This window comes from Ananas comosus, linkage group 19, assembly GCF_001540865.1.
Source record: "Ananas comosus cultivar F153 linkage group 19, ASM154086v1, whole genome shotgun sequence".
NCBI classification, from domain to species: domain Eukaryota; kingdom Viridiplantae; phylum Streptophyta; class Magnoliopsida; order Poales; family Bromeliaceae; genus Ananas; species Ananas comosus.
Genome location: NC_033639.1, coordinates 4,696,772 through 4,768,860, shown reverse-complemented (window position 1 = coordinate 4,768,860; position 72,089 = coordinate 4,696,772). Strand labels below are relative to the sequence as shown.

The following is a 72,089-nucleotide window of genomic DNA, read 5'->3' as shown; positions in this document are numbered from 1 at the left end:
AATATTCTAGCTGTTCTGAGGGTTGTCGGGAGTGTACCGACACCTAGCTTAAGCTTTGAAAGTGCAAGAATGGTTTACTGACACTAAACTCAGCAAATTGCAGGTTTTGAGTGTTGAGTGAAGGATTAAATGGCAACTAAGAAGGGGGGTGAATTAGTTGATAACTAAAAACTCAAGTAAAATTAAATCAAGATAAAATTGCACTACCAAATAAAAGAAGAAAATCAAACTCAGATAACATAGATGATTTATCCTTGTTCGGCCTTTCTGCCTACTCCAGTCCGATTCTTCTTTTCCTTGAGGTACCGATTTCACTATCACTTGGCCTTTTGAACAGGGCAAGACCAAAGCCGCTTACAATCACACAAGACTTCTTTTACAACCTCTCAAGAAGCTCACAATTACAAATCAATGAACAATTAGGACTTAAAGAATTTTTCTGAAGTTGTGTCACAAACAACATCCAAACCCCCCTTTAAATACACTAGCTATCATAACAAAAGCATAATTAAATCATAATTGATTTCAATTTGAATTTTAACCATATTTGCAAATGCATTTGAATTAATTCCAAAATGAATTTGAATTCATACCAAATTTGCAAACACATTTGAAATATTACTATATTGAAAAGCTCATTTGAAATTATACCAAATTTGTAAAAATTTTTTAAATTAATACTACAAATGAAAACTTTTTGAATTCATTCCACATTTGTAAAAGCTTTTGAAATAATACCATACATATAAAATTCATTTATATCGTATTTCATATTTTTAAATTCATGCCATAATAAAATCATTTTTCGAATTTATACCATACATAAAATCTCTTTCATACCATATTAAAATAATGGCTAATTTGACATTAAGCTCAAATCAAACCCAAAAGGTGAATTGGTCAACTTGACTAGGTTGACCAGCTCAAATCCGATAAATTGTAAAGAAGTTCTCCAAATTTTTGTTGTGGCACTTGCATCCAATTTGGTACAATTTGATCTTGTCCGGGCCAATTTGAATAATTTGATTGAATTGTTACCTTTGATCAAATCTGGTTCGGCTTGAGCCACTTTAAATTCAACTACAACCTGATTTGCTAAGTAACAAATTAAATCCAAAATTTGTTTGTTATCATCAAAATTTATTATTAGATAAAATCCAACATTGAGTACCAGTACCAGAGTGGGATACTGGTACCCCAGAGGGTTGCCAGAATAGATAGCTCTCGGGTTTGATAGATTGGTGCTGAGTACCGGTACCGAGTCGGTGAGTACCGGTATTGGGACTGGATACCGGTACTGCATTGAGCTAGTACCGGTACACTGCATTAAACCCAGTTGTCCTGCGCTCGGGTTTGGCATGTTTGAGTGCCTGGTACTGGTACCTCAACTCGAGTACGGGTACTCAATGCGGCAAATTGAGTTGTTGAGGGGTTTTTGGTAATTTTGCAGCTATGATTATCCTTATTAATCCCCAAACCGACCCCTAACTGGTTTCTTTATACTAGAGCTTGGAGAAAACATGATAAGCTTTCCTCTTTCTCTCTCTAGATTCCATTCCAATTCTTGGTAAAAAATTGATGGATTAAGCTCTTTTCTTCTCTTCTCTCCATGGTAGTTGGTTTTGAAGTCTTTGGAGGAGTTGGGGAAGTGAAGAAAAAGATATTNAGATTTGGTCCATGAGGTTTGATTTTAGCTCATGGGATTTGGTCCATGAGATTTGCTTATGGTTCATGGGATTTGATCCATGAGGTTTGATTATGGTTCATGGGATTTGGTCCATGAACTTGGATATGGTTCATGGGATTTGGTCCATGAACTTGGATATAGTTCATGGGGTTTGGTCCATGAACTTGGATGATATGGTTCATGGGATTTGGTCCATGAGATTTGCATATGGTTCATGGGATTTGAGTATTGGTTTATGAGATTTGAAGATGATTTAGTTCATGGCTCATAGAATTTGGCCTATGGTTCATGAGGTTGGGTATATGGTCCATGGGATTTGGTCCATGAGATTTGGTTTTGGTTTATAGGATTTGGTCCATGAGATTTGGTTTTGGTTTATAGGATTTGGTCCATGAGATTTGATTTTGGTTCATGGGATTTGGTCCATGAGATTTGGTTTTGGTTCATGGGATTTGGTCCATGAGGTTTGGTTTTGGTTCATGGAATTTGGTCCATGAAATTTGATTTTGGTTCATAGGATTTGGTTCATGAGATTTGGTTTTGGCTCATGGGATTTGCTCCATGAGGTTTGGTTTTGGTTCATGGGATTTGGTCCCTGAGGTTTGGTTTTGGTTCATGGAATTTGGTCCTTGAGGTTTGGGTGAGGTTTGGTTTGGCTCATGGGATTTGGTCCATGAGGTTTCGTTTTGATTCATGGGATTTGGTCAATGAGATTTGGTTTTGGCTCATGGGATTTGGTCCATGAACTTGATTTTGGTTCATGGGATTTGGTCCATGAACTTGATTTTGGCTCATGGGATTTGCTCCATGAGATTTGGTTTTGGCTCATGGGATTTGCTCCATGAGGTTTGGTTTTGGTTTATGGGATTTGGTCCATGAGGTTTGGCTATGGTTCATGGGATTTGGTCCATGAGATTTGATTTTGGTTCATGGGATTTGGTCCGTGAGATTTGGTTTTGGTTCATGAGCCCAAGTTGGAAGTTGGAGTTGGGTTGTATTCGTGGTCCGAATTGGAGTTGGATTTGGGTTTGGGTTTGAATTTGGATTGTAGACTTGGTTTGGGTTGGGTTTGGATTTGATTTGGGTTTAGGTTTTGATTTTATTTGTGGGATGGGTTTGATTTTGGGTTCTGGTTTCGGTTTTATTTGTGGACTTGGTTTAGGTTCGGTTTGGATTTGATTTAGGTTTGGGTTTTGGTTTTATGTGTGGAATTGGTTTGGGTTTGGATTTATTTGGGTTCAAGTTTGGGTTTATTTGGGTTTTGGGTTTAGGTTTATTTGGGTTTTGGGTTTGTGTTTATTTGTGGGTTTATTTGTGGACTTGGTTTGGTTTTGGTTTGGGTTTATTTGTAGATTTGGTTTGGGTTCTTATGTGGACTTGATTTGGATTGGGTTTGGGTTTATTTGTGGATTTAGTTTGGGTTCTTATGTGGACTTGGTTTGGGTTAGGTTTGGGTTTGATTTGATTTAGGTTTGTAGGTGAACTTGACTCGGATTTGGATTCGTATGTGAACTTGATTTTCTTTTCAATTCTATTTCGGGTTCGAGGCAATCCTCTTTTGATTTTGCAATTTGATTCGGATCCGAAGAAATCCCCTTTTGATTTTGGTTTGATTTGGGATCCAAAGAAATTTCCGTTTGATTTCGATTTGGATTTGATTTTCCAATTCGATTTGGGGTCTGAAGAAATCCCTGTTTTATTTCGATTTGGATTTGATTTTCCAATTTGATTTGATTTGGGGTTCGAAGAAATCCCCGTTTGATTTCGATTTGGATTTGATTTTCCAATTCGATTTGGGGTCCGAATAAATCCCCGTTTGATTCGATTTAATTTGGGGTCCGAAGAAATCCCCGTTTTGATCTTGATTTGGGGTCCGAAGAAATCCCCGTTTTGATTCCAATTTGGGGTCCGATGAAATCCCTATTTTAATTTTGATTTGGATTTGATTTTCAAATTTGATTTGGGGTCCGAAGAAATCCCCGTTTGATTCTCCAATTGAATTTGATTTGGGGTCCGAAGAAATCCCCGCTTGATTCTCCAATTTGGATTTGATTTTCCAATTTGGATTTGATTTTCTAATTTGATTTGATTTGGGGTCCGAAGAAATCCCCGTTCGATTCTCCAATTTGGATTTAATTTTTCAATTTGATTTGGGGTCCGAAGAAATCCCCGTTTGATTCTCCAATTGGATTTGATTTTTCAATTTGATTTGGGGTCCGAAGAAACGGGAAATCAAATATTCCTCTCCCCTCTTCTGGCGATACTTCCCCGGCGATGCTGTAGATGTCGTCGGCGAAGTTGTTGACCGTGGCACGGATCTGTTTGGCCGTTGGATTTGATTTGACATTTTCGAAGAAATATTGAAAGGTCCGAAAAAACGGGGAATCAAAGATTCCCCTCCCTTCTTCTTTCGAAAGTATCGAACCGGCGATGCTGTAGATGTCATCGGCGAAGTTGTTCACGGTGGCACGGATCTGTTCGGCCATCGGATTTGATTTGACGTTTTCGAAGAAATATTGAAGGGTCCGAAGAAACGGGGAATCAAAGATCCCCCTCCCCTCTTCTTTCGGAAGTATCAAACCAAAGATGCTGGAGATGGTCGCGGCAATGTAGATCACCCATTCCATCATCAACAACTTCGAATGGGGTATTGAGAGATCCGAAGAAACGGGAAATCGAAGATTCCCCCCACTCTCCCACCAAAGCCATCTAGATGGTATGGATGGCTACAATCGCAGGACCAAAAAAAAGAAAAAAAAAATAGAAGGGGGGAAGAAGAGAGATCTTTTTTTCTTTTTCTTTCTTTTTTTTTCTTTTTTTCTTTTTATGTTTTCTTTTTTTTTTCTTCTTCATTTTTCTTCTTTTTTTTTTTTTTTACCTGTTGATCAAATGACGGATTGGATGAATCAGCTCGACGATTCCTCCACTTTTCCGCGGCTTGGCGATTTCTCCTCCTTTCCGCGGCTCGGCGATTTCTCCTCATTTCCGCGGCTCGGCGATCCTCCTCCTTTCCGCGGCTCGGCGATATCTCCTTCTTTTTTTTTGTATGTCGGAACGAGTGTAGCAATCTATCTTTTTTTTTTGTTCTTTGTCTATCGTATCGTCTCCGTAAAAAAAATTCTCCCCGAGTTTGATTTCGGTTCTTGTATTTATAATGGGAGGGGTGGTGAGAGATATTTTGAGGGATTCGAAATTCGAATTTGAATTTTGATTAGGTTGTTGTTGTTGGTTGAAAGATATTTGGGATTTTGTTGGGAATTCGAAATTTGAAATCGAATGAGTTGTTGGATAGTTGGAGGGTATTTTGAAAATTGGTTGGAATTCAAAATTCGAAATTCGAATTTTGAATGGGTTGTTCGAGGATATTTTGGGAATTGGTTGGGAATTCGAAATTCGAAATCGAATTTTGAATGGGTTGTTAGAGGATATTTTGGGAATTGGTTGGGAATTCGAAATTCGAAATCGAATTTTGAATGGATTGTTGGAGGATATTTTGGGAATTGGTTAGGGATTCAAAATTCGATATCGAATTTTGAATGGGTTGTTGGAGGATATTTTGAAAATTGGTTTGAAATTCGAAATTCGAAATCAAATTTTAAATGGGTTGTTGGATAGTTGAAGGATATTTTGGGGAGTCGGTTAGGGATTCGAAATTCGAAATCGAATTTTGAATGGGTTGTTGGATGGTTGAAGTATATTTTGGGGATTCGAAATTCAAAATTGAATTTTGAATGGGTTGTGGGATGGATAGGTATTCAAAATTCGAATGAATGTTGGTTGAGATATATTTTGGGAGTTGGTTCGAAGTTCGAAATCGAATTTCGAATAGGGTTATTAGGATAACAGATATTTTCTGGGGGTTTAAAAATTTAAAATCGAATTTAAATATGATATTCGAAATTGAATTTTCAAACATGGGTGAAATTGTGGGCCGTGATCCCATGAATTCGGCTGAAATTGGGCCCACTTTGATGAAACTTGTTGGGCACAATTATTCATTGGGCTGAGATGAGGCCCGAATTATTGTATATGCCTAAAATTTTAAAGGGTTTTCATGAGGCCCATTAATTCACATTTATGAATAGGCTTATTGTGGATTTTAAATTGTAATTATTGGCCCCAAAATTTTCTGGTCAACATGAGACCTATCAAAATTGTTTGAGTCTGAATCTAATCGGTTTCGATTATGATTAGGAAATTTTTTTTTTTTCACTTCAAACATGTGGATTAGAGTTTTGCTCTATACAAGGTATGTTTCTACCTATGTTAGGTGGATTTATGAGGATCTTGGTAGGAGGCTTAGTAGAAATGCCTAATTAATTTAGAATTGTTTTTAGGGTGCTTGAAGGTAAGAGAGCATCTTCATTCGAACAATCAAGGGGAATCGACGTGTATTTGGTGGGTTTGACCTCACCGAAATGGGTGAATTTTTTCTATATTCTTATTATTATTATGGAAATGGAAATTATGCATACTTGTGTTAGTAGCATTATAAAGGAATTGTTGGATGTATTAAATATACATATACCATATGGCTAAGTCATATCTCTATATAGTATAAAGTATTATGTATTAAATTCATGAAGCATACATGATATGATGTTTAGCATACTTGTGTAGACAAGTTAAAATGGGCATTTATATGATAGAACTAGCATGAACTTCATGTTATTGTGTATAACCTAGTTAAATGACTAGCACTTGACATTATGACATAGACTCCGACCTATGGGTCGTTAGAGGGCATACCATGTTTTAGACATGACGATTGAGAGCTTTGTTTTGTGGATCATGCTTGCTTGCTATTGTGCTCATTCGCACATATTTGTGAGGGTTGCTCCCTACAAGCCGGCACTCCGGAGTTGGCCTACGTGACATCATGCTCGTCCGTGCGGGATTGAGTGACGAAGTGGATTGCTATGGGGAGTGCATACTACCACAGGGCAATTAGGCACGACGCAAGCCGGACTACACTCTTGTAGGTCCTTTTAAATTAGGTAAAGATAACCAAAAGTATAATTCAATTATCACTACTAGATAGTGTACATTAGTAGACATAATATAGCATGCTTATTCACATTAGAGTAGTTTATATTTGTCGAATATTATGTACATTGAAGGCATAGTAGTACTAGTATCCATTAATTGTTTAATGTTCATATCATAATAATGTTATACATCCTTACTATTTATACCTCGAAAGCCTAGTGGTGTAATTCGCTTATGTCGGCGGCTTACCCACTGGGAACTATTAACTAATAGTTCTCATGCCCTATTTGTTGTTGTTTTTGTTTACAGAGCCATCCACAGCAGGAGAAGTTAGGGATCTAGCTAGGCATATCTTGGAGTTCCTGCTAAGTGGTGACCTTTCCTTTTGCTAGCTGGAGAGGTGTCTTGTCTGTAATGTATAGTGACCACCCTGTGTTGTTGATGGATTACATTTTAGCCACTTGATGTATATTTGTATTTTTGGGAGATGTATATGTAGTGTTTTACTTTCTATTCTACTTGCTTTTAGAGTGTAGTAGTTGTCATATGCTCTGATATCATGTTAGATGTTTCTACTTCTTTGTGTTATTTTTAACATATTCATTGTAGACACCATGTATACTCTGGGTATATGACGGGTCTGTGTACGTACCGGGTAGGCTTCCTCTGGGTCCTAGGTGTGACAGATTATAGTGGTATCAGAGCCTAGAGTTGAGTCGTAGTGGACCGAGCAAACCTTAGGCTGGTTGTACTATTGGAAATTGGCTCGTGAGAGACGGGGTTTATTTGACTTTGGAGCGAAAGTATTGTGATTGGGCATTTAATAAACTCCGAATGGTTGGGGTTTGATTGAAATGTACAATTTCTAACTTTGCGAAAGGTCATGTTGGCGACCAACAACGTGACATTAGAAGTTAGTTGTGTGGCACATTTCATTACTTTCGCACGATTGGGTTGTTATCTTATTTAAGTGGGGTTACGATAACGTGGGTTTTACTAACTTGCGCTTATTATGTTTGTTGCAACTCGAAATGCCTTCAACTCGTTCTAGGACTGCCGGAGCGGCCGAGGTAGCTGATGCTGAGGAGGTGGAGACCTCCGTTACTTCCAGATCTAGCGAGGTACGTGAGTTACGAGATCAGCTTGTAGTGTTGACAGACTTGGTGGCACAGCAATCGGCGGCGACGCAACAACAAGCGGATGCAGCGTGCCGACGGGAGGCGAAGATGAAACGACCGGAGGATTTGCTACTCTAGCAGGCGGCTACCAGGGAGGTTCAGGACCTACACCGCCAGCACCGGTGGGAGATGCGATTGCGAGGGCACAGTCACCAGCACTAGGCACTTCGCATGCAGCTTCGAGTGCCGAGCCCGGGTAGGAGACAGTGGTGACACCGCCGATTCATGTGGCTACTGTAGGGACAGTCTTACCGACGATGGTGTCAGGTGAGGAGCAAGATCGGCTAATGGACCGTTTGAATGAATTCAGGAGGTGTAATCCCCGGATCTTCGATGGGAAAATGGCAGATCATTGGGTTGTGGAAAAATGGTTTATGCATATGGAGAAGCTGTTTCATGATACTTTTGTTGAGGAATAGGACAGTGTTTGGCTTGCGACCCACTATTTGGACAGCGAGGCCTATTGCTGGTGGATAGACATACGGGATGATCCCCACACTGATTTGATGACCATCACTTGGAAAAGGTTCAAGGAATTGTTATTGTCAACATATTTTCCCCAGAGTATCAAGCGGCAGATGGAAAGGGATCTGCGTGGTCTGCGATAGGGAGACAAGTTTGTGGCTGAGTATGAGCGGGAGTTCTCTCGGCTTCTGCATTGTGTACTATTTGTGGTCAGGGATGACGAGGATAAGGCCCGTATCTTCGAGGTAGATCTTCGACCGTCGATCTTCAGGTTGGTCCAGGCGTCGAATCTGCCTACATATCGGGAAGTAGTAAACCGTGCACTTATTGTGGAGAACGGCGCGGAGATTACTAAGGAAGAAAGGAAAGCGTTTGAGCGAGGAAAAGATAAAAAGCAAGCTGCCGAGGGTAGCAGTCAGACATACTCTAGCAGGCCACCAAAGCATCCGAGGAGCTAGTCTCGAGGGCGTGTTTCTACAGCGGCATGTGGAGCACCAGATCGTCGCCGGGCACCGCGTTGTGTGATCTGTGGTAGTCCCCACTTTCCATCACAGTGTCCACAACGTCGGGGCAAGTGTTTCACTTATGGCCATGAGGGCAATTTTCGTTCTGAGTGCCCAAGGGGTTCTTTTCCAGTGCCGTCATCTGCGTAGGCACCCGCATCACCGGCTTCGAGTCAGGGGACTCCATCGGCACACTACCAGAGCGGGCGACCACCTGTTCAGCATCAGTCTGAGAGATCGCGCCAAGTACCGAGTGGGCGTATGTATTGAGCCCAGACTGAGGAGGCGGCAGCAGCAGAAGAGGTCGTTGCAGGTATCATTTTAATTAATAATGTCAGAGTTCGTGCATTGTTTGATACCGATGCATCGCATTCCTTTATTGATCGGCTATTTGTCGAGTTGCATAACATTGAGTTAGTACCTACTTTGCATTCGGGACAAGTGATTATACCTGACCACACCTTGGACATTCGGGAGTTTTGCCGTAGTTGCCCTATTCGGGTAGGGGACTGGATTATACCGGCTGATCTGTTGGCCCTGCATAAACTGGGAGAGTTTGATGTGGTGTTGGGTATGGATTGGCTTACGAGGTACTATGCCACTATTGATTGCAAGAATCGAACGATGATCTTTCGGGAACCGGGGTAGGAGGAGGTAATGTACAGAGGATGGCAGGGTTCGCTATTTGCGATGACTATTAGCTCTTCGCGAGCTAGGCAGTTGATCAGGAGAGGTTGTGTAGCCTTCTTGGCTAGTATTACTGTGAGGGATGGAGATATCTCTAGGATCGATGACATTTCGGTGGTATGGGAGTTTAGTGATGTGTTTCCAGCTGAGTTGCCAGGTATGCCACCTGATAGGAAGATTGAGTTTGTGGTAGATCTTGTTCCTGCGACTATCCCAATCTCAAAAGCACCCTATAGGATGGCGTCAGCTGAATTGAAGAAGCTGAGGGCACAGTTGCAGGATTTGTTGGACAAAGGCTTCATCAGACCGAGTATATCGCCTTGAGGAGTGCCGATTTTGTTCGTCAGGGAAAAAGACGGGTCTTTCCGCTTGTGTGTGGATTACCGGGAGATTAATAAAGTCACAATAAAGAATAAGTATCCGTTGCCGAGAATTGACAACTTGTTCGATCAGCTTCAATGGTCGAAGGTGTATTCCAAGATCTATTTGCAAGTGGGATATCATCAGCTCAAAATCAAGCCTGAGGATGTGTCGAAGACGGCTTTTAGAACACGGTATGGATATTATGAGTTTACGGTTATGCCGTTTGGGCTCACTAATGCCCTGCTAGCTTTTATGAATCTAATGAACCGTATTTTCAAGCCTTATCTAGACAGGTTTGTAGTAGTATTCATCGATGAAAATCACTTGAGATTGGTGTTACAAGTCTTTCAGGAAAAGAAGCTCTTCGCCAAGTTGAAGAAATGTGAATTTTGGCTTCGTGAAGTGGCATTTCTGGGACATGTGATTTCAGAGGCTGGGATAGCTGTTGACCGTAAGAAGATTGAAGCATCAAGGAATGGCCTAGACCGACTAGTGTTGCTGAGATTCGAAGTTTTTTCGGTCTAGCGGGATCCTATCGGAGGTTCATCGAGGGGTTTGCTAAATTATCTACTCCCCTCATGCGGCTTACACATAGGGCGTGTTTGGTTCAAAGTCGGAGTCGGAATCGGAATCAGAATCAAAATAAGCTGGAACCGGAATCAGAATGACTCATTACCTAATTCTGTTTGGTTCATCACCTGAATCGAAATCGGAATAAATCATTCCGATTGTCGGTGTTTGGTTCAGGTGGATATAAAAAATGTAATCAAATTAATATACTAACATTATCTTTATAATATATTAATTTAAATTCAAATTAAAAATTAAATATTAAAAATTTACATCAAAATTTTGAAATAATGTCAAAATTTTAAATCTATTTTTTTTTAAAAAAAATTAACAATCTATATCCAACCCCGAACCCGACAAAAAATTCGAAACCCGAACCCAAACCCGAACCTGAAAATTTGAACCCGAAATAATTATTTCTTTTTTCAATATTTCAAAATATATTATATTAAATCCAAATTTTTAAAATACAAATTCAAATATAACATCAAATTTTTATATATGTATATTATATATAATACAAAATAAATTCCGGTTCGAGTCGGGTTCGGGTTCGGGTCGGGTACAGTCAAAATCCATATCCGAATCCATATCCGTTGGGTTTCTATTTTTGATATCCATATCCGAATCCATATCCATTTAGCATCGGATATATCCGTTTCATTCGGGTTCAGGTTCGGATAAAATTTCGGGTATCCATACCTATCGACATCCCTAAGAATAACGATAATAAATAGTTTTAATCGAGTAGTTCTAAATCCAGTTCTGCTTTCAGGGCAAATGCATGATCAATCCCTTTTGAAAAGGCAGGTTCTAGGGCTTCTTCCAAACGCAGTCCTACTGAACCAAAAGATAATTAATTGGTTATTACATATTGGGCACGTTTGGTTCGCTTTTTTCACAGCGGAATCGGAATCGGAATCGGAATCAGAATGGGTGAATCTGTTTGTGGGTGTTTGGTATGCTGGAGTCCCATTCCGATTCGATTCCCGAGTGAAATGAGAATCCCCAAATCGCCTCTTTTTCCAATCCGGCCGGATTGGAAGTTGAATCCAGACGGAATTGATATTTATTCGGAATAATTTTTTTTTCAACTTTTTAAATTAAAATATGAGTTTAAATTTATAAATTAAATTTATAATTTTAAATTTTAATTTGAACTTGAATTAAAAATTAAAATTTAATGAAGTATTTCGAATCTAACTTATGAATTTGAATTTAAATTAAATTTTAATTTATATAAAATTTTATTTAAAACTTAAATTAAATTTATGGATTCAAATTAAAATTTTAATTATAATTTTAAGTTTGAATTTGAATAAATCGAAATTTAGTTTTATATTTTGAATTATCCACTCAACTTCTAAGTTTAATTTTTTTAAAAAAATAAATTTAAAATTTTGATGTAAAATTTTAATATTTAATTTTTAATTTGAATTTAAATTAATATATTATAAAGATAAATTTAGTATATTAATTTGATTACGTTTTTTATATTTACATGAACCAAACACCGACAATGAGAATGATTTATTCCGATTCTGATTCAAGTGATGAATCAAATAAAATTAGGTAATGAGTTATTCCGATTCCGATTTCAACTTATGTCGATTCAGATTCTGATTCAGATTTCGACTTCGAACCAAACACGCCCTTTAGGTGTGTGGTGCGATACGTACGGGCACTGGGTGCACGCAATTATTTCTTTCTACCGGGTTGGACATGGAGCCACATTTTCTACCGGGTTGGACATCGAGACACATTTGCAACCTTCCAATGCGGCCCACCGGAGAAAAATTCTAGAATACACCAGATATATTAGTGACGTGGCGTAACAAACTAATTAAATATCCCTTTTTAGAGACATATGTCGTGATTATAAAAAAATATTTTTATTATATTTTTATTTGAAAAAAAAGAAATGTGATTGGTTTATTATTATTGACAAGGTGGTGCAGGTGTGAGAGTTTAGAATTCCTGCCCACCTGGAGCGGTTCAAGTCTCGGCTACGTGTCGAGTCCTCATATGTCAAAAAACTAGATCGGCTGTTCGATCCCTCCGCAGCCTATCCTACCACATCTGTTCGCTTTGTCACATGAAACCCGCACGCCCTGCCACTCTCGCTCGACAATCCATCCCATCCCCTATCGTGTACAAATACCAAATATCGTACAAACCTCCTCCAAATATTCCACGTGTCATGAATAGAAATTCCTGTCCCCGCTGCCGCCCGAGCCTCCAATCTCTTCCCCTTCCCCTTTTCTTCTCGTCCGCCTCGAAATTAACAAACAGCCAAAAAAAAAGAAAAAAAAAGAAAAAAAGAAAAAAATAAAAAAAAGAAGCTCGCTCTAGTCTCTCCTGCTTCCCCGTCCACCTCTCTTCTTTTTTCTCCTTCGCCCCATCCTCCCCGCGAAACCCTCGATAAATCCCGGGAGATCGGAAACCCTAGACCCCTCTCGGTGGAGGAGAATGCGACCGTGGGGAACCCCGCACCCCTGATGGACCCCCGCGCCGAGGCGAAGCGCCCCGCCCCTCTTTCCATCGACCTCAACGAGATCCCGCCGCCGCCGTCCTCGTGCGAGACCCCCACCGCCGAGGCCACCGCCGCCGCCGCCGCCGCCGCCGCCGCCGCAGCGAGGTCGTCCCCCCTCGATGCGTACGCCCTCGCGTGCAGCTACCACGCCGCCGTGGCGCCCGCGGCGGGGCTTCCGGAGGAGTTCCCGGGGGAGGCCGGGGTCGGGGCGCCGCCGCAGCCGTGCGCGCTCTGCGGGCTCCCGGAGGTCCAGGAGTTTACCATGGTGTGCGACGGTTGCGAGCGCGGGTTCCACCTCTTTTGCCTCCGCGAACCGCGGGCGGCGCGCCGCGCCGAGGACTGGATCTGCCCCGCCTGCGAGGCCAGCGGGGCGCCTGCAAAGCGGTGGAGTCTCGGCGCGGCGCGGCTGCTGGACATCAACGCCCTGCCCCTCAGCGAAGGGGACGGCCACGAGGAGCTCCCTTGTAGCAGGAACGGCGGCTGTAACAGGCATATCAAAGCTTATTTATTCATAAAGATACCATCCTTTTTTTTTTTTTTAAATTATTTCGCTCAATGGTGTTTGTTTCTTGCTACCAGTAGACTTTGTAGTGCTGACATATCCCTTTTATGCTTGCTCAGATTTTACTTTTAGACATATTAGTGACATTCTAGGGAGAAAACATTGCAGAGTTCTTTACTGATGAAGAAACGAGAATTAGTCATATGTCTTTTGCAATGTAGATATCTGGACAATCTAGTTAATTAAATGTATGTTTGACCGTTAATGATGAATATTTACTGCTAATGCTTCGATGGAAGTAGATAGGACTTCTGTGAGATGCTTTTGTGCCCTCTCCCATCTTATGAGGGCTGATTATGGTTTGTTCTGAACTACAGAATGCCGCATGTTTTCTGTCTGATGCCTTAGACGTGTTTTTGGTTCGAGCTTCTTACTATGAAAGTGACAAATTCGTAGAATTTTACAGTAAGCAGGCTGTTTGTTGTCATGCGTAAATTAACGACTCACTTTGGTTAATTGACTTCAGGATCGTAGTTGCAGGATTTATATGATAACATACATTGACATATCTTTTACTTTCCTTTTAGAGGTCACTGACTTTCGAACTTTTCGATGGTTGAAATCACGATTCTTCAAATTAAGTTCGATAATAATATACATAACAAATCTTCTCACATTTTAAATTAATAGGGTTCTAATACTATCTTGAGCATTCGGGCAATTAGTTTCATGATTTGTTAGTATGCTAGCTAATCCATTAAGTGAGATGTTGATGAAGTTTCACGACGCTAGTGTTCCATGATGTATAATCCTGCATTCTTACTAGTTGTAGATAAGCTGGAGTGCTTCAGTTGCATCCTTTTGCCTGAATTCTTGATTCTGCATAAATGCTTTATTTGTTGATCTCATGTATGCTGGTTGTGGGCATCCGTGCGATTCATTTCTAGCACTCAATTCATTGTGCATTGTCTATGTTATGCTAACTGTGATTTCATGCCATACAGCATCATCCTTCGTATATTTTGATGTATCAAGTTGGCTTGATCTAACTGAAGTTTTGTTACAAGGACCTAGAAAGAGGAGGAAATAAGGTTTTGGAACCACTAGAAGAAAAATATCTATTCCTTTTGGTTAGTTGCTGTCTTCTTTTTGGCCAATTAGACATTTGTGAACTCTGCCAGTTTTGTTGAAGAAAACCATATCAACTAGAATTTTGGGAGAGTACGTAAATGGAAATACACATTATCTAGGTGGTATGCTGTTGCAAGTATTCAAATTAATGGGTGTAAGTAATGAATAGGAGACTCGTTCATAGAACTTTAATTAATTTCTTTTTGTGTGAACTAGATTATATGGGAGCCTTGTTTCGTAAATTCCTTATTATCTTCTTATTTTCTTTCTTTCTTGAGATGATATGAACCCCAATCATTTGCAGAATCTATTCTAGATATTCTTCCGTTGGCTAGTTTCCAAATGATGTACTTGTACTGAAGAAGAATCTAAACTCTTGTATATTCTTATTTATGCTCCTTACGCGCACCAAAATAGCACTCGCAAATTATTTTCTCTGGTGAAATTGATTTTCTTTTGAATCTTTGTCATTCAAATGTGGTGATTTGTAATTTTTCTTGCAAATATGGAGTTGAAATACCTTTGAATTCTGATCAGTTGACATACAAAGAAACGGTGCTAACTATACTTCTTGCAAATTAAATGGCTGCTTGAAATGTTCTGATTATAGAACATTGCCAATTAAATAGTTTCATGAAATGTTCGGGTTATAGAGTGCGATTCGATGACATGTCAGTTTCAGCTTAAAGTATTTGCAAAACTTCAAACCATGTACAGGAACTGTTGTCACAAAGATTAAGCTGTAATTTTGTGGAAATAAGTGAAAGATTATGACTCCCTGACCAGAATAAGTAAGCCAAATATGCCTAAATTATCATGTCTTTTTTCTGTATTGATTGCATATTAGGGGTTTTTTTTTTGTGGTCCAAAAATGATTAACTTGGTGAGACAGCACGAAGTTTCCTTATATTAAAGTATCATGAAATTTCCTTATTTGTTTTGTCGAGTCACACTGTATCAAATGGTTGTATTGGAAATGTTGATGTTTTGTTCTGCATGGCAATTCAGTAAGAAATGCTTAACTGACTGATTATAAAATGAGAGAAGTCGGCGAGTAAGGATGGTAGTTTAGATATAGTTGTCATTGAATGGAAGATAAATAGAGATCTATGATTAAAATGATATAGCATTGGAACATGTACAAAGTTCACAAAGATGATTGAAATGGCATAGTGTGGACTGTGGATAAAGGAAAGGCAGAAAATTTTACTTTGAACAAATGCTTTAATAACGTTCTTTTATTTTGGCAGACTAAAAAAAGAAGAGGTTGGCAGTGTATGAAAAAGATCAACCTTTTGTCCCTATTAATTGAGGTTACCTACATGAATCCTTTCTCCATTAAACTTAATATTTGTTAATAATCCTCCTTCAACAATTGTAAATCATAAAATGTAATGTCAAAATGAGAGCTGTGGTGATTCCAGCTGAAAACTGTTTGAGTAAAAAAAAAGGGGGGGAGAAACCAAAAAAATGTTGAGTAGAAGGGACAAAGAATACGTAACTGTTTTTTGATGCCTTGCCTTAGTAATTAACAATTTTATCCTTTTGCAGTAGTCTGCAGGTGTTATTCTATAGGTAAGATGGATGTTTTCCAGCGAGAAGAAATGGATGCTAACTTAAGAAGCAATATATTAATCTAAAAGAGTATTGATATTGGAGAACAAAATAGGAAAGAAATAAAGTTGAACCCAAATATGTGAATTTATTCTTAATCGATCTAACATTGTAAATTTGGAGGACTGAAAGGTTGGATGTCTCTTTTGTTGGATATTGTTTTTGGGTAGGGTGATTGAGCCTTTTATAAGCTTTTTGTTGGATATCATTTTTGGGTAGGAATGAAAGGTTGAATGCCTTTTCTCCTATTCTGATCCTCGATATGTTACATTGCCAATTTGCTCAGCTTCAAGTTGTCGTTGTGTTGCTAATTGCTCCTTTTGCTGTTTAGACATGGTGGTATATAGTGTCTCTTTTGTTGGGTAGGAATGTGCAGCAGAAGTTGTTTAGTCAAACAGGAAGTTTTTTTTTTTTTTGAGGATCTTAATTACGCATATGTTGTAAACTATTGCCTGTAAGTACAATATGATATCCTCACTTTTCTTCTCATGCTACAATCAATAGGATCAAAGTAATATGGTTGGTGTTTGAATTGCTTCAGAGTAGAATTAATTCGGAATTTGTCAGTATGAGAAAGAGATCAAGACTTGGTGTCTCGTGTTTAGCTGATCTTAATCATGTACTTACTAGAAATGGGGTTTTTTTCTGTATCATATTAAAATAGAGCTTATCAACTTATTTTATGGATACTATTTCAACTTGCTTTCTTAACAAGTGACCATTGGGTAGTCCTTAATCAAATTACTTTCTTTTCATTTCTCCCTTTTACAAATTGTGAGTAGTAAATATCGGACCATTATGTAAGTGTAACCAATAGAGAGAAATATGAAAGAGAAGCCGTACATCGTTTATTCTGCTAAATCTAATTATATATAAAATAATAAATATGTCCACCTACAGACATTGAAATAGATTAATTTCCTAAAGGAATCTGTACAGTAATGCAAAGAGAGGAAGCATGAGAGGCCTTCACAAATTTTTACCTCGCAAAAGCTATTAATTAGAGCAAAATACCTAGATTGACATTCAAATAGGGAAATAGAGGACATAAAGATATGTGGCCAACTGGTTTCAACTATAATGTCTCAATGAGGAATTTCGATGAACGTACTGAGAGCTAGGAAACAAATTTCAGAATGTGACTGGTCGAAGTAGCTCATTAATATTTGTGATAATAGTGTGGAATGATTAGTGTTGTAATAATCCGTTACTGACTGAACTAAGATTATTGACAGATAAGTACCTGCCTAAACCTAAATTTGGCTATACTCTAAAGAGTAATTGGCTAAATGGAGGCTCAAATTAAAGGTCTATCAAGTTTTCAAATTTGTTTGTCTCACTGCTGACTTAGATTATGACTGGGCTTGAATAGACAAGTGCCATTACTGTCAGAACTGCTATTGATATTTTTTTCTCCTGACCTTTCAAAGTGAAAGAAGTTCGAAACGGATTCAATGGTGATAGTGATTTTTTTCGTAAGATCACTTGTTTGGTATATGCTGTTTACTATATGTACCTAGCAGTGCGAGAACATTCCACAAGTGTTAGAAGTTCAGGCATGAGGAAGAATCTTACATGGGAGTCTCGAAAACAAACTTGTGGGGAGAACGAAATGATATTCTATCATCTATAGTTGTCTAAAGATGGAAAACATTTACATCATAAGAATATTGACGTGTTCCATGTAGGCATTATAGATCTATTCTTCTTAAAATTTAATTTGTAAACTTCCTATCATCATTATACAAGTTAAGCCAATGCACTACTCTTGATTGAAACTTGCCCCAGGTGTTCTCAGGCCGTCATGCTGATTGATATCCTCTCCTTAGTTATCTGATAGATTTTCTTTCGTACCTTCTCTGAATTGTTTGTCTGTTTGTCTGATATATATATATATCTATATAGGCGGTATACTGTGCTTTAGAAGCATGGAGGGCTCTTCAATCCTAAGTCGTTTTTGGTGATGGGACTTTCGAATCGACGATCGGCTCCGTTAGACTTGATATAGAGTATTTGAAGTATCTAGAAACAAATTTTGTGATTTTTCGATATCATTTGTCTAGTGTTTGGAAGGGTTCAAAATGAACAATTTTAATGGTTGATGTGAACCTTTTTCAATTTAATGGTATAGAAATTCCCAAATCAGATAAAATTTTAATAGAAAATTCTTTATAATATCTACGACAAGATCAATACCCCTGATCTAAAATTTGTGTCTATCATCACTTTTTGTGAGATATTTATTTAATACACTGATTTTGATTTTTGAGCCTTTTCAATTGTTCAAAATCAACAATTTTATAGGCTGATGTGAGCCTTTTTCCAATTTAATGGTGTAGAAGTATTCAAATCAGGTAAAATTTTAATAGAAAATTCTTTATAATATCTACGACAAGATCAATACCTCTGATCTAACATTTTAGTGTTGTATCATCACTTTTTGTGAGATATTTATTTTTAGCCATTGATTTGAGCCTTTTCAACTGCTATGCAAATGATTTTGAAAAATTACAAAATTTATTTTCTAGATACTTCAAATATTCTAGATTAAGTCTAACAGAGCTAATCGTCGATTTGGAAGTCCCATCTTCGAAAATGACTTAGGAGCATGGAGGCCTCCGTGCTCCTAAGAGCACAACATCCTAGCTCTCTCTCTCTCTCTCTCTCTCTCTCTCTCTCTCTCTCTAAACGGTGTAGAACAATCCAAATCTAGTGATATTTTGATAGAATTTTTCTTTCCCACTATTAGAGCAAGATCAGTATATATGATATGAAATTTAAGTTTTTTATCATTGTTTTTTTATGATATTTTTATTTTTAGCCGTTCATTTTGAACCTATTGGTTCTGTAGGCCAACGATGTCAAAAAATCATAAAAATTGGTTTCTAGTTACTTCCAAATTCCAATTGTGTAGATCAATATCTAACGGGGCCGATCGTCAATTTGGATTTGTCCTATCATCAAAAACAATTTGGTAGCATAGAGGCCTCTATGCTATTAATAGCATACATATATATATATATTTATGTATGTATCTATATTTGTACATGCATACATTCATACAAATATAAATATATCTAGATCTCTTCAATGTGTGTATGTATGTATATATGTATTTATGTACGTATGTATGTGTGTATATATATATATACGTATATATGTATGTATGTATGTATGCATGTATGTGTATGTATGTGTGTGTGTGTATGTATATATATAATTTGGTATGCTTACAGCACACTGTTGTCTTTCTATCAAATTTACTTCGCTGGTCAACTTCAATGGGTACTGCTTTCCATCTAGTTTGTTCTAATTTTCATGTTATGCTTAGTAAACTTTCTGTTGAACCTTTTTAATACAATAGCATATCTGTGCAAACAACCAAACGGCCCTTTCCCCGTTAAGTTCTGGTTGTGTTTCATTGAAAAAATTTGGTGCCAGTAACTTATGTACTTGATGTTTGCAGAATAAACTATCCTGATGGAGCTTTTTCGAGTGGATTTATTGCACCATTGCAACAATTGAGCCCCCACACAAAGAATGCTTATTATTTTAAAGAAGATGTTGGTACAATAACTGGAGCTTTTAAATCAAGTTCAGAAGGTATACATCAGTGTCTAGGTGTAAGGTTCTCTAATTCCACTTCAAGTCTTCGATCATAGGAATATTTGTCGTTTGCTATTCAAATATTGAGTAAAATGCAGAATTTTGTACAATTTAATATTATTAGGTTAAATTAGGGCGATATTTTCCTTTAGTTTTGACAAATATGGAAAGGACAGATTTCTTGTGAATTAAGCAGTCTTAAAGACTAGTGTAATTCACTCTGTCTTTATTCTGTTGCAGGTAGAAATGATTTTGTATCAGCATTTGATCTTTCTCAAGTTGGTATAAATTCAAGTTTCACTTCTATGGACATAGATAATAGAACTGATGGTTCTGGCATATTACGGAGACTACCGCCTACTCGTAGAAGGAAAAAAGACTTCTCAAGTATTTCAATGTCAACTAGTTTTGCCGAAAACCAAGACTGCTTGAGGGACAGCAGTGTTGCCGATCCATCATCAGATACTGAAGCCATGGAATTTCGCTTCATGGGTGTCAGAAGTTTCTCAAGTGCTCCAAAATATCTTATGGATAAAAGTGATAGTCGTGGGTCTCGACACTTTGGTGTAAGTAGAGTCTTTTTGTTAATATCTTTGCTTCTGCTAATGTTGTGCCCTCATCTATTTTTTTCCCGCATCAAATTATATTTCCATATCAGATGACTAACAATTCATCATGCACCCGCACTTCTTACAGATACAAGCAACTCACTTTCTTGGTGCATATAGATAAATGTACTTTGTTAAGTGTTTATGTCATATCTACTCAAACAAGATTTTATTCACTATCTTCGCCTTTTCCAATATCACTACAGACTTATGACAATTCGCATTTGACCCTGCATCTTTTTACCATAATTCTAGGTCGAATTCCCTGTTCAGTATGAAGATTTCTTTGTCATTGATCTGGGACAAATTGATTTGCGATCGACCTATCATGACAGCAAGCAGATTTGGCCTGTTGGATTTACGTCAGTTTGGCATGATAAGTGTACAGGTTCACTTTTTGAATGTGAGGTTTCTGATGGGGGAAATACTGGTCCTGTCTTTAAGGTGAGAAGGATACCCTGTTCAGAGTTTCCAATCCCTAATGCATCAATTGTTCTTTTACATAACAATGCTTGTAAAGCCGATATCACAGAGAGAACAGGTAGTAGCAGTGCAATTTTTGATGCAAGCAAGGATAAAGATGATGAAATTTCAATGCTCCTAATAGATCCTTGTGAAATAGATCAAGATTTTTTGTCGTGTTTTAGCAGTGACTTCAATGGTACAGGAAAGGATAAATCTTCTATGCAAAAGGATATGCAAAAGCCACCCACGCCAAAAATGATTTTTGAATCAAAAAGTTCGGAGGGTTCTTTGAAGAAAAGACTTTGCATGAGGGACCAAATTGGAGAAATCTATGTAGAAGGGGAATCACCGTCTTCAGTGTGGAAGATTCTGTCTCGTACTTTTGTTGATGCCTGCCGCCAAGCGTACAACCAATCAGGCAACTTGCAGTTTTGCTGCAGGCACAATAATGGGTTTTTGTCATTAAAACCCGGCAATCAAAATCAACAAAACATAGAGCTTTTTAGTCCTTTAATGAGATTTAGCTCTTCTTTTGCACGTAATGGCATTCCTCAAATTGTCCAGAATGAATCTGATCTGGTAACTACATGTGATTCACTTGCAGAATGGTTAAACCAGGATAGATTTGGATTGGATGTGGGTTTTGTGCAGGAAATCATTGAGAACCTTCCGGGCTCCCGTGCTTGTGCACAATACCAATTTTTGAGTGATAGGAGTGGCTTTTCAACATCCTTGACTGTTGCTAGTGGGTTGCTCTCAGCCATGCAGAAGAATGGAGAGAAATGTGGCGAAGTTGTCTCATATGGTTTATACAAACCTAGGCTGCAGTATTCTGCTGAAGGACAGCATTTAGGCGATCACCGACCTCCTCCTGGAAAACCTATCAGCAGTAAACTTCCGGCTGAGTTGGCTGGGGATGTTTTTCAGGTACTTTAGTCGTCATTTATAAGATAGATATTTACACATTTACCACTGTAAATTATATACAATTATGTATTACTGTAAAATCTAAATTCTGTAAAATCTGAATTTCTGTTTGTACCTTTCAAAAACTTAATTTCTTATATATATATATATTCCTTCTCACACAGAGAAAGCATCCCTAACAAACAGGCAAAAAAAGAAAAAAGAAAGCTATGGATTGGGTGGTATATATGTAAATTCAGATTTTAAAAGGGTATATGTGTGATTAAATAAGTTTTCAAGAACCTAAATATCAAAACCCCAAAAATAAATGCTTTACTGTTTGAGAAAGTATCTTCTGTGTCTATTTGGCTGTTTCTTCTATTACTATTCTTACATCTTACTATTTTATTACATTATATAGATATGGGAATTTCTATGGCGCTTTCATGAAATTTTTGGTCTAAAGGATCCTCCATCTTTTGAGGTTCTAGAAGAAGAACTTATTGATCCATGGCCTGTTGGCTCCAGTAAGGAGAAACAAGCAAAAGAAATTCAGCATTTTCGAGATCAAACCTCGGTATTTACTGAAAATGGAAGTTGCCTAAACGTATTGCCAACTAATGACTCTGATTCAGCTAGTAGAGAGAATCGACCAATGCTAATTCCTATTGAAACGGCTTCTGCAAGGGAGGCTTCACAGGTTAAGTTGGCAGAGCGCACCCTTGGCAGGTGCAGTGGCATAGCTTTGGCAAAGGCTCATACCTCTTTGTTGAAACTTCTTATACATGAGCTAGTGCAGAAGGTTGCAATTTTTGTGGATCCAAATATTGAAGTCAGAGAATCAAAACCAAGACGGGGAAGAAAAAAAGACATTGACAGCTCCCTTTCTACAAAAGACACAAAGATCGATATACTAACTCTAAATGAACTCACATGGCCTGAATTAGCCCGAAGATATGTTTTAGCCGTTTCATCTAATAGTGGGTGCATGGATTCATTAGATATTTCTGTTCGTGAAGGTGTGAAGTTATACCGCTGCTTGCAAGGTGATGGGGGTGTGCTTTGTGGTTCACTTTCTGGAGTGGCTGGAATGGAAGCAGATTCATTGGTAAGAGAAGAGAAAATCATTTGCAATTTCATGCTGTTTTATCTGCACTATATTTTGGTTGCCAATTAAGTTTGTCGCTACGATCTGTAGTATAGGATGAAAATTATCACCATAAGTTTTTGGATTCAATAGCTTATGTGGCTCTTTGTTGCTAAAAGGAAGGAAAGAAATTCGATAAAGAACAGTCAATCATTTTGTTAGATTTTGAAATGTTAAGAACTCTTAGTTCTATTAGAACAGTTGTATATGCAAGATGTTTTTGGAAGTTATTGTTAGATTTTGAAGTGTTAAGTACTTTTATTTCTGTTAGAATAGTTGCTAGTTATGTAGGATGTTTTCAAAACTTATAGGGAGGTGTTCATTCCATGTTCAAATTGAAGACATCACAGGGACCAATCTTTTGTCACTCATACGAGGCATGCCGGTGTGTCGTATTTTGTTGATGGCACACCGACATGCCCCATGCTAGTGGTATGACTATCCTTATGCGGCAATACAAAATTAACATTTACTCACCTTTCTACTTGTTGTAGATTAGCGTGCAATCTTTCTTGTTTGGCAACTAGGAACAGGCGGAGTTTATATGAAAACCTACTCGAAGCATGCACAGATATGCACAAACAGAAGTCCACAGCACTTATGCTTGCACGGTGTCAGTGCGAAGCAACCAAGATACATAATCTAATACTACATTAAACAAGATAGCGGAAATAAAGACTGCATAAACTCAACGAAAACCTTACGAATCTTTGAGTACATCACCTAACATCTTCCATGATTCAAAATAAGGTATTGATTATCTAAGTTTTTTACAATTCCTTATTCTGAAGCACATAAATTTTTCGTGAAGATAGTCTAAGAGGCAAACTAACCACGAGCCATCGGAGGCAGTCGTACCTATTGGTTGACAAAAATGGATAACTAAGAAGACAATAACATAATAAGATAACAACAACAGAGCATGACAAACTGAACGATGAATGCTACTGTAACAAAGAGTCAATTACATTATATCTTAAAGGGGATGTGCTGTGCATTAAAAGAATAGACAGTTCGTCAAGTATAATATCCAATCCATGCTCGTTGTCATATAGACCTTGGTCTCCTGCCCCTATGCCCAAATGAGTCACTATATACCATGACGGGTGCTTCCTAGGCTTGTGGGTCGGCTTCCAACTCAATACGATGTCCACAAACAATGTCGAAAAGTCAAGAAGAACTCGCATAGAGTATGAATAAAACCAAAGAGGTTCTGTACCCACAAGCGTCACAGAAAACCTCATAATAGGCGACCATGCTTTACTACCCAAGTATCAATGAATAAGCAATGACAAATGAATAACATCAAGAAAACATGCTATAATCTCAATCACGGATAATAAGCTAGTAAAGAGAATATCCAAGCAAGTATGAATTACCATGAATGAATGAAAGGAAAACAAAGTAAATACAACTATACTAATTTCGGATCGAAGCACCTGCCTATGTACTATGATCCCCAAGTCCACAACTTGATCAAGAATCCCTAGGAACTTCCCAGACCTATTTTGAATGAACTAGGATCAATTACAGATCACGACGCATTACGGTGAGGCGCACATTCAATAAAAATAAAACACTCTTAACTAGCATTGTTTAAATGTTCTACATAAAAAAGATTCCAAAACAGTCATAAAAAGGCAAAATAACCATAGAAAAACAAAGCACATGCATAAATGTTGTCAAAGAGTTTGAAAAGGAAATTAAGAAAAGAGGTGAACAAAGAACCCAAGAAAGGAATCACACATGTGCAACTGAAAGAAAGAAAGAGAAGAATTGTTGCCCATCAATTCAAAGAAATATGAAGAAGAAAAACAAACAAACCTCATCAAAACATCAAATCCTATCAAACGAACTAAAAGATAGAATTTTTTGGAGAATTGGAGTATAGAGACCACGCCAAAGCCACTGCTGCTGCTGCTTATTGCTGTTGCTTTGTTGCCGTTGGAGAGAGATGGGAGATGGGGAGAAAGAGAGAGAGAGAGAGAGAGAGAGAGAGAGAGAGAGTGAACAACTAAGAGAAAGGAGGAAAGGGTTTTCAATAGGGTTTTCTAAATCCCTTTACGAGTTAGAACATATTGATAAAATCTGATAGCAAAAAACCCAAACCCGAGGCCTTTTTAACTTGAACATCATGTGGCGCGTGCCTCAATTGCGCCTTGCGCAGAGCCTAGGCGCGTGCCTCAGAGAGGCCTATGCCTTAGGTTCTCCGAGGCATTGAGGCTCGTGCCCTTCTCAAACACTGGATCGCGTAGGTCCAACTATTGTCTAAGTTTGATTTTGTAAACTAAGGTGGGTTGCACTACCAAGGCCATAAGATGAGCAACTATGCGTGGAGGCACCACCTTCAATTCTAGTCGATGAAACTCAACCAATCGATCCGGCTCGGTAATCATCATCGACAACTCGACATGGAAGTGTTTTCTACTCAAAATGTTGGCCATTATATTCACCTTCCTTGGATCAAGGATTTGTGCCGTGGAATAGGGTCGTGTCGACTTGTCGGCATGGTACGGCAAGGTGCGTGCGGACCGCACTTGTCGCGCCCCCGTCCCGAAACCCCTACCAATTTGGTCCGGTTCGGGCGCGGCGGACGGACGCCGAACGGACAGGACCTCCCCTGTCTGCCCAAGGCCAAACAACTTGATCAAGTACAATTAAGCGCCCAGGAATTGCTTAAATAACATACATGATCAATTACGAGGCACACAAGTGCAATACAACTAAGAGTAAGAACCATGAGTAATATACAAGCGTATAAAGAGAGATAGTCTAACTATTACAACCATTCAACAGTTACATCATTTGGTTACATTACATTTTCATCTTCCAAAATATAAATACATGTTTTTCCCAAAATACATCATAGCTCTCCAATGCCTATCCAAAATATACATCTTCTAGTACACGAGGGTACTCTATATGCAAAAAGGAAAGCTACTAACTACTCACTTAGGGCGCTATGCCCTTGCCGCGATCCTCGCTCGGGTCGCCCCTGTGTGCACCTGTCCCCTAAAACCACACGGGGTGAGAACTATATAAATATAGTTCCCAGTGGGTTCGGCCGCCGGCTCCGCCGGTTTTCCCACTAGGTCTAAGCAGGCATAAGCAGATAGGTAGATAAATAGATAGAAAAGTAAACTGCAACTATTCTACCATGCCTTCAACAATAGTAATGAGATTACTTATGCAATAACTACTATCATGCTGATATGATGTCAAGAGTATATAGGGTACATAGCAATGCAATCTACAACATACACTATGTCTAAAATCAAGGTAATGATGCAATTCTGCTTTGCCATTTATGTTTATTACCCAATATACTTGGCCAACCCATAGGTTAAACCCTCGACTCACTCTCAATCTCATAGGTGAGGAGAAGCTGCACTCGCACACCGAGACCGTCTGCGGGACAACTACGTCTGCCCCTAGTGAAGTACTCCGGAGACTCGTGCTTCGGTGGAGCAACCACCGATAAGCGAAAACAGACTAGTGAGTATGATCCAATCCTCTCGAGGATACCCTGTCTACTAGGGTCAATGTGCCTCTGCTACACAGTATACAATGCATCCTAGATGCCGGGATTTCTACTATCCCTAGAACCATGTCATGTTTACTACACTAGACTCGATGCCACTCGTTTAGTCATTGTAGTAATGTTCTTTAACTAGTTGTCATGCCACTCGTCCAATTAGTGTTTCTACTACACTAGTTCAATGCTACTCTACTAGGCTATCATATGTCCAAGTTCGGTTCTTTATGCCACTATAGGATTCCATGTCACAAGACCCAATCCTCATTCTACCCTAGTCCATGTGTCCAACTTACAAGTTACACTACTAAGAAGCATGCAAGGAATTAGAATTGCAACTATCTACTAATCCTATAATGCATAATATTCATATATGACCAATATAAAGAACTTAGACATAAAGAGAAACCCGGTTACTTCGGGATGGACACCCCCCACCTCTTGAGGGTATGAAGGTTCTAGAAATGCCCTCCAACGAACATTACGACGACGTCTCAGCCTCTTAGGTCGAAATGAAGCTTGGTTGGCCTTGTTTCGCCAATATCTTTTCGCCCGCTTGACGAATCGAAAATTCGACTTTGCCCTTGCGTTTAGACACCTATCAATTAGGTTAGAGGAGGGTCAAATGAGATCAATCCTCTATTTTTTCAAAAACCCTAATTTGGGTGCCCTAGGGTTAGCACTATGCAAACCCACTTCAAAAACCCTAGATTCTAGCTCTAATCCCGCCATTCATGGTGCTAGAGGTCCATTTGACCCCATCTCAAGAGCTAAAACCCGAAAACCCGAAGTTTCATAAGCTAGGGTTGGAAGCTTACCTCTATGTTAGCTTCAAAGAGAGAAGAGAGGAAGAGGGAGAGGTCCAAAAGGCTTCCTAGCTTGATCTCCTTCTTCTTCTCCTTTATTTTCCTCATTCTTTTACTTCTCTTTTCTTCTTCTTCCTCTTCTTTGTTCTTTCCTTTCTAGAGAGAGAGGGAGAAAAAGAGTGAGAGAGAGTGAGGGTGAAATGAGGGTGAGAGAGTGAGAAGGGACCCATATGCCCTCATATTGTAACAATATCCCAACAACCCCCTCCACTTTTGCCTCTGTGCACTGCCCTTACTAGGCAGAATTCGCGCACAGGGACTGGTCTCCCCGACCTGGGACAGGTCCCCGAGAGTGGGATTCTCAGGACTTAGCCAAATTTCTGGCTTTCTCGCTGGGTTCGCGTTCGGGGACCGGTCCCCTCAACTCGGGACCGGTTGCATCGAGCAACCCCGTAACCACCAGCCTCGGGGACCAGTCTCTCCCTGCCAGGGATCGGTCCCCGAGAGCAACTTCTGCCCAGTGCAGGTTTTGCACTATTTGCTTTCGTGGACTCGCCTTTAAGGCACTTTTGGTGATTTAGACATCTTCGGCCCTTCCGAAGCTCACCAACACGACCCTTGGTCGATTCTAAACGAAGTCCAACTCTCGTATTTCAAGAATTCACTTCCTTACATCCTCCCCTCCTAAAATGGAGTTTCGTCCTCGAAACGAATTCATTAACTTAATCAACTCATACCTCATTGCACTTCTGTAAAGAGATGAGGATAGTGCACTTTCATCGTTTTCTCGAGTTCCCACGTAGCCTCACGATCGTTGTGATTAGTCCAACGGATCTTCACGTAGGGAATCTCACGATTTCTTATTCCGCACTTCTCGAGCAATGATCATCGCCGGAAATTCTTCATAGCTCAAATCCTTTCGTAAGTCCGGCGGCTCGTAGTACATGACATGCTCGGGGTCGTGAATATATTTGCGAAGGTTGGAGACGTGGAACATGTTATGCACATCCGCGAGCTTCGGCGGTAATGCGAGTCTGTATGCTACTGCTCCAATACGTTCCAACACTTCGAATGGTCCGATATATCGGGGACTTAGCTTTCTCCGCACTCCAAAGCGTTTCACACCTCTCATAGGTGAAACCTTCAAGAAGACGTGGTCGCCCACCGCGAATTCTAAATCTCTACGGCGCTTATCAGAATAGCTCTTCTGTCTGGATTGAGCCGTGAGTAATCTCTTGCGAGCGAGACGGACTTTCTCTTCCGGCTCCCGCAATACATCGGGGCCCAATGCCATAGGTTCACCTACATCGCTCCAACATATACGGGATCGGCACTTCCGTCATACAGGACTTCGAACGGTGCCATCCCAATGCTAGCTTGGTAATTGTTGTTGTAGGCGAACTCGGCCATTCTCAAATGGTTTGCCCAACTACCCTTGTAGTCGATGACACACGCCCGCAACATATCCTCCAGAATCTGTATAGTCCTTTCCGACTGCCCGTCTGTCTGGGGATGAAATGCGGTACTGAACTCGAGTCTTGTGCCAAGTGCTTCCTGTAGGTTTTTCCAAAAATGTGAAGTAAAACGGGGGTCTCGATCTGACACGATCGACTTCGGAACTCCGTGCAACCTCACAATCTTATCGAGATATACCTGCGCTAATCTGTCGCCCGACCAAGTGGTGTGGATCGGTAAGAAGTGTGCCGACTTGGTCATACGGTTCACAATCACCTAGATCGCATCATGGCCACCCACAGAATGGGGCAATCCAACGACGAAGTCCATAGCTATGTTCTCCNTTCGGTGGAGCGACCACCGACAAGCGAAAACAGACTAGTGAGTATGATCCAATCCTCTCAAGAGGATACCCTGTCTACTAGGGTCAATGTGCCTCTGCTGCACAGTATACAATGCATCCTAGATGCCGGGATTTCTACTATCCCTAGAACCATGTCATGTTTACTACACTAGACTCGATGCCACTCGTTTAGTCATTGTAGTAATGTTCTTTAACTAGTTGTCATGCCACTCGTCCAATTAGTGTTTCTACTACACTAGTTCAATGCTACTCTACTAGGCTATCATATGTCCAAGTTCGGCTCTTTATGCCACTATAGGATTCCATGTCACAAGACCCAATCCTCATGCTACCCTAGTCCATGTGTCCAACTTACAAGTTACACTACTAAGAAGCATGCAAGGAATTAGAATTGCAACTATCTACTAATCCTATAATGCATAATATTCATATATGACCAATATAAAGAACTTAGACATAAAGAGAAATTCGGTTGCTTCGGGATGGACACCCCCCACCTCTTGAGGGTATGGGGGTTCTAGAAATGCCCTCCAACGAACGTTACGACGACATCTCGGCCTCTTAGGTCGAAATGAAGCTTGGTTGGCCTTGTTTCGCCAATATCTTTTTGCCCGCTTGACGAATCGAAAATCCGACTTCGCCCTTCCGTTTAGATACCTAGCAATTAGGTTAGAGGAGGGTCAAATGAGATCAATCCTCTATTTTTTCAAAAACCCTAATTTGGGTGCCCTAGAGTTAGCACTATGCAAACCCACTTCAAAAACCCTAAATTCTAGCTCTAATCCCACCATTCATGGTGCTAGAGGTCCATTTGACCCCATCTCAAGAGCTAAAACTCGAAAACCCTAAGTTTCATAAGTTAGGGTTGAAAGATTACCTATATGTTAGCTTCAAAGAGAGAAGAGAGGAAGAGGGAGAGGTCCAAAAGCCTTCGTAGCTTGATCTCCTTCTTCTTCTCCTTCATTTTCCTCCTTTTCCTTCTCTTTTCTTCTTCTTCCTCTCCTTTGTTCTTTCCTTTCTAGAGAGAGAGAGGGAGAAAAAGGGTGAGAGAGTGAGGGGGAAATGAGGGTGAGAGAGTGAGAAGGGACCCATATGCCCTCATATTGTAACAATATCCCAACAGCCCCCTCCGCTTTTGCCTCTGTGCACTGCCCTTACTAGGCAGAATTCGCGCGGAGGGACCGGTCTCCCCGACCTGGGACAGGTCCCCGAGAGTGTGATTCTTAGGACTTAGCCAAATTTCTGGCTTTCTCGCTGGGTTTGCGTTCGGGGACTTGTCCCCTCAACCCGGGACCGGTTGCAACGAGCAACCCCGCAACCACCTGCCTCGGGGACCGGTCTCTTCCTGCCAGGGACCGGTCCCCGAGAGCAACTTCTGCCCAGTGCAGGTTTTGTACTATTTGCTTTCGTGGACTCGCCTCTAAGGCACTTTTAGTGATTTAGACATCTTCGGCCCTTCCGAAGCTCACCAACACGACCCTTGGTCGATTCTAAACGAAGTTCAACTCTCGTATTTCGAGAATTCACTTCCTTACAGTACTTATGTGTGTCGGTCACAAAAAATACATGTGTGCCAACACATGATGGCATGAAGTATTTATTTTCTTTAGCAACAACATATTCTAATTGCTTATTATGTACCTTTATTAAATCTTTTGAACTTTATTGAGAAAATTACTTACTAATTTAAAGAAAAGAGTGTTTTGAGTTGTGCCACCGGTACGGGAGTTGTATCATGTCGATATTTTGTTGACACGATACGGTATGGTGGATACGGCCTGTGCTGATGGGCACTTAAATCCTTGCCTTGGATAGTACTGAATCAACATATTATGGTCATTTAGAAGCTCGAGCAATCGCCTTTGCCTCAAATTTGATTCTTTTGGTGTAAACAAATACTTGAGGCTTTCGTGATCCATATTCATCCTACTACACACCCTGTTGAGCTAATATTTGCACAACTTAAGAGCGTAGATCATAGCGGCTTCAAGGTCATGCATCGGATAGTTCTCGTAGCTCTTTAGTTGATGCGATGCATATGCAATGACCTTAACCTTCTGCATCAGTACACAACCCAAACCTATTCAGAAGGCTTTACAATAAACTACGAAGTCCTCTTCGAAAATTGACAATAGAGAATTTGAGCCTATGTCAATTTGTTCTGGAGTTTCTCAAAACTGCTCTATCACTCTGGAGTCAATAGAACTTTTTGGGTCCGCTGAAATTCTTGACTCAGATAAGATGTGCCCTAGGAATGCCACCTTGCAGAGCCAAAACTCACACTTGAGCTTGGCATACAACTTGTTCTCTCGCAGGATTTGGAGAACTTGCCACAGACGCCTTTCATGTTTTTCGTTGCTTTGCTAGTAGATTAGTATGTCATCAATGAACACTATCACAAATTATCTAGAAACGACTTGGATATGTGGTCCATCATATCCATAAATGCTGTTGGAGCATTGGTAAGTCCAAACGACATTACGTTGAACTTGAAGTGTCCATAATGAGTTCGGAACGAGGTCATCGGTACGTTGTCCGTCTTGATCTTTAATTGATGGTATCTAGATTGCAAATTAATCTTCGAGTATAATTNAGCATAGACGGGATCTCCGGGGCCACCACCTCGAGATCCAACCGCTCCATTTCTCTCCATAGCGGCTCCTGACATGTGACCAACATAGCAAGGTTTTCCACAGATTTCCTGCTAAGCGCGTTGGCCACCACGTTTGCCTTCCCGGGGTGGTATAGGATCGTAACATCAAAATCCTTTAGTAATTCCAACCACCGCCGCAGTCGCATATTGAGCTCCTTTTGTGTGAAAAGATATTTCAGACTTTTGTGGTCCGTGTGTATCTCGCAACGCGCGCCATATAAGTAGTGCCTCCATAACTTGAGAGCAAACATCACTGCGGCCAACTCTAAATCGTGGACAGAGTAGTTCTCATAACTTTTCAATTGACGGGACGCATAAGCGATTATCTTCCCGCCTGCATCAGAACACACCCCAGACCCGATTGTGACGCGTCGCTATGCACTACAAAGTCTTCATTTTGCACCGGTAAGGCGAGTACCGGAGTCGAAGTCAATCTATTCTTCAACTCTTGAAAAATCCGGTCACACTCACCGCTCCACACGAACTTGGTGCCTTTCTGAGTCAGACGGGTAAGTAGAATCACAATCTTCGAGAATCTCTCCACAAACCGTCTATAATAGCCCGCTAAACCCACGAAGCTTCGAACTTCCGTGACGTTAGTTGGGCGAGGCCAATCCTTGATCGCCTCCACTTTCCTCGGGTCAACAGATACTCCACCCTCGGAAATGACATGCCCAAGAAATGCAACCTCTCGGAGTCAAAAGTCGCATTTCTTAAACTTAGCATACAACTTCTCCTCCCGAAGGACTTGAAGCACGATTCTCAAATGCCCGGCATGTTCCTCGTCGCTACGAGAATAGACCAAGATGTCGTCTATGAAGACCACGACAAATCGGTCCAAGTACTCCTTGAAGACACAGTTCATCAGATCCATGAATGTTGCCGGGGCGTTAGTGAGCCCAAACGGCATGACCGTGAATTCATAATGTCCATACCGCGTACGAAACGCGATCTTTTGAACATCCTCCGGTTTGATCTTAAGTTGATAATAACCGGACTGTAGATCAATCTTTGAATAAACCCGAGATCCTTGCAACTGATCAAATAAATCATCGATCCTGGGCAACGGGTACTTATTCTTGATCGTGACCTTATTCAACTCGCGGTAGTCTACGCAGAGTCGAAACTATCCGTCCTTCTTTCGCACGAATAGAACCAGGGCTCCCCACGGCGATACACTTGGCCGAATGAACTCCCTCTCAAGGAGATCCAACAATTGAGCCCGCAATTTCTTCAATTCTGCCGGCGCCATCCGATACGGAGCCTTCAAGATAGGCGCGGTTCCTGGAACTAAGTCTATCACGAACTCGATCTTCCGGTCTGGCGGCATTCCCGGTAACTCCGCGGGAAATACGTCTGGAAATTCCCGAACCACAGACAGCTCCTCGAGCGTAGGAGTCGTCCTCTCGACTTCCACAACGGTCGCCAAGTAGGCTGTGCAACCGCCGTTAACCAACTTCCTCGCTCTCGTCGCTGACACCGTTGCAGCGAAATACGACCTTCTACAGGCTCGGTAGGTGAACTCCTCCTAACCCGGCTCTCAAAACGTTATGACCTTACTTCTACAGTGGATGGTCACATAGTACTTCGAGAGCCAATCCATTCCTAGAATGACGTCGAAGTCTTTCAACTTCTTGAGCACCAACATACGGATGGGCATTATCCAGTCGCCTAGCCGCACTGGACAAGATGAACACTTCTTACGGACTAGAAAATCTCGTCCGGGGNAAGTCCTCTCCAAGTGAGGAAGCTCTATAACTAGAGTCAACATCTCTCGCGAGATCATTTGTTCCCAACATTCATGCAATGCTATTTAGCTTGTCTAAATTCATTGTTCACAAGGCATTTTCTAAGGGATCTACCTATCCCTAGGTTCTCAAACCTCTAGTGTCATATACACTACATTAATGCCACTCGTCATCATTCAATGTTTGGATGCCATTCGTTTGTTCTTTAACATTAACAATACTTTCTATGTCATCAACCCCCCCATCGGGTACACCTCTTTTCTTTCGCATCATAGGATCCACGTTCCGACCAAATCCTCACATATCTAAGTCACCAAGCGTTCCAAGTACACTACGTTATTATTTAGAAAGCATAAGGAAGGGAGCTACTATGCAATCCTACAATGCAACATGTAAGAGATGAGATTAAATGCAATCTAAGACATAGAAAGGAGTTCGAAAGCTTCGGGATGGCAACCCCCACCTTTTACCGATGTAGAGGCTTCGGAAATTCTTCTCGGCGAACTTTACGAAAAGGCTTTAGCCTTTCTCGCCCAAATCAACACTAGCCCGGCCCGATTTTGCCGAGGACTTCACGTCGGTTCGCCGCAGGCCAAAATCGACTTCGCCCCCACGTTTTGTGACCTAACAATAGGGTTTCCAAGGCGTCAAATGAGATCAATCTCATACTTTCACAAAAACCCAATTTTGGTGCCCTAGGTTTGCACCTATAGCAAACCACCAATAAATCCCTAAATTTATGGGATTGATCTATTTAGAAGCATGCTTAGGGTCCATTTGACCCATTCCAAAGCATCAAAACCCAAAAACCCCAAATTTTGAAGCTAAGGTTCAAGAGCTTACCTCTTGTGCTACACACCAAAGAGAAGAGGAGAGGGACATGAAGGTGTCCAAAGCCTTCTTCTTGGTCTCCTTATTCTTCTCTTCCTTGTTCTTTCTCTTCTTTTCCTTCCTCTTCTTCTTCTTCTTCTTCTTCTCCTTTCTTTTCTAGAGAGAGAGAGGGAGCAAGAGAGAAAAAGAGTGAGAGAGAGGGTGAAATGAGAGAATGAGAGAGGGAGTGGGCTGTGGAGCCCTTTTATTGTAACAAAATCCATTTTAGCCTCTCAACTTTTCATCTCTCATCTTGCTGCCACTGGGCTGTTTTCGCCCAGAGGGACCGGTCCCTGGTCGGGGAGACCGGTCCCCGAGAGCTCTCCCTGCAGTTTGGGGACTTTTCGCGTACGGGNGATGACGCAGTAGGTGGGACTCCTCCATAGTGCGCCGAAGTCGCCGGAGCCGAAACGGTCAAAGGGGCAGGTGAAGCCCTCACCGGACAGTAGCGGCTAATATGGCCCGCCTGGCCGCAAGTGAAGCACTTCCCCTCCCGTTGATCGCACATCCTTGGCTCGTGGTTTCCACCACAAATCGTACACCGTTGTGGCCCGCGACTCTTTGATTGGGTTCGCGGATACTTCGGGGGCTTCCTTGACCTCGATTGAGCTCCCGAACCGCCTTGAGCCCGTTTCTTGCCACCGTCCTTCTCGGACGCCTCTTGCTCCTCCCGGATGTGAGCATTTCCTTGCTCTGCCCACAACGCTCTATCGAGCACCTCCGCGAAGGTAGTGAACTTCAAAATGTGCACCGCCCGGTAGATATCAGCCCGGAGCCCTCGCTCGAACCAATCGGCTCGATCCCTGTCGTCTCGCACTACGTCGGGGACGCAGTCGATAATGTGAGAAAACTCTCTCTCATACTCCGCTACGGTGCGGTTACTTTGCTTCAACTTCCGGAACTGCTCCTGGAGCTTCTTCTTCTCGCTATCGGGGAAGTAGTTAACATAGAACAATCCCCGAAACTCCTCCCACGTCAACGGCGGAAGGTCGGAAGCCCGGTCACGCTTGACCCGCCTCTACCAAACCTTCGCCCTCCGCTCCAAGTAATGAGTGACGAGGGGGACCTTGTCCTTCTCTAAGGTGTAGAGGTCCTCAAACAAGGTCTCCATCGAGTCCACCCATGACTCGACCATCCATGGCTCGACCTTCTCCCGGTCGAAGGTCGGTGGATAGAACCTTTGGAATTTCTCGAGAGCCGCAAGCGCGCGCTCCCTCTCTGCCTCCAATGCCGTCGCATCGGGTGTCGTAGAACCCGACGCCGCCGGAGGAACGCTCGCCGGCGGAGAACGTGCCGCCACCGGAATTGTCGCAATACCCTCTCCCTCAGCCGCCGTAGGTGCACGAGATGGAGGCGGGGGCGGGTCACGGCCCTCAGTCGCAGCTGCAGTTGCCGCCGCCAAATGCCGCTCCATAAGCCCTTGGAGCTGCTCGAATCGACTCTCCTGACGCTGCACAATGCCGGCCAATGCCAACACCTGCGCCCGTAACTCCTGCACTTCACTAGATCCGGCTTTCTCGGGCACCTCAGGAGACGGTGCCGGAACGGATCTACGTATGTTGCGTCTTGGGGACATCGTTCCTGCAACGCAACAACCGGGTTAGTCACCTAACCCACTTAACTTCGTCGCATATACTGTATTACGCGACTCGACTCCGCCACCAGCGGACGTACACTGGTGTATTAGTTCTAACTCTTAGCGTCGTGTTGTCGGCCGCCAACACAAACTCCTCGAGCTCAGAAACTAACACCGCTCGGATCTATCTCTAGCCACACTAGAGATCTATACTCGATCCGACCTAACCGGGTTCTTCCTCAACCGATATAGGTTCACGTTTCTCTCACGTACTTATCACCTTAAGGTTGCCAACCTAGGTCTCCTAGGTCCATTCTAGACTCTCTCTTTACTTGCTCTTAATTGCTCTAATACCAACACTGTCGCGCCCCTGCCCCGAAACCCCTACCAATTTGGTCCGGTTCGGGCGCGGCGGACGGACGCTGAACGGACAGGACCTCCCCTGTCTGCCCAAGGCCAAATAACCTGATCAAGTATAATTAAGCGCCCAGGAATTGCTTAAATAACATACATGATCAATTACGATGCACACAAGTGCAATACAACTAAGAGCAAGAACCACAAGTAATATACAAGCGTATAAAGAGAGCTAGTCTAACTATTACAACAATTCAATAGTTACATCATTTGGTTACATTACATTTTCATCTTCCAAAATGTAAATACATGTTTTTNTCTGCCGTAAGTAGGTGATCACACCTTCCCTTATAGTCAATGACACATGCTCGCAACATGTCCTCCAGAGTTTGAATAGTTCTCTCTGTTTGTCCATCGGTCTGAGGATGAAATGCAGTGCTAAAGTCGAGCCGTGTGCCAAGGGCTTCTTGCAGGCTCTTCCAGAAGTGTGAAGTGAACCGGGGGTCACGATCCGACACGATTGATTTCGGCACCCCATGTAGTCTCACTATTTCGTCAAAATATACCTGCGCTAACTTGTCACCCGACCACGTGGTGTGGATCGGCAAGAAGTGAGCCGACTTGGTCAATCGGTCCACAATTACCCAAATTGCATCGTGGCCGCCCGTTGAGCGAGGCAAGCCGACCACGAAGTCTATCGATATATCCTCCCATTTCCAAACGGGGATTGGTAGGCTTTGAAGCTTTCCCGCTGGAAATCGACGCTCGGCCTTCACTTGTTGGCATGTTAAGCACTTCGACACAAAGCGTCCGATATCGCCTTTCATTCTCGGCCACCAATAGTGCATTTTTAGTCCTTGATACATCTTGGTGCTGCCCGGGTGATCGGTATATGGAGATCGGTGTGCTTCTTGTAGAATCAATTCACGAAGCTCTCCATTCTTCGGCACACACCATCGGTTTCGAAACCGAAGCGCACCATCGGTGTCTACCTTAAAATCGCCGCCATGACCTTCCTCGATGTTTCGCCGCACCTTTTGGAGTTCTGGGTCTGCGGGTTGCAGATCTTTAATCCTCTCCAACAAGGTCGGTTGGACAACGAATGCCATCAACTGAGTCGGAACCTCGGGAGCGACCACCTCAAGGTCCAATCGCCCCACATCCAGCCACAAGGGTGTTTGCTGGGTAACATCAAAAGCGAGGTTTCTTCGCCGACTTCCTACTCAGCGCATCCGCGACCACATTTGCCTTCCCGGGGTGGTAGAGGATATTAACATCATGATCTTTTAACAGCTCCAACCACCGCCGCTGACGCATATTGAGCTCCTTCTGTGTAAACAGGTACTTCAAGCTCTTGTGGTCGGTATAGATCCCACAGTGGGCACCATATAGATAGTGCCTCCACAGCTTCAAGGCGAAAATCACCGCCGCTAGCTCCAAATTATGAATGGGGTAGTTCCTTTCATAGCTCTTCAGCTGACGGGATGCATAAGCGATCACCTTCTCGTTTTGCATTAACACACACCCCAATCCAAGATAGAGGCATCACTGTAGACTACGAAGTCTTCGCCCTGCACCGGTAGAGCGAGCACCGGAGTCGAAGTCAATCTTTGCTTCAACTTTTTAAAACTAATGCTTGGCATGTTCCTCATCACTACGAGAATAGACCAATATGTCGTCTATGAAGACCACGACAAATCGATCCAAATACTCTCTGAAGACACGGTTCATCAAATCCATAAATGCCGCTGGAGCATTCGTGAGTCCAAATGGCATGACCGTGAATTCATAATGTCCATACCGCGTACGGAACGCAGTTTTCTGCACATCCTCCGGCTTGATCTTTAGCTGGTGATAGCCGGATTGCAAGTCTATCTTCGAGTACACACACGACCCTTGCAACTGGTCAAACAAGTCGTCGATTCGTGGTAGTGGGTACTTGTTCTTGATCGTGACTCTGTTCAATTCTTGATAATCCACGCAGAGTCGAAACGATCCATCCTTCTTCCTTACAAACAATACCGGGGCTCCCCACGGTGATACACTTGGCCGGATAAATTGCTTGTCGAGGAGGTCTTGCAGTTGACTCCTCAACTCCTTCAATTCCGCCGGCGCCATTCGGTACAGAGCCTTCGAGATCGGTGCGGTACCGGGAACCAAGTCTATGACGAACTTCATCTCCCGATCCGATGGTATCCCCGGCAACTCCGTAGGAAAAAATCGGGTAACTCCCGTACCACGGATAACTCCCCTAATGTTGGAGCTAATCGTTCCACTTCTACATCAGTTGCCAAAAATGCCGTGCAACCGCTGTTGACCAATTTCCTCGCTCTCTTTGCCGACACCGTCGCGACGAAGCACGAGCTTTGACAAGCCTAATATGTGAATTCCTCTTGTCCTGGCTCGCAGAACGTGATCACCCTGCTCTTGCAGTCGATCGTTGCGTAATATTTCGAGAGCCAGTCCATGCCCAGAATGACGTCATAAGCCTAAGTCCATGCCCAGAATGACGTCATAAGCCTAAGTCCATGCCCAGAATGACGTCATAAGCCTCAAGCTTTGTGAGTTCCAATGTCCGGATAGGCATGATCCAGTCGCCTATTTGTACGGGACACGACGCACACTCCGAGTAGGTGTTAAACGTCGACCCAGGGCCCTCCACTCGCCACTTGTCACTCGCTTCTATATGTATGCCATGCATGCGTGCGAATGATCTACTTATGAATGAATGCGTGGCTCCTGTATCAAATAAAGCNGCGAGATACACCTTGTCCCTCTCCAAGGTACGCAAGTCGTCGAAGAGGGTTTCCATCGAGTCGATCCAAGACTCGACCATCTCCGGTTCCACCTTCTCGCTCCCGAAGGTTGGCGGATGGAACTTGTTGAACTTGATAAGAGCCGCTAATGCGCGCTCTCCCTCCACGTCTTCGGCCGACACATCGGGTGTAGCCGATCCCGATGCCGCCTGTGGTACGATCGCTGGTGGTGGGCGTGCCGTCACCGGAACGGCCGCTATGCCCTCATCCTCTGCCGCTCCGGGTATATGAGTCGAGGGTGCGGGCGGACCACCGCCCTCATTCGCTGTCGCAGCCGCTGCCGCAATCTGCCGCTCCAATAGATCCTGGAGCCGCTCGAATCGGATCTCTTGGCGCTGCACCACGTTGGTCAGCGCGGTCACTTGCGCTTGCAACCGATCGATCACGCTCGGTTCCTCCTGCTTGGGCACCTCAGGAATCGGTGCTAGGGCAGATCTACGCGTGTAGCGTCTTGGAGACATTAGTCCCTGAAACGCAGATACTTGGTCAGTTATCTTAACCAATTGCCTCGTCGCAATTATGTCACATGACGACTCAACCACAAAATCGGCCGGAAGCACACAAGTGCACTCGTTCTAGGCTTTTGGTATCATGTCGTCGGCCGCCGACACAACCACCTCTAGACAAGAACTCATACCACTTGAATCCGTCTCTATTCACAACTAGAGACATATTACCCATTTCGACCCAATCGAATTAACTCCCGCCATTGCTATAGGTTCACGTTCCGCTCACACACCTATAACCTTAGGGCTTATCAACCTAGGGTCTCCTAGGTCATCCTAGACTCTCTCTTTACTTGCTCTTAGGCTCTGATACCACAATTTACTGTCACGCCCCGCCCCGAAACCACTACCCATTTGGCACGGTTCGGCCGCGGCGGCGGACTGCAGAACGGACAGCACCTTCCCTGTCCCCCCAAGGCTCAACAACAAGAATGTGTACAAGAATTTATCCAGGAACTTAAATTCTAAACATACACATTCAAAAGGGCACAAATAGTGTTGACAATACAAGAGCAAGTAATTCACAAGATAAAACATGTGAAATAAAGAGTACTTTACTAACTATTACAATAGTTTTCATCTCAAAATACATAGCTCTCCAATCCTCACCTACAATGAATCTCTCTCAATACATAGGTGTACTAATGCAAAAAGGAAAGCTACTAACTACCACGGTCTCACTGATCGGGCGCGATGCCCTTGCCGCGGTCCTCCCTCGGCAGCCCGGTACCTACCACTGGAAGTAGAGTGGGGTGAGAACTATCTTCCATAGTTCCCAGTGGGCTCGGCCGCCGACTCTGCCGATCTCCCCACTAGGTCCAAGTGGGCACAATACTACACACCCTGTAGAGCTAATATTTGCACAACTTAAGAGCGTAGATCATAGCGGCTTCAAGGTCATGCATCGGATAGTTCTCGTAGCTCTTTAGTTGATGCGATGCATATGCAATGACCTTAACCTTCTGCATCAGTACACAACCCAAACCTATTCAGAAGGCTTTACAATAAACTACGAAGTCCTCTTCGAAAATTGACAATAGAGAATTTGAGCCTATGTCAATTTGTTCTGGAGTTTCTCAAAACTGCTCTATCACTCTGGAGTCAATAGAACTTTTTGGGTCCGCTGAAATTCTTGACTCAGATAAGATGTGCCCTAGGAATGCCACCTTGCAGAGCCAAAACTCACACTTGAGCTTGGCATACAACTTGTTCTCTCGCAGGATTTGGAGAACTTGCCACATACTCCTTTCATGTTTTTCGTTGCTTTGCGAGTAGATTAGTATGTCATCAATGAACACTATCACAAATTATCTAGAAACGACTTGGATATGTGGTCCATCATATCCATAAATGCTGTCGGAGCATTGGTAAGTCCAAACGACATTACGTTGAACTCGAAGTGTCCATAATGAGTTCGGAACGAGGTCATCGGTACGTTGTCCGTCTTGATCTTTAATTGATGGTATCCAGATTGCAAATTAATCTTCGAGTATAATTGTGACCCCTGGAGTTGGTTAAACAGGTTGTCAATGTGTGGAAATAAGTACTTGTTCTTGACTGTGACCTTATTCAACTCTTGGTAGAACAACTGCAAGCTGCCATCTTTCTTCTTAATAAAAAGCATAGGTGCACCCCCATGGTGATACACTGGTTATCAACTCTTGTACTTGGATCTTCAATTCCTTTTGCTCCATGAATGCCATTCGATATGGCATCTTGGAAATGGGTGTCATGCCTGGAGAGAAGTCAATATCTCTCGCTCCGAGGGCATCTCAGGTAGCTTCGCTGGGAAAACATCTGAAAATTCCCGGGCCATTGGAAGGTCCTCCAGTTTTGATATTTCTTTGCAGCTATCAGTGACTGTGGTGAAAAATGCCACGAATCATCTTGATTAATTGTTGGGCCTAGGGCATAAAGCTTATTTCAAGAAAGACGTGTTCTCGTACCTAGTGTATACAAACTCTACCTCTTTAGGTGGCGATAGCGTCACAGTTCCTAGCTAGTAGTCGATGGTGGCATTATACTTCATGAGCCAATTCGTTCCGAGGATCGCATTGAACTGCTTAAGCGGTAGGACCAATAAATCGATTTGCAACTCCATCTCACACATTCGTGTAGGGCAAGATCGATGTCACGCCCCGCCCCGAAACCACTACCCATTTGGCACGGTTCGGCCGCGGCGGCGGACTGCCGAACGGACAGCACCTCCCCTGTCCGCCCAAGGCTCAACAACAAGAATGTGTACAAGAATTTACCCAGGAATTTAAATTCTAAACATACACATTCACAAGGGCACAAACAGTGCCGACAATATAAGAGCAAGTAATCCACAAGATAAAGCATGTGAAATAAAGAGAGTACTTTACTAACTATTACAATAGTTTTCATCTCAAAATACATAGCTCTCCAATCCTCACCTACAATGAATCTCTCTCAATACATATGTGAACTAATGTAAAAAGGAAAGCTATTAACTACCACGGTCTCATTGATCGGGCGCGATGCCCTTGCCGCGGTCCTCCCTCGGTAGTCCGGTACCTACTACTGGAAATAGAGTGGGGTGAGAACTATCTTCCATAGTTCCCAGTGGGCTCGGCCGCCGACTCTGCCGATCTCCCCACTAGGTCCAAGTGGGCACAAGTAACAACAGATAGATATGTATCTGAAAACTGTAAATGCAATAGTAGGAAAACTATGCTACTATACCCATAATCATGAATATGAATGCATGCATCATATAATAAAGGTTTGCTACCATGCTAACAAATTCGATCCATGTTCGAATAGCAATATTCAACGACATTATTAAACCTTTACTCTTTCCATTTATCCAATCTGTGGCGAGGCCCTAGGGCTCGCCTATGACTCACCTTACAATCCCAAAGTGGGGAGGGAGCTCCAAGTGCACCCAAGCCNTATTAATAATTTATTTATTATTTATTTTTAAGTAATATTTTGATGTTAATTAATTAGATAATATAATGTTAATTTCAAATTATAACTTTTATTCCTCTTGTTCCAATTTAACCTTCTAAATGCTATTTACCTTATTCCTAGGAACAACTCAATTTTCATCCAAACGTAAAATTGGTCTAGTTTCTGCTTATACCTGAACTTGTACCTATCCCTAGAACAAGCAGTTCTTACTTATACCTGAACCAAACGCAGCCCTAGTGTCATATACACTACATTAATGCCACTCGTCATCATTCAATGTTTGGATGCCACTTGTTTGTTCTTTGACATTAACAATACTTTCTATGTCATCAACCCCCTCATCGGGTACGTCTCTTTTCTTTCGCATTATAGGATCCACGTTTCGACCCAATCCTCACCTATCTAAGTCACCAAGCGTTCCAAGTACACTAGGTTATTATTTAGAAAGTATAAGGAAGGGAGCTACTATGCAATCCTACAATGCAACATGTAAGAGATGAGATTAAATGCAATCTAAGACATAGAAAGGAGTTCGAAAGCTTCGGGATGGCACCCCCCACCTTTTACCGATGTAGAGGCTTCGGAAATTTTTCTCGGCGAACTTTACGAAAAGGCTTTAACCTTCCTCGCCCAAATCAACACTAGCCCAGCCCGATTTTGCCGAGGACTTCACGTCGGTTCGTCGAAGGCCAAAATCAACTTCGCCCTCACGTTTTGTGACCTAACAATAGGGTTTCCAAGGCTTCAAATGAGATCAATCTCATACTTTCACAAAAACCTCATTTTGGTGCCCTAGGTTTGCACCTATAGCAAACCACCAATAAATCCCTAAATTTATGGGATTGATCTATTTAGAAGCATGCTTAGAGTCCATTTGACCCATTCCAAAACATCAAAACCCAAAAACCCCAAATTTTAAAGCTAGGGTTCAAGAGCTTACCTCTTGTGCTACACCAAAGAGAAGAGGAGAGGGAGATGAAGGTGTCCAAAGCCTTCTTCTTGGTCTCCTTCTTCTTCTCTTCCTTGTTCTTTCTCTTCTTTTCCTTCCTCTCCTTCTTCTTTTTCTTCTTCTTCTTCTTCTCTTTTCTTTTCTAGAGAGAGAGAGGGAGCAAGAGAGAAAAAGAGTGAGAGAGAGGGTGAAATAAGAGAATGAGAGAGGGAGTGGGCTGTGGAGCCCTTCTATTGTAACAAAATCCATTTTTGCCCCTTAACTTTTCATCTCTCAACTTGCTGTCACTGGGCTGTTTTCACTCAGAGGGACCAGTCCCTGGTCGGGGAGATCGGTCCCCGAGAGCTCTCCCTGCAGCCTGGGGACTTTTCGCGTACGGGAACCGGTCCTCACCTGAGGGACCGGTCCCTGGGAGATCGGTCTTTCCTGAGAGACCGGTTCCCAAATAGGGAATTTTCAGGACTTAGCCAAGTTTTGGCTTTCTCTCGCGGGTGTCGCGCACGGGGACCGGTCCCCTCAACTAGGGACCGGTCGCATCGACCTCCCCCGCGACCATCAGCTACGGGGACCGGTCCTTCCCTCCAGGGACCGGTCCCCGAGGGCAAAAATCTGCTGAATCCAGATTTTGCTTATTTGCTCTCGCGGACTCAATTTCAAAGCACTTTTTGTGTTTTGGACATTCTCAACTCCCACAAAGGGTATTCTCTTGGCAGTTAGTCAATCCTGGATGAAGTACAATCCTCGGATTTCGAGAATTCACTTCCTTACAATCGAAATTTCTCGATTATGATAATCCTTCTTAGGAACATCCACCCAATACGTAGTGCCTAATAATTGTATCAGAATCTTGTGTGTAGATGCAAACTTTTGAGAGATGAACGAGTGTCACTCCGGTGTCAAATAGTGGCCTAACTCTTATGCTATATAAAGTATTTATACCTGCGACAACCTCCTCGGGTGTGTCCTCCTATCCACTCATTGCATACACCTGACCTTAAGATGTTTGGTGCGATCCTCATTCTGATGCGAGGCAGAGGGCTGCCCAGACGAAGCAACAGTAGATGCCCTTCTTGGGTTCTGTCGTGGGCCAAAGGGAACAGAAATAGCGGACTGAGCCATATAAGATTCGTGGAGTCAATTGGCTTGAATGTGCGCCGATTGGCCACACATGTAGCATATGCCAGCATGGCGAGGGAAGAAAACCACCTTATGAGGCCAGCCACAGATCACATAGGTTTGTGTTCCTTGCCGTTGGTTGCTCGCTGGTGCACATGGCTTTAGACAGGGATCAGCGGTATTTTCGGTGGTTTCTTGGTGTTTGATGATCCACTCTCGGATTCAGTGTAAGGCTGTTTGTTCACCTTCTTTCTACCCATAAATTTTCTCTCAACATAGGCTACAACTGCTCACGCTTGACCAAGAGGGCTTGGCACATTCTCTGCGAAGCCGCAATTATCACCTCATCACGCCATGTTGCGCTCAACGGACTACATTCTTCCACACACGCCTCGCTCCCGTCCTCCTCTCTGCACGCATACGCGCGCGCCGCAACGCACGCGAGCTACTACACGGCGCTCACGCGCAACACCTCACTCGACACACCACCTCGCTCATTCCAGGAAATTTCTCTCACTCTCTACTAACGCGAGTGCTATCCAGATTCGCTCGCCCCAATCTGTCGCCTTCAGACTCTCTTGAACTAAAAGCCGACGAAAAGAAAAATCACTCAACCAGTCGTCCATTGCACACCTGCCTCCAGGTAAAGAGGAAAGTCGGCTACCACATATCCACCCTCACAGACTTTCGCACGTTGAATGACGGGGACCTCCCTCGTAAGCGAGGAAATGAGCACCAACAGTACCTTCTCCTGCTCCACGATGAACAAGCCCTCGAATAGCTTTTCCTTGGTGTCAACCCAATTCTCGACCAACCACAAGTTAGTGCTTTCGCTATTGAAGGTGGGCAGATTGAATTTCTTGAACTCCGCTAAATTAACCCTAACTCGGGCTTGCTCCACAATGAGAATCTCGTCGTCGACGATAGAGATGGTAGACACAATAGGGGGAGGAGCTACCTTAGCGATCGCAGCCATGAGATTGGCTGCCATAGTGAGTACAAGTAGCACCCCAACACTAGCATCAGTGGAAACCAGCTGCAACAGATGGAATATGTGCATGAGGGTCTGCAACCACTGCTCGAAGTTTGCACAGGAGGTGGGGCTCGACTAGTTTCAGCAATTGCCTATTGTTGCGCCGACTACCGAACAAGCCCAGTTAGGGACACCATTCGATCCTCGAGCTGTTGAAACCGACCACTTTCATCAGGCTCCTCAGCACTAGAGCGGCTTCTGTCGCCACCCCTCGTTGGTGATCATTTGCACAATTGCACCTCATATCGCTTGAGGTTCAATAGGGTTTAGATCAGGTTAGGAACAAACTCAACTCGCTCACCTGAGCTCCCAACCCCTTGACATCACAATCCCGCGCTCTCACATGCCTAAGTACCTTAAGTTTACTCTATGGTTCAAACCTACGCTCTGATACCAATTTAATCTGTCGCGCTTCGAGTCCCTTATTGAAAATGCCGTGGAAGCTCATTTGAAAACCTACTTGAAGTGTGAACAGATTTCCCACCAACATAAGTCCACGGCGGCACTTATGCTTTCATGGTGTCGGTACAAAGCAACTAACTTATATTTTCTAATACTACATTAAACAGGACAACGGAAATGAAGACTACATAGACTCAACCAAAGCCTTATGAATCTTTAAGTACATCACTTAACAATTATGCAATATCAGAAGCCTTCAGAAGTGCAATTCAACCAAAGTCTGCAGGAGTGCAATTCTCGCGAAATTGACTGCTATCACTACTTTCACTGATCAACTTATGAAATAATTATGTGAAGCCTGAACTTTATTTTTTCACAAAAATTACTATTTAAACTTTAAAGATTTCTAGGGTTTATGTTTTATGATGATGTTGCCTATGCTATGTTTTACGCTGAAGGAGGGTGAAGCTAGCCTAAAGAATTAAAGCTTATTGTATGTCGGTGTGACTGAACAGAAAACTTGCTGTCCATCAGAAAATTATAAATTCTCATTTGGTAGTTCTGTGAAGATCATATACTTCACTCTGAAGTCGAAATAGCTCCATTTCTATCATACTTGCTATCGACATTCCAGCCAGCGGTCTGCCTTGCCTACATAAGCTGTAAGGAATTTGTAATCTTCATAAATGCATGCTCTAGGATGTTGAAGGAGCTGTTTGGGTTAAAGGAATTCCTTTTTTTTTCTTTTGGGTTGTCCACAAAATATAGGACAACCAGATTCATTAGTATTTAAGTTTTATAAAAAAATAGTTGTCTTCCTTACACTCTCAGCTCAACATTTAACAAAAGTGTCAACGCATCTTGTTTGACAAAAAAAATTACGATAGATAATAAGATATTAACGAATTTGGAGACAGCTGGCCTGGTGAAAAATGAGATATGATGACTTTATTTGGTATTTATGCTGTGGTTTCCAGTACATTTATAGCTTTTGCTCTTTGTTAACATTGGTAGGTTGTATATTTATGTAAGTTACTTAAGCCTTCCTGCATTGAGGTGCCATAGTTTTCTGTATTTGTGGAACGCTTATGCTTGGAATCATCGTACAAATACTGGAGTGGAGTGCATTTTCCTTATAACTGATTGATTAACTGATCATGTACCTTTGTCATTAAGAAGTTGCTCTACATTGTGAATTTTGGCCCCTTAAATTGAATTATCATTGGAATTGTTGTCTATTTCTTTTACTTCCCTCTTTTATTTGGTCTATGTCTTTGTATATTATTCATGTATAGAATACCAGGCTTGTTTTGATGTCCTGTTGTGTCATTGCAAATTTTTTTATTGATCGTTTATGCGGTAAATTTGGTACTGAATGACTGAGGGTCTGTTTTCTTGGAGACTTGGACATGACCGATTAGACTTCTGTGCGCTGATTTGTTTTGATTCTCAGCTGCTTGCAGATGCAGAAAGGCAGATATGTGATCCAACGAATCAAGAAAAAGAAGTTATATTGATGGATTTCACTGATTCTGATGCAGCAACTTCTCCTGAGCCGGTTGTTCATTGCAGAACTTTGCCAGAGTGGGCACAACCTCTAGAACCTGTGAGAAAGCTACCAACCAACGTGGGAACAAGAATTAGAAAGTGCATCTATGATTCTTTGGGAAGAAACCCACCAGAATGGGCAAAGAAGATTTTGGAACACTCGATAAGTAAAGAGGTTTATAAGGGAAATGCATCAGGGCCAACTAAGGTAATAAGCTACTATGTTGTTGTTCAAAATGCAATGTCATTATTCACCTCTACTTCCCTCTTTGAGCTGGTTATCAGTTGAATTTTTATTCATCCTTAATAACTGAAAAATCAAGCAAAAAAATTAAGTTGGAATCTCCCATTTTCTTTTGTTTATATATGCGATCATCATTAAGTTTGCCTCATGAAACTGATGCCACCTTTTCTTGATTAGTAGTTTCATACTGTATCATATGTTAGTTTTTTTTGTTTTCTTTTTGATATACTTCTTAAATTTTTTTTCCTGTTGTTTGTCTACCAGATCATTATCTAGTGATGTTCTCTAAACATTTATATGTCATCAGGATATCTAATGAAAGACAAGTACTACAAACATATAGTTCTCTATTCTCTTGTAGTTTAAGCTTTTGTTGGGCACAGGAATTCGACGTTAAAGTATTCCTTTATGTTGAAATAATCTTTGATGAAAGTGAAGAGTAGATTGCTTTTGAGAATTTTTTGTACTCGAAGTTCTCGAGGATCTTAAGATAGTCCTATTCTTTACCTATATGCAAATGCAGTACATTTTCTCTCTAGCCGCCATATGTTATGGTATCTAAATAATTTATCATGAACCTGAGGCTGAGATTGCTTTTTTTTTTTTTTTTTTAAATCTTTCTTTGGTGCCAAGTATTACTCTATATTACCTGCTTTTTCTGTTTCTTTTGAGCTGATTGGTTAATCTGATGACTATTTGTTTGGTGTGTACAGAAAGCTGTTCTGTCAGTTCTGGCTGAGGCATGTAGTGAAAACCGGCCAAAAAGGCCCGAAAAGAAGCAAAACAGAAGTCCTGTTTCTGTTTCAGATGTAATTATGAAAAAGTGTCGAGTCGCACTACGTCGCGCTATTTCTGCTGATGAATCCAAAGTTTTCTGCAATCTGCTTGGGACTACTCTATTGAATTCTTGTAATGAGAATGAAGATGAGGGCATTCTTGGATTTCCTGCCATGGTTTCTCGGCCTTTGGACTTCCGCACTATCGATTTCCGTCTGGCTGCTGGAGTCTATTATGGATTGCATGATGTTTTTCTTGAGGATGTTCGGGAGGTATGTTCTTTTCATTTTTTTTTTTTCCTGGGGAACCTTTTTTCCTGGTGGAAATTATGCTGTCCTTTTTTTTTTCTCGTTGGAAGTTATTAGAAATTATTTCAGAGCAGCTAGAAAATATTATACACTGGTTCTGGTTATTTAAGCAAGTTACCTTGGTTCCTTTCCCCTTTTCTCGTTTATCAACTACCGGGTTTTCAAAATAGTTGCTAGTTTCGAAAGTCTTGAAACATGAGTAATCTGCTATAAAAGGAAACTGTCATTTATTGGGTTGCAGCATGTCTCTTAACTAGTTGTTCCGACAATAGGTGGATTGAACTGTAAGGAAAGAGATGGAAATTGAAATGGTTAGTTAGTCCAGCTGTTGGACGCTCTTCTGTTTTCTTTTTCTGTTTGTTTTATATCATTATTTTGTTCGTATGCATTTAGTGAAAAAGGTTTCCATTTGGAATTGAAGTTTATTATAGGTTAATAGTGAAGGATTTCAATTTGAAATTTCCCTTTCCCTATTTATCCCTTTTTTAAGATAAATATTAAATATATAATAGATCATTGTACTTCGTGGTGAGCACTATCTTGTGTAAAGTGAAAAAACCAAACAGAATAGAGGTTTTTTGGGTTATTTGGTTCGGTTTTATTAAGAAACTGTTTCAGTTCACTTTGAAACTTAAGAAGAACCTCAGTTTAATTCTCAGTTTGGTTTAGGAACCTGGAAACAGACCAAACCAAAAAAATGAATAGATATAGGATTTATCTGTAAAACTTATAGGGCGTGTTTGGTTCGCCCTTTTTTTTTATCTGGAATCGGAATCGGAATGGACGAATCCGTTTGTCCGTGTTTGGAATGCGGGATTCCCATTCCGATTCCGATTCCCAAGTGACTGGGAATCTCCCAAATTACCCCTTTTTCCTATCCGGCCTCCTAGGAGGCCGGATTGGAGATTGAATCCGGGTGGAATGGATTTGTTCGGTTTAAATTTAATTTTTTTAAACTTATTTTTTAATTAAAATAAGTTTAAGTGTCAAAATTATATTTATAAATTTAAATTTTAATTTGAACTTAAATTAAAAATTAAAATTCAATCAAGCATTTCGAATCTAATTTATAAATTTGAATTTAAATTTAAATTTAATTTAAAATCTAAAGTTTTATTCAAATTTTATTTATTTATTTAAAATGTAAATTAAATTTATGGATTCAAATTGAAATTGAAATTATAATATTTTAAGTTTGAATTTGAATAAATCGAAATTTAGTTTTATATTTTGAATTATTCGTTCAATTTCAAATTTTAATTTGTTTAAAAAATATATTTAAAATTTTGACGTAAATTTTTAATATTTAATTTTCAGTTTGAATTTAAACTAATATATTATAAAGATAAGTTTGGCATATTAATTTGATTACATTTTTTATATCTATCTGAACCAAACACTGACAATAAGAATGGTTCATTCCGATTCCGATTTAGGTGGCCGAACCAAATAGAATGAGGTAATGAATCATTCCAATTCCGTTTCCAATTTATTCTCATTCCGATTCGATATCGATTTATTCCCATTCCGACTTCAAACCAAACACACCCATAGAGTAAGGTGCAAAATTCCTTTAGAAAAATACAGAATATAACCCTAACCCTAGTTCAACTACTGTTGCATCCTGTTGTTCTCCCTCTTCTTTCCTAGCTGATGCATCTCGTGATGCTGTGACTCATTGGGCGATGGATCCTTTGGAGGTTGAATGATCTGAGGTGCAACAAAATCCAACAGTGCAATGGGGTCTGGTTGAGATTGAGCGATTTGAGGTTTGATTAGATCTGGTCGTCTGTGGTGAGATGCTCACCGTGGAAAGGTACTGATCGTGCCTTTCCATGCGAATGCTATGTCATTATGTTCACATCATCTTCTCCTTCGATCCTCTGCAAGCTGAATTCTGACCTAACCGAACTGAGAATTAAAAACCAAACATGCTGGTTCAGTTCAATAAACAGGTGAAAATGGCTGAACCGATCTAATGATCTCCCCTTAGCAACAGCAACTGTAACAGCTTTATATTCCGAATTATTGGACAGGATATACTTTCTTTTTTTTTTCCTGTATCTTGGGTAACACCTTCATTTTTTGTTTCTTCGTATTTCTAGATTTTCTTTGACATCCTGTGGCACCTTTAATGAGAATAAGACTCATTTGTCCGTAACGTTGGCGTATGTCATTAGCCTAAGTTAAGCTGCTGTCAAATTCTTTGTGCCAATCTTTTGTTATTCTTTAGCCCCTGCCAAAGTGCTTGTCAATTGCTGATAGAGTAAAACTTAGTTGTACAGGTTTAGTAGTTGTTCCAGTGCATATGTCACATCAATATGTATATGCTCATAGCTTCGTAAGTAATCTAGCGGAGGACCCACACTTCGCAGCAGACCCTTTTTTTATACATCCAAGATACTATTCATATTTGGTGTTAAATATCTTAAATCAAAATCTACTTAAATAGATGTGAATTACAGCACTCTTGTGTATAAAAAATTATATATATTGCAACCTATTAACCCAAGCGTCAAGAAATCCTAAAAAGCAATAGTAGAAAATGGATCATTATTTGATTTACGAGAATTCAGTTTTCAAAATTTACGGCTTATAAAATTATATATAGGCTTTTCTAATATAATGGAACACATAAGATAAATTATATTTTGATTGTGAGGCATCCAGCATAGAATTTTAGAGGCCCAGTATAGAAGATGTACATAGAAAAAACTTTCTATCTACTAAAATGGTTGCCTTTATAGGCTATTGATGTTGCGGCAAACTCATATGGCACTCTTGGTGTGATTTCATAAGTAAAATCTTTCACATCGGAAGTGCCAACATATTAACTATATAAAGACGATATTAAGGATGACCTGTAGTTGTATTTATTCAAATGCGCATGCAATAATTTTTTGTCCTTCTGAGGGTTTTGGTGTAGGTGAAATTATTGCATGGGCTAAGTCCACTATGTACCGATTTCGTAGTGTCCTTGATCTTAGAGATAGTAAAATAGTAAACTGTTAATTACTATTTATAACACTTAATAAATCTTCATGTTGAAACTCAAAATTTTAAAAATCTGTTACCCGTGTTAGATATTAGAAAATTTGTCCATAGTGGACCAAGTCTGGACAATAATCTCTTCAAAATTAAGGGGCACCAATTGGAAAAATTATTTGCATGGTCCCGGTCCATTATGGAACATTTTAAAAAACTAAATTTTAAAGATTTTATGTGAAACTTTATTCTATTGGATATTATCTGTGACACTTACAAAATACTACATCAAAATCACAACATTGGAAAATCTGTCTCTACATTCATTAAATCTTAAATGAATGGTCTCTGCGGGAGCAGATCTAGAGGAAAAGTTTGTGAGAGAGAATTATGTGTCAGTGCAAATTATTTACATGGATCAGGTCCACAGTGGACCATGTTGCAAAACTTAGTTGTTAAGATATTACTTGAAATTTTGTATTTTTGAATGTAATCTGTGACACCTAAAAAACTACATACCAAATAGTCTCTCTCTATTTTTACTATTATTAGATTCGTGGTTTATGGTAGACCATGTCTAGGCAATGAGATCTCTGGATGAGAAAAAAGAGTAACGGGAGCAAAGATGGAGAGGATGGAATGGTATGTTACTAAAATGCCCCTATTATGTGAGAAAAGGATAGAAGTAATTTAGTAGAGCATCGAGCATGTTTCATGTCAAGTTCATGGCGACTTTTACAGACTCTAGTGTATATCTAATTATCTACAGATTGTGTTTCTTTAAAGTGGTTACTTAGAAGAATCCTATCACAGGTTAATCAATTTGACACAACAATTTTTTGCAGGTTTTCCATAATATATCCACTGCATATGGTGATCGTCCTGATTTCATGGAAATGCTGGAAACTTTATCTCAGAATTTTGACTCATTGTACGAGAAAGAGGTTCATTCCAACACAAATTTTCGTTTTTTTGCGCTTATTGTGCAATCACTTAGTGAAGAATATCGTATTTGGTGAGTTTAATGCAAATATGTTTGGGTTCGTAACGAAAGGGGTACAGCAATTTCCCTATTTTCTTGAAGATCTAGGAGTGAAGAGTTGAATATAGAAGTGTTTAATTAATTATGAATCAAAACGTAAGTCTGGCTCTTCAATTTTTTTTTTTTTTACGCTTGGAGAATATGGTATTTGGTGAGTTTAATGCACACATATTTAATATGTATGGGTCAGTAAAGGAATTGATACAGTAATATCCCTATTTTCTTGAAGATCTGGGAATGAATAGTTAAATATAAGAATCAAAATATAAATCCAATAAGTACCTTACTGGAAGCCAAATAAAAAAATAAAAATCTATTTCTCAGTTGCAATATTGTGGAAAGATCATCAAGCAAATATGACTTGTACATTTGCCATTCCTGGTGTTTGCATGATTTAATTCTTATGATATAATTTTCCTGCTTTATGATATAGTTAAGACTCTGCATTAATATCTATATTATTGGCAAAATATATTTCTGTAATCTGATCTTTGCTTAGTTACATATCAGTATAGCTATTTGACAAATTAGTTTTTTCTTGTTATACATAAAGTAGAACTATTTATTCCAAATGATTAGGATGCTCCAGTTTGTTAGGACAGTACCTTGTGTTGACCTTGGGGTTCCATATGATTATTGCTGGTGCTGTTCCACATAAGACCCAAATTTGTTGCCATGACTGTATCTTTTGAAATTTGAACAATCATATTGATGCCCTCATTTGCTTCCATCATTCCATTATTCCATTCTGAGAGGAGAAAATGGATTAACTTGGTTATCTGTTATGCATGCAACTAAAACATTCCATAGTATCCGCACATAATTTTTTTACCAGCTTCATAATTGGCCTGATGGATTCTTTTTCTTGTTTTTTCTTTTCCTTAATTCAGGTGCTTTACGTGGTTCAGAAGTTTGCTAATAGTGCTGCTACTGAGAACTTAGGTGCTGACATGCAGCAGGAAGTGCATGATATTCTTCTTACAGCAAATCAGTTACCTAAAGCTCCATGGGATGAAGGAGTTTGCAAGGTCTGTGGCATCGATAAAGATGATGATAGTGTTTTACTCTGTGATACTTGTGACTCAGAGTACCATATGTATTGCTTGAATCCCCCGCTGGCTCGAATTCCGGAAGGGAACTGGTATTGTCCATCATGTATTACGGGCCAAAGTAATATGCAAAATGCAGAAAGAAGTGCTCAAGTAGTGAAACGGCATCAAAGGAGGCATCTTGGAGAGGGATCTCGTGTTTTCCAGGAGGCTCTTAATCAGTTAGCGGTGACAATGGAAGAACGAGAGTATTGGGAGTTCAGTACAGAACAGGTTTGTTGGTTTAAAGTTTTAAACTTTTATTTTTATTTGATGCGCACTTCTGTTCGTCCATCACTTTGTGCAATGAACAGTTGGCTATGTTTTTATCAGAACAGTGATTCAATAATCTATAAGAAGCAAGGAAGAATTCTGAGTATCTTGCTGCCTAGATCCATCTGTTTCTTTGTACACCTAATAAAAAACTAATGAATCTTTCACTTTTTCTCAGAGAGTATTTCTGCTGAAGTTTCTATGTGATGAAGTGCTGAACACAGCACTTATCAGAGAACACCTTGAACAGTGCGCTGACAAATCAGTTGATCTCCAGCAGAAATTACGTACTTTACTTCTAGAATGGAGGAACTTGAAATTCAAGGAAGAATTGTTGGTGATAAAGGCGGCAAAAGAAAGCTTAAACAAATGCAATGGGATTAGTGATATTCAAAGAGAAGAGGTGACAACTACTTGTAGTAGCGATGTGAAATTGGGAGAGCATGAGCAGCATTTCAGTAACAATAGCAGAATAAGTTTGGAGAATCCACTGCAAGGGCCATCTATTGCTTCAGAAAATTGTGTTGAGGAGACCGAACAAAGTAATTTTAGTGTAAATCTGAACCATTTACCAGAAGGAGATAAAAACATTGGATATAATAACCAATCATTGATAACTATAGCACAAGAAATTAGTGAGGAAACCAGGGGAGAGGTGCAAAATGTTGCTGAGCATGTAAACATACAGTTAAGAGTTTTGGATGTCGAAGTGCATAGCTGTGATAGAGAATCACTTGAATCCGATAAAGACCAGTTGGTCCAAGGTGATCAAAGTAAGTCAAATCCCGGGTCGATCGAGCCTGAAACTGGTAATCTTGAAATGGATTCCTTAAAGAGTGAGATCTCACAATTGCAAGACTCAATTGCCAGTTTAGAGTCTCAGCTCATGACGATATCATTGAGAAGGGAGTATTTGGGTAGGGATTCATTGGGTCGGTTGTATTGGGTTATCGGGGGACCTGGTAAACGGCCTTGGTTAGTAGCTGATGGCAGTATGCCAGTGCCACAGGCAAATGACCACAACTCAAACAGTTCAGTTCTCAGGGGAAATACTGGCCAGAGTGGACCCAATGCATATTCTCAATCTATTTGTTTAGATAAGCAGAGCTCATCTTCATTTGTAGTATATGATTCTGAGACTGAAGTCCAGTTTCTTGTTAATTGGTTAAACGACAATGATCCTAGAGAGAGGGAATTGAAGGATTGCATCATGCAGTGGCAACGGCTTCTGTTTCTTCAAGAGACTCAATCTTCTAATGACGTTCAATCGGCGTTAAAGTCTTTCCTCAATGAAAAGATTGAAACTCAACATTTGATGGCGAAGGCTTCAGCAGTTCTTGAGAATAGGTATGGTCCTTTCTTGGAGCTAGAAGCTAGTGAAGCCTCAAAAAAACGATCAAAGAAGGCAAAAGTGAATCATGAGCCAAGAATGTATAGGTGTGAGTGTTTAGAACCTGTCTGGCCTTCTCGGCACCACTGTTCATCATGCCACCGAACTTTCTACACGGCCGGAGAACTTGAAGGGCATAATTGTGGAAAATGCACCCAAAGTAATCCTACTTCTGATGAAGGCAAAGAAAGTGATGATCTTTCAAAAGGCAAGGGTGTGAAGTCTGAGGGTATTAGAGAAAAGGACCACTTTGATGAGGTTGGTACTGATGAAATGTCTAGGACTAAAAGGTTGAATAACAGCACTAAGCTGTTTAATTTTGCAAGAAAAACTTGCCCCTATGACTTTGAAGAAATAAGCAAGAAGTTCATTGTAAGAAGTTCGAATAAGGAGTTGGTGCAGGAAATAGGACTTATTGGTTCAAATGGGGTCCCATCTTTCGGACCTGGAGCTCCCTTCTTTCTTGACCTGCCCTTGGTGTTTAATCAGGAAATGGCTGATACTTCTCTGAATGCTTCTTTTGCCTCTTCTGATGAGTGCTCTATAGTCCAGAATGGTTTTGGAAATATCACTCATGAACAGGTACCAAAATCCAAGAAGTCCAGTCTTGATAGCAGTAGTAGAGAGGGACCATCCTGTGCTGCTGATGGGATAAAAGAATTAGCTGGTGGTCACAGCTGCACAGTTCCACCAGAGTCTTCGTTGAGGCCTATTGCTGGGAGAACTTCTCAGATCCTTAAGCAGCTAAAGATTAACTTACTTGATATGGATGCAGCTTTGGCTGACGAAGCACTTAAACCATCAAAGTGTCAGGTTACGAAAAGATGTAGATGGCGTGCTTTTGTGAAAGCTGCAGAGTCGATATTTGAGGTACAGTCAATTTATTGAGAAACTTGCAGTTAATTTCTAGTATTATAGATTTCTTTACCTTTTAGACTAATTTTGTACTATGCCTTTTGGGATTGCTTTAACCGTGATTGTAGTTAATTTAACTTATGAATAGTTGGTTGTTCCTTAGATATTGGCTGTAATGGTTATTCTGTGGAGCCTTAATTTGATATACAAGATTTCTTTCGTACAGTAACACTTCGAAAAATTTCAAGATCCTGCTTTTTTCGATGTCTATACACCAAACTGACCACCTAAGCTCCATCTGGATCACTGAGTTGCAAGAATCATGATTATCATAATAAACAATTGTCTCTATGACTCATATATGTTTGAGGAAAATCAACCATATGAATTTAAATTTGACGTTAGTTCCCAATCTCTAAACTACCCAAAACTTGACCTCAGAAGTTCTGAACCTTCCACTTGATCTACGATTGGACTTCTGAAGTTCCGAGTCTTTCCCTTGATCTACTGGGAACTGAATCTGTTGAGTTGTTTTTCCTATGTGTATATATGCTTTGTTTTGCTCCCTTTCTCTCCAAGATTGCCACCCACCTTTTGTTTCTTTATCCCTTCTACTGTAGTGGAGCTCTAGTGCTTCAAGTTACTATCTCTTCAAATTGTGACACTTATCTCAAGGATGCTGAATTTCTAATTAAGAGAAATCTTTTGAAATACCTAATATTTTGTCCTTCCAGATATTTTGTTCCTTCTCTCCAAAATGTTGTAGGTTTGAAAGACACTGGAAGACTTTCTTCATTTCTAACAATGTACATTGACTGTTCTTCGTGCAGATGGTACAAGCAACAATCCTGTTGGAGTGCATGATCAAGACGGAGTATCTGAAGAACGGATGGTGGTACTGGTCCTCCCTCACAGCCGCAGCTAAAACTCCAACAGTAACTTCTCTTGCTCTCAGAATATACACACTTGATAATTCGATAATCTACACCAAGGAATCTCTTCCCAGTTCGGATACAACAGAAAATCCCAAGCCAACAAACAAGGCTGGGAAGAAGCGAAAAGATGCAGAAGTGCGATAATAGTCATATTTTCGAGTATACTGCTGAGGTTATATCATCAATTTTAAGAATATTTATGTGGAGATTGATGTCACATAGTACTAAAAATTATACACCAACTGACGGGGCCATGTGGAGTGGCAGCTGCTCAACTTGAAAATTTTCAATTGGCTCCAATCATGCTGGGGTGTTCTCAGTTATGACCGAGAGAAAAAGATAGGGAGTTCTGCATTTATGTAAATACTTCTAAAGAGTACAACTGACAGCAAAGATCGGAACTGAAAGAGCTGTTTTGAGTGGTGTGCTCTGGCTTCCGATGTATTGATATAAATTTGCGAGGAAGCAAGTGGGTTACAGAATCAGGATTACTGCTGCAGTAGCGGAAATTCATATAACAAAAAAATATCCAACTAATGTAAAAGTAACTATAGCTGGACTGATGTTAATCCAGAAAATGTGAAATTTGATTACCCTCTCTCTCTCTCTCTCTCTCTCTCTCTCTCTCTCTCTCTGTCTCTTGTGCGCTCTTACCCTAACCCCCCACCTCTCACCCACCATCCACCCTTGGGGGTGAAGGTGGTGAGTGCATGTGCTTGCGCCTACTTGTTTGGGTGGGCAAATGCGCCACTACGTACATTTTCCACTTGAGAGAGAGAGAGAGAGAGAGAGAGAGAGAGAGAAGAGCTAGAATACTAACAAGCTTCGTTGTTATCGATTTGTTTTTGATGATGGAGCTTCCGAATCGACGATCGGAACATTGAACATGATCTAGATTGCTGGTAGTATCTAGAAATCAAATGTTATGTTTTCCTGATATTGTTATCTAATGCATCAACTGGACACAAATATTGTTATCTAATGCATCAAAAAGTGATCATAGGATTCTTATAATCTAGATCAAGAGTATAGATCTTGTTTTAAATAGTTTAAAGAATTTTTTAATTAAAATTCAATTAATTTAGATTTCTTTAGGCTGTTAAATGAGCAAATGCCTAATATTGACCATTAAAATTACAAATTTTGCAATCCTTTGATCAGTAGGTCTATGATGTCAAAAAAATTTAAAATTTGATTTCTAGATAATTCAACTGGTATATATCATGTTCAACGATATTGATTGTCGATTCGGAATCATCGAAAACAAATCGATAATAACAGAGCCCGTTTGCTACCCCTAGTATTCTAGCTCAACTCTCTCTCTCTCTCTCTCTCTCTCTCTCTCTCTCTTATATATATATATATATATATATATATATATATATATATAGTGTTGAGCTAGAATGCTTTTAGAAGCATAAAGCCCTTGATGCTTCTGAGTTTTGGACCTTTGGATCAAGCCTTTTATCCATTTGATCAAAAGCCAGTAATGGTGGTTCATGCTGCGGGCCCCAATTGTGCGTTATCCAAGGGCCAAAAAGCTGATAGAGCTAAGGACTTGGTGCTTGTAGAAGCACCCTAGCCGGACTCTCTCTGTATATATATATATATATATATATATATATATATATATATATATACAGAGAGTCCAGCCAGAATATTTTTCGAAGTGAAGAGGCCTCTGTACATCCAAATTGTTTTAGAAAGTGGGACATTCGGGTTGACGATTGGTTCTATTAGACATAATCTATACTATTGGAAGGATATAGAAACCAAATTTTATGATTTTTCAACGTCATTTGCCTAGTGATCAAAAAGTCTAAAAATTATCAATTTTGATGGCCAATGTGACATGTTTGTAAGTTTAATGATGTAGAACAATCCAAATTAGGTGAAATTTTGATAGAAATTTTTTTGCACTATCTAGAGCATGGTTAGCACATTTGATCCGAAATTGAAGTATTTTATCATCATTTTTTACAAAAATTTTATTTGAAGTTTGTTTATTTTAAGATTGTTTGATCACTAGGCAAATGATGTTGAAAAATCATAAAGTTTGCTTTCTAGTTGCTTTTAATAGTGTATATCATGTCTAACAGAGCTGTTTGTCTATTCGAATGTCCCATCATAGAAAATAACTTGAAACTACGAAAGCCACGATTCAGAAGTATTCTAGCTGGATATGTATATAGGTAAAATGTTTTGTATGTGATTTGTTTGCTCGTTCATTTGTATTGGGTGCTTTCTCTTACTTCTTGACTTTTTGTATTTTTGGTTTCTCAAAGCAAGAATATGGATCAAGAAATGATTTTTTTTTTTTTTTTTTTGGTTGTATTTGATTAGTTTGTCATCTTCTTAGCAGCAGCTTTTGGAAAGTTGAGCCCCGAATCAGGTTGAAAGTTTCAGTTTTGTTTTTCTTTTCGTTGTTTAACTAGTGTTAAACAAAAAGCATGAATGCTATGCACCACATCATGTAGCGTATTCTAATATTAGTTTGAGATTTGTTCAAAAACGTGTTTATCTGGATTGAAAAGTTTGATGTATCTGATTGTTGTTATTATCCTCAGAGTTACCATATTGTAGTTTGTTTACACATTATGCGCTACATTTACTGTACAAAATCTGGCTATCCTGATCAAGCACCAGTATAGTATAGCTTGATGGAGAATTATATGCATCTAATTGTTGTTATTATTCTTGTTGCTCCTACAGAGTTAAAATGGTCGTTGTTTGTTTACACATTAAGACCTTAATCAACTGTACAAATCTGTGATATTTGAACTGTTCACTATCCTGACCAAGCACCAGTATAGCTGGGTTGAAGAATTTTATGTGTCTGACTTGTTATTACTCTTCCTGCTGCCACAGTTATCTTGTTGTAGTTTGTTTGCACATTAACCGTACAAAATCTGTGTTATTTGAACTGTTCACTATTCCTGAACCAGCATCAGTGCTCTTGTAACAAGTATGTGCTAAATTTTAGCCGGGCTTTTTTTGCATTTAGCTTCCTGACAAATTTTTATTTTAAAAATAGCCCTATCTAAATTTAATTTGCAAAAATGGCCGTGGGTCTGCCGCGTAGGCGCCATATCAGCGCCACGTGGGTAGGGCCGGGCCAGTGTGTTAAGTTGAACACGGTGAACCATTCACCGTGTTCAAATACGGTGAATGGTTCACCGTGTTTTATATTTGTATTTCTTTTTTTCTTTTTTTCAAAAATTCGAATTTGAACCCGAAAATTAAATTAAAATTCAAACCCAACGGATTTTAAAAATTCATACCCATATATATATCTACCCAAAAACTCGAAACTCCAACCTGAATCTAGCGGATTTTAAAAATCTATACCGTTGGATGAAGATCTAAGGAATAAAAATTATTAAATATTTTATATATTGTATAAATAAATAAAAATAAATTATGTATATATATAATTTATTCGGGTTTGAGTTCGAATAATATTTCGGATAACCATACTCATTGACATTTCTACTCTCTATTTCTCTTTTTAATGTTTATATTGTAAAAAATACGTACTATCTCTAAACACGGTGAACCATTCACCGTGCTAAACACAGTGAATGGTTCACCGTGTTTAACTTAAACTAACGCCCTCAGCCCCGCCCGCGTGGCGCTGACGTGGCGCTTGCGTGGCAGGGGCAGGGCTATTTTTGCAAATATAAATTTGTTGGGGTTGTTTTTAAAAATAATTTTTTTCAGGGGTTCAATTGCAAAAAAAGCCCATATTAGCTGATAATGTATTGGCATGATTGTCATGTGAAACGATTTCATTTCATTTTTTTAAAAAAGACAACGTCATCTTAAGTAGTTACTAGTCAAGGCATCTGCGTGTTGTGGCGGATTGATTTCGTAGAAAAAATAAATAAAATTAAAAAGAAGGAAAGAAGAGGCAAAGAATAAAAAAGAATGCAAATTAAGAATAAAAATATAAGAATAAAAATAGAAGGATAAAAAAATTAAGAAAACAATTATAAGAATAATAAATTATATTTTTAGCAACAGTAAAAGTTAAGAATTAAAATTTCATATATTTCATAATTCGAGTCGGAAATTGCGACTAATAAATGTTTGGGGACTAAAGCGCTAGTTTATGCAAGAAAATGTAACACATTAAAATTCGAGAGCCACAGTGTCACGTGCCGTATCACGTGCCTTATATTTTGAAAATCAAAAGTGTGAGATGAAGGTAGAGTTGAGCATAGATTGATTTTGTTCAATTAATAATTTATTCGAGAAAAGAAAATGTTAAAATATCTAATAAATTTTAGAATGCCTAATTGTTAAAATTAATGTATTAGGTAATTATTGATGTAAGTTTCTAACTTATGTATGAGTATAGTGGTATGTGAACCCTAAAGATGTAATGAATAGGATTTTGACATTCTCTAAGGATGATAGAGAATTTGCACTTTCCATGTCTAAGGTGTAATTTACCTTAAGTTGATGCATGATAAATGAGTTGCATAAAATGACATGCATAAAAGTATAGTTTACTTCGGATAAATTGCTACAACGAAACAAGTATATGCCTAAAATGTGGATAATTAGGGTTATGACATTCTCTAAGGTGATAGAGAATTTGTAATGGGTAATTTAACTTGCAAACAAACATGTATGAAATATATGCTGAATAGAATAATTAACTACTATTGGATAAGAACAATAGACATGTGAAAACATATAGGCATGTATATGTATGCCTAGGTGCGGACATTGAACAAAGTCGATATTCTGTAGGGGCATTAGAGAACTCAACAAGAACCAGATGCTATGGAAATTATGAATCATAGGTGTGAAAAACTAAGATAAAGAAAGAATATGATTGGAATGTCATTAAATCCAGAGTCGAGTGAATCAAGCTGGGAAATGTTATTGAATATAGTGTCATTGAACATAGGTTAAAAAATATAGTAGTAGGGTGACCACTTGGATTGGAATGTCATTGAACCTAGGGTGCGTTTGGTTCGTGCTATCTTTTTAAGATTCATAGTAATCCAATAGGAATTAAAAAATATGACGGTATTTGGCTAAACGCATTAAGTAATCTAGTTGGTAATACTGGATTTACTTGGGAATGAGATGCATTTCAAAGTATTAATCTCATTCCTTTGAAGGAGGGTGGGTATCCTTATATTAATGGATTGGAGTAATTATAATATGTCTAATCTCTTTCTTTTTTCTCATCCGTCGGTTAGTTGGTATTATTTTTCTTTACACTCTAACCTCATCTCTCTCTAAACTTATCTTTTTCTATCTAAACTTCAACTCTTTTTCTCTCTCTAAACTAAGCTATTTCTCTCCCTCTTTTTTCTAAAATCTCAACCTCTCATTCTCTCTAACATCGACTCTATTTCTCTTCCNGAGCCCGGCGGCATCGGCGACGGCGGCGGCCTCCTATTTCTTTAATTATACTCTCTCTTTCTAACCTATATTCTCTCTCTCTTTTTTCTAAAAAGATGTTGAAATTTTTTATAGTATTATTTAAAAAATTAATTTAAAAAATAAATAAATTAATTGAATATTTTTTGTAATCTTAAATAACATGACTAAATAATATGACCGTACGAACCAAACACCAAAATACTACATTCTTAGTAATAGAATGAATACAAATAAGATTCTCGAATATCTTTTTACTCCTAATAATCTTTCATAGTGCGAACCAAACGCACCCCTAATGTCGTTGAACATAGGTTGGAAATATAGTGGTAGGGTGACCATGTGGACATAGATGACTCAAACCTATATTGGTTGACAATATAGGATAAAAACAATGAACCCTTGTGACTGTGAAAGAAGAAATACCGGAACTCCTAACAACCTATGGCCAAGGGTGCGCAAATTGCTATCTGATGCCAAAGAGGTGACTCGATGCCTACGAGCCTATGATCGGTGGTGCGAAGAAAGCCACCTAACGCCAATGTAAAAGGTAAGATGAATGAACTCGCTAGCAATAATTTCGATGGTCAGGGGTGCACGGAATGGCACCTAATACCAAAGAATGGAACGACTTCGCAAGTTATCGACTTATGGCCGGGGGTGGAAGATAATCTTGCCACCTAATGCCAAGAAAAGGATGGCGGTGTTCTGCTAATGATTGACTTAAGATTGAGTCGGGTGGTATAGTTTGGTTGAGGTAAAAAAACCTTAGGAACGAATTATAAATGAATGGATAGTGAAATAAAATGTAGAAGAGGTAAATCTACTTACATGATTTTTATTATCGCATTTACTTGAGGCATAAGTATGGATGTTTTGTTATTTGCATATAGTTATATGTTTATATATTGGACTAACCTGCTTATTTTGCCTTCTCTCGACCTGGTGGGTCAAGCTCTTCCCTTGGATGGCCGTATCTATTGGAAAATATGTTTATAGTTCTTACCCCCATATTTTTCAGGTCCATACATAAGTGTCGTGGCGGCGCGAGAAAAGGGCGTAACTCAATAGATAGCGCCCTACCATTTGTGATTAGAGATAGATGTACCCTCGAATAGTGTAGCTTAAGGGTATAAAAAGAAAAGAATGAAACAAAATGTAATAAAGTTGATTGTATTTGGAAGAATGTAAAATGTAAATATGAATGTAGTTGTGAATGAATGCTTGTAATAGCGTAGTGGTTTATGTCTATGATGGTTTCCTTATACAATTTATGTATGAATTCTGTTTTTGTTTGGAACCACTTGAATTGTACTGATTGTGATGCCTTGGGCGAACAGAGAAAACTCTATCCATTCGGCGGGTCTGGCGCACACGCCCGTGCGGACTCTTTCCACCCATTTGGGGAACGGACGGCAGGACATAACAGATTAAGGTGGTATCAGAGTGTAGAAATGGTCTAGATGGGCCTAGCAGACCCTAGGATGGATAACCATAACACCCTGTTTGGATGTGGTACAAGATAGGGGATAAGCCCTGGGATAACGGGCTTATCCCCTATCTTGTACCCAAACAAGGTGTGTTAGGGGTGGGAACAGCAGTTCCCACCCTTAACGGGTTATACTAAGGTATAACCCGTTAAGGGGTGGAATCTGTCTGTTCCCACGCCTGGTTTGGAACAAGCCAGATCTCCCCAAGCTTGTACCGGGAATCTCCTGAAAATACCGTCCTTTTTCTTCCTTCGCCGTCGTCGCCTTCTCTCCATCTCTGTAACCGCTACCCGCACGTTCTCCTTTGTGCCTTTTTCTCCATTCTATGGAACCCCCGCCCTCGTTCGTCTTTCGCTATCTTCCGCCGTCGCTGCCAGCAACGTAAGATCTGAGGTGCTCCCACTTTGGAATCTTGCCTTGTCAGGATCTCGGCTTCTTGCCGCGTCGGCCGTTACTGGAAACTCCCGAATCTGAGAACCCCACGCGGCCAGGGCAGCCTTTGCTTTTCTCCATAAAGGAACCGCGCGGCCTTATTCCTCTTTCGTAAGCCTAGCTTGTACGAGATCAAACACGCGGGATAAGGCCTTCTAGGTGCGATCATTGGCTGTCGCTTTGCCTTCTCTGTGCAGATCTGCTGCTCGTTGCCGGCCTTCCTTTGTGCGATCAGAGCTCGTCCGCCGCCGCCCTCCGTATGTAGCGATCTGTGCTTTTGGGCGTCCGCCCGCTCCTCTGTGCGAATCTTTGCTTGGGCGCCGCGTCTTCCTCTGTGCGACTTAGCAGTTGGTGGGGGGGTCTGAAGCCTTCCTGTGTGCGAATCTTGTGGGCTTGGGCCGCCGCTACCTCTGTGCGAATTTGTGCCTTCGGCGCGCGGCCTTTTCTCTATGCGATCATGTGGCCTTGGCGCCGCTAACTCGTGACTATCTGTGCTTCGGCGCCCGCCGCTTTTCCTCTGTGCGTATTGATGCCTGTGGCCACCCGCTACCTCTGTGGATCTGTGCCTTGGCCGCCGCGCGCCTTCCTCTGTTGCAATCTGTTCTTTTGGCGACGCCGTCTTCCTCTGTGCGATCTGTTGTTGCGACGCACCTCCTTCCTCTTGTGCGATCTGTTCATGTGGCGCGCCGCCTCCTTGTGTGATTCATGTGCTTTCTGCCACGTTTGCTTCCTGCTGCGATCTCTACTTTAGTCGCGCACGTCCCTCGTGCGATCAGTGCCTTTGGTGGTTGCCGCCATCATTTGCCCGCAGCGTTGGGAACTCCAACATCGGAGAGGTTTGGCCCACTTCTCTCTATTTTGATACTCCTCCTCTGTTGCCTTCTCTCTGCTTTTTCATCTCTGTTGAGGCAATGTACGCAATTGTTGGCGCAGTTTTGCTTTGTGTTTGTGATTGCTCGAAATTTGGTGGTGTGCCTCTTTATGCTGGTTGTGCTTCTCTATGGCTTTCCTGTGCTCCTCTATGGATGATCGTACAGTGTGTGCTAAATGTGTATACTATCCTTGTGCCTGTGCAAACCTGTGATACGAATGTTTTTGGTGAATTGCACGGGCACTGAAAATTGGCGATGATGTCGGTTTCATTGAATGTAATTCTGGTGGTATGGATGTAAAAATCCATGCACCCATAATTTGAGCCAATGAGACACAGATCTATCAACATGTTGATGGATTTGTACCGAAAAGAGATTTCGAGCGCAATTGGCATGTTTTGTAGTTGAATATGGCATGAAATAATCCTGCTCGTGAATGCTCGACTTTCTATGCTTGGATTATGTAGAATGATTGATTGTTAGATAGCGTTGTTTCAGCTTATTTGTGTTCCTTCTATGCTTGATCGATATTATCGCGTTGTTATATTAATAAGTGGCATCTGTGCACTGTGGCTGCCCCTGAGAAAGTACTTGAGCTTGTACGTCGGGCAATTACAGGCGTGATGATGGTGTTCCATTCTGTGATTCGATGGATGGTATGGAGTATAACATTATACAAAAATACTTATTTGGAAGCCATAGAGCCACCAATTCATCAGGAAATAGATATTGAATGGTTGGTATGGATTTAAATTTCAGTGCACACTAATATATTATTTCAGCGGCAACCCTTTTCTTGCAATGATATATGGTTTTAATTTTTACGTCAAGTTTATTGTTCAGTATCCTGGCATAATATATTACTATGATGTAATTATGTTTGCGACATTGGCACAATAATTGTAAATCCTTCCTATTTTACCGATGTGTACTTGCTCTATTGATGATTTAAATATATTCCTAATCTCAGTAATGGATTTATGGTGTGTCTGGTTGCATTTGATTCGACAAGTAAATTGTATAATATGTATAGTGCAGATGCGTCCAGAGAAGGACTCTTCTTCTAAGTCTCTTGTAACCAAGGTATGGAGTGGACAATAATCGAATTCAACAGTGGAGAGTAGGTGGTAGTTAGCATGAGGGCAACCAACATATTACACGTACTGGCGAATTGACTGATTCATGTTGAAGTTCGATTTTGTTGAGTATCATGATGGAGGAGCATGCATTAGGAAACAACGTTAATGGTAGTTCACGCAAACAGCTTGGGTTAGAATTATTTCTGGTTTCAACTATAAAACAAATCAAAATCTGATGAAGAATCAAATTAAGAATCGCTTGAAGGTTTTGAAAAGATTGTATACGACCTACAAGAATTTGGCAACTAAAAGCGGTTGGGGTTGGGACCATGTGAATAATATACCCACGCCCGGTGATCGTAGTGATTGGGACGCAGTCATAGCAGTAAAGGTTTATTACATTGATTGCAATTTCAAATTACACCTACATATGAAACATGTATAATGTTATGTATCTTTGTTCAGGACAATCCGGCTTTGGTGAAGTTTAAGGACAAACCTTTTCCGGCATATAATGATATTGCATTTCTTTCCGGATCGATTACTGCGACAGGACAATTGATAGCTCATACTCATCTTCTCCTGGTGAGGACGATACCGTCGCAGGTGTTAGCCAGCTTGCAAATAATTTCTTACTCGGTCTCTTTGAACCAGGGTCTTCACGCTCACCCTTCCATGCAAACGTACCAGGCAATAATACTTCGCGTTCTCCTAGCCCTCCCCTAGTGCAACCAAATATAAGAGGGAGTGCCAGTGGATCTGGACATAGCTCTGCAGGTAAAAGAGCTCGATCTCCAGAGCCCTCACTCCCTCCAAAGAAACAACCATCTGCTTTTGCTGGCCGCAAAAAGAAAATTGACATAACCGACGAAGTAATATCGGAATTGGTAGATATTGGAAAACAAAAGCTGTACCTTATTAGAGAAATGTACCAAAAAGATCAAACCAAACTTTCTAATATTCCTTCAATTGAAGAGTGTATGAATAGGGTTTATAATATACCTGGAATTACAGATGAGCAGGTCATAATAGCAGGGGAAGCATTGCTGAATGATCCACAAAGACGCCTTTTTATGACTATGAATGATCGCATAGCAACAAGATGGATAGAGCGGCAATGCGAGGTCCAAGACGTCTTGTATAAAAAAACTTTCCTGGTTTCTAAATTGTTCTGTTATTGTGTGTTGGTGTTTGTAGAATAGAGTAATATGTGGTGCTTAAAGCATTTGCGTTTTAGACTTGTATGTTAGATTAGTTATTTGTTGTTTGGCTTTATGTATAATTATGTATTATGTTTGTTTACATGTTAGTTTGCTTGTGTTCAATGTTTCGACTTAAAGGTGTGTTATGTTGAATGTTGAAAAAAATCTGATGTGTACTGCTTGTGGTATAATGCATGATTTTATCATTGCAGCACTCATGGGCGCGTCCTTGTATCGTTCTGTTTTTTCGTCGACGACCTTAGCAAATATTATGTCAATTTTAGATAACGATGATAACCAAGTATATGTCATACTATTTGGTCAAAACTTTCGGACGTTTTCTAATTCCTTACACAAATGCCAGTGTCGTACTCGACCTTTTATAAGCCACCAAATGATTTGTGATATTTTGAATGGTCATCCTGACAAAGGGTACGATCATTTTCGCATGACGACTACTACTTTCGTTACACTCCGCAATATGCTAGTTGCTCGGGGGCTGATAAGAGGAACACGATACATGACTGTTGATGAACAACTAGCAATATTTTTATTTGGCATAGGTCATGGTGTGGCTAATAGAGTGCTTGCTGAAACATTCCAACATTCAGGGGAAACAATCAGCAGACATTTCAACAATGTATTGCGGGCTATTATAATGTTGAAAGATGAATACTTAACGTTGCCGCCAAATAATGCAATGGTGCATCCAAGAATTCGAGATAATCTCAATTTTTATCCTTTCAAGGTTGATTTCTACGATTACATGCAATATATATTTCCTTTGATTTTTAATTGTGGATTAATATATCTGTTGCATGTTACCTTGTAGAATGCAATTGGCGCGATAGACGCGCACATATTCCAGTGATTGTTCCGAGGAGCGACCAACCACGATTCCGATGTCGCAAAGGGTTCACATCCCGAAATATGATGGCCGCAGTCTCATTTGACCATATATTTTTCTTCATATGCACAGGTTGGGAAGGATCAGCAACTGATATGCGTGTACTTCGGTGGGCTTGCGACACAGGAGGTTTTACAGTTTCGGATGGTAACTTTCCAAATAGTCTTTTTTATAGTATGTATAACACTTTTGTCATTTTAATGGATATTGTGTTACATCTATGTTAATATCCGTAGGTAAATTTTATCTGGTTGATTCGGGGTACGCAAATACAGACAGATTTCTTGCGCCCTACAGAGGTGAACGGTATCATTTAAGTCAATTTGACAGTACAACAGGGGCTCGCACGCATCGCAACCCAAAAATCTCTATAACCATCGACATGCGCAGCTGAGAAATGTCGTCGAGAAAACATTCGGTATATTAAAGAAGAGATTTAAGATTCTAAATCATGCAACACCATTTCCGTATAAAGTGCAGTGCACGGTTGCTATGGCATGTTGTGTAGTACACAATTTTATTTGAAGACAACAAGAAAATGACATGTTTAATGAAGAGATAGAACAACTTCCAACTAGCGATGACGACGAGGATCCGCCAAATATTGCCGGCGCAGATGAATCAAGATGCGGTGACAGTTTACGTAGAACTATAACAGAGCAATTATGGAATAATAGATGCTAATTGTTTGTGTTTATGCTACTTGTTCATACTGTCATTAGTTATGTATTTTGGATATAGTTTATGTCATGCTGCTTGCTAATGTGAGGTAATTGTTGTATGTGATGTTGTAATATTCTACTACTTGCATTTACAGAGTGAGATTGTGTTCGTATTATTTGAATTATATCAATAATTAGGATTATTTTAATGCTATATAATTAGTTGATTTAAATGACTATAAATTTGTTTTATACTATATGTAGGTTTACTTGATGTTATATGAAAATGTGCGTAGTGGTAAAAAGTGTTAATTACGCAACGTGGTTTAATAATCCATGTATTTTTGGTTAATTATTGATGAATATATCAGTTATATTCAACATGATCTTTCCAAATATTTTTGTAAAATATTGAGTTTATCTCTTTTTTAAGATTGATTAAATAAAGGTAATAATTAATAAAATATCAAAAAAATTAAAAATTTAATTTCTGACATTTAAATTGATTAGTGTATTCTCAAAATAATACATTTTACAAGCAAATTTAAATTAAATTGTGCCTAGGATTAATTTTAGAGAGAGGGGTATTTTCGGTATTTAAAAAGTTCAACTACCCATTATTCCTCTTATTCCCAATAACCATCTAAACACAATTTTTCTAGTTCCAACTTATACCCACACTTTCATCCAAACAAAAAAATACCCTTGTTCCTACAAAAACCCATACTTGTACCTATCCCCGGTATAACTAGTTCCTACTAATTCCCGATCCAAACGGAGCCTAAGGATTTAGCCTCGTGAGAGACGAGAACTCGTGACTTGTGGCGAAAGATGAATTGATTTGATTGTGCATTTGATATGCCTCTAAAAGGATATTAGAGGTAGATTTAAGGCGTGGTTTATTCCCAGCTGAATATGTTCATGTTGGCGTGCGACAACATGAAACCGAGTGATGAGAATAGGCTCCCTTGTGTGACTTTCGCTTGATTTGAGTCTGTGTTTGTACTAATTGTTTGTACTTGACCTAAAAGATTGAGGATTTAACTGAAGTTGTCGTGTTTCAGGAAACGATAGCGCCACGTAGGCGATCTTCATTGAGATCAACGTGGGATGGACCAAGTGGGGTTCCTGAGCAATCCAGAACGAGTGGAGATTCGGAGCTTCGTGAACAGTTGGCAACACTCGTTAGAGTGATAAGACAACAAGCTGATACGATGCAGCAACAGTGGAAGGCTGCCCTGTACCAGGAGAAGCAAATCAAGAGACTCCAAGAGACTATGGAGCAATTGGTAACCGCACCAGTTATGGCACGCTATGTGCAGCCAAGGGATGCGACGGAGACTATTTCGACTGGATCGGGCAATCTGACCCTTGGATACATGGAGATGGAGGCAGAAAGGGAGCAAGCTTTGGCAGCCCTCATGACCTCCAAGAGATTCAATTTGCTTACTTTCGACGGAGAGACCGTGGACCTACGAATTGTGGAAACGTGGATCGACTCTATGGAAACTCTATTTGAGAACTTATACACCTTGAAGCGGGATAAGGTGCACATAGCCGCACATTATATAGAAAAGTCGATAAGGGTATGGTGGAAGGGTCAAATGAGACCGATCTCCTAGCCTTCCTCCTGTGACTTAGGAAGAATTTCGGAGATTAGTGTTCTCTACTTCTTTCCCTGATAGCGAAAAGAGAGAGCTTCAGGAGAGGTTTAGGAAGCTACGGCAAGGGGACCGCTCGGTAAGGGAATACGTGAGGGAATTCTCTAATATTGCAAATTGTATTCCGTATGTGGTGCGGGATGACAAGGATAAGACCGATTGCTTCGAGTGGAGATTTCGGCCAGAAATCTTTATAGCGGTTCACTCGCTCAAGTTGCAGACTTTTGCCGAGGTGTTGGACCGGGCGTGTAGGTAGAACAAGGCAATACCTTCGCGCGGGAGGAGTGCGCATCTTTTGACAAGAGAAGGGGAAAAGGTGACTATTGGGTAGTTCGGGTGGTCAATCGAGTGTTAGGCGACCCCCGAGACATTCGTAATCGCAATCCCAAACCTCGGAGATGTCCTCTACTCAATTTTCTATGGGGTGTGTAATTTCTGGTGGTTCTCACTAGGCGCGATGCTGTAGGCAGCGGGAAGGAAAATGCGTTCGATATGGGCAACTGGGTCACACGAAGTATGATTGTCCTTTGGTTGATAATTGGCCCCTACTGACCGCAACAGAATTTTCCTTTCCGTGACAGCCTGTGGGCATGCCACCTATGGCAAGGTTTGGAGAACGTGCGCCGAGGTTAAGGCAACTGAGGGGTTCGCGGCGGGTGCCGAGTGGCCATGGGTACGCAACCCAGGTTGAGGAGCCTACTGCTACCGACAACGTCGTGGTAAGTATAATTTAATTGAAGAAATCATATGTAAAGTATGATGTGACATTAGAGCATTGCATGCATTCATCTTTTGGTCGATTGCTACTAATCAGGATAAACATAGTAGGGACCAATGTGTGTGTAAGGTACCGGACTTCTAA

General features: G+C 40.6%; 1 protein-coding gene across 3 annotated transcripts; it reads left to right on the top strand.

Moving 5' to 3' along the window:
• LOC109725266 (methyl-CpG-binding domain-containing protein 9) lies at nucleotides 12,731-58,117 on the top strand. Of its 3 annotated transcripts, none has more exons than XM_020254381.1 (11): nucleotides 12,731-13,464; nucleotides 19,689-19,825; nucleotides 20,144-20,394; nucleotides 20,692-21,828; nucleotides 22,229-22,915; nucleotides 47,531-47,833; nucleotides 48,583-48,918; nucleotides 52,785-52,883; nucleotides 53,872-54,303; nucleotides 54,521-56,602; nucleotides 57,418-58,117. In XM_020254381.1, the coding sequence occupies exons 1-11, from the start codon at nucleotides 12,941-12,943 to the stop codon at nucleotides 57,664-57,666; spliced, it is 6,237 nt and encodes a 2,078-aa protein (XP_020109970.1). In that variant the 5' UTR covers nucleotides 12,731-12,940; the 3' UTR covers nucleotides 57,667-58,117. The 3 variants fall into 3 exon arrangements, with proteins under 3 accessions (XP_020109970.1, XP_020109968.1, XP_020109971.1); XM_020254379.1 differs by having other exon boundaries at nucleotides 20,069-20,394; XM_020254382.1 differs by lacking the exon at nucleotides 12,731-13,464 and adding an exon at nucleotides 13,506-14,607 and having other exon boundaries at nucleotides 20,069-20,394.

Bases quoted from the DNA above. Each gene is read 5' to 3' on its own strand.
- LOC109725266 (XM_020254379.1), top strand. From the start codon at position 12,941: ATGGACCCCCGCGCCGAGGCGAAGCGCCCCGCCCCTCTTTCCATCGAC. The intron at 48,919-52,784 runs GTATGTTCTTTT...AATTTTTTGCAG, and splicing joins TTCTTGAGGATGTTCGGGAG to GTTTTCCATAATATATCCAC. The intron at 52,884-53,871 runs GTTCATTCCAAC...TCCTTAATTCAG, and splicing joins ACTCATTGTACGAGAAAGAG to GTGCTTTACGTGGTTCAGAA.